Below are 72089 nucleotides of genomic sequence, written 5' to 3' on the forward strand. Positions count from 1 at the left end.
TATTACTGAATATACACATTTTACAAAGGTCACACCCAGGATTAGAAGCCACGACCTATTACACTGGAAGCAGACACCTTACTGATGAAGGTATTTGCTCCTGCATAGAATATATGAGAATTTTAGCTATATGAAGATACTTCTCTGACAATTACACGTAACTTCATATAGTTAGGATTCTCATACTTCCCGTACAGGAGCAAATAGCTCCATCAGTAAAGTGTCCACTGTCAGTGTAACAGGTCATGGGTTCTAATCCTGAGTATGACTGCTAAGAATTGTGTGATTTAAAATAAAAGACAATTAAATGTATAAATACAGTATATAAATTTTTTTCAGAACACTCCACACACACACACACACACACACACACACACACACACACACATGCACAGACGCACACGCATATACGCACACATGCATACATTTATTTATCTTACTATAGGAAATAGGGGGGGCACCAATATATATCTTGCCTCCGGGCAACGGGGACGAACTTACGCCACTGGTAAGAAGTGACAGCGAGGGCATCAGCACATATTACACTGTACCATGCCTAGCTTCCAGGATACCTTTCCTACCTGCTTAACAATTGCTTTGCCACACATCACAAAAGAGTTTATGAGGAATTACTGTTCACCTAATTTGCATTTCAGCTATACAGTATATTGGTTGTGCACATTACATTTTGTCCCTGATACCAACCATTGCTGGAAAAGTATAGATTACATTATTATCTGATAGATATTAGATTGTTTTTTGTGCTCATACAGTTAGGTAGTTTTTATGGGTGTAGTATGGTATGCCGGCGGCCGGGCTCCCGGTGACCAGCATACCGGCGCCGGGAGCCCGACCACCGGCATACCGACAGCATGGCAAGCGCAAATGAGCCCCTTGCGGGCTCGCTGTGCTCGCCACGCTGCAGGCACGGTGGCGCGCTACGTGCGCCATGCTATTTATTCTCCCTCCTTGGGGGTCGTGGACCCCCACGGGGGATAAAATCTGTCGGTATGCCGGCTGTCGGGATTCCGGTGCCGGTATACTGTGCACCAGGATCCCGACAGTCGGCAACCTGAAGACCACCCATTTATATAGGCTATGAGATAATTGTGTACCTGACAAAATGTGATATGTGCAGCTGCAGGCAGACATATACACATCATACTGTACAGTGTGCAGTGTAACCACTGGTACAGAGACACAGTATCCAGGCCAAGGCCGGCTGAAGGGGAGCCAGGACAGGAGCTGGTATGCCTGCCTTCACTTCCACAGTAACCAGGCACAGCCATACTGTATATCACTGCCAGGCACCCGCACACAAGACACTCACCGCCCGTCACTCTGGCTTTCCAGCCCGCTGCAATCATTGCATGAACAGGCTGTCAGATGCAATCAGTGCTTACTACCATTTTAACAGGCCACTGGTTGGCTGATAGACAGCCATTCTCAGCCAACCAGCAGCCTGTTACCATGGTAGTGGCTGCTGATTGGATCCAACTGACAATGAGACATCAGGTTTCCAGGAAACAGAACCCGCTCATCTCTTGATAGCGGTTATCGCTTCATCTGTCCCTGTGAGCTGTCTTTAGTAAATACTGTAGAAGGGCAAACTCTGTCTCAATATTGACTGTGAATAATCACGACATTGCCATACATAGGACTCTTGGTATGAGTTCCAACTTCCATATAGTTCCAATAGTAACAGTAACAGAAAACATCTCAGTGCTAAGTAGAGATGAGTGAATTTAAGGGATCTGAGTCCTGACTTGGGTCTTCCAATCAAGCACAGATACCAGAACGTGGCAAAATGTAACTTATCTGGAGTTGGATCTCGTGCAGTTTAGATTGCATATAAAAGTCCCTCACAAATAATTGGCCACCATTTCACACTGGAGAGCAGAGGGATAGAGTGTGGGATGGGGCTGAATCAAAACACTTGAGGGTGGTTTTGCCAAAAACAAAACACTGTGGGTGGTTTTAGAGACCTTTTATATTTTGGGAGCTAAAAAAAATGTAATTTAAAGAAATATGTATATAAAAAAGTTCTAAAAAGCTGCAGCAGCCAACTTGAACCTGTGGATGCTCACTATATATATATATATATATATATATATATATCGCTCCCAGCTCCGGCACTCCCCAGGTGAATCAGGTATACTTTGCCGGGTGCCCTCCAACACCTAGTCCAGCAGGCTAAGTGTATTCACGTATATCACTCCAATGGCGGCACTCCGGACTGGTACAGATTACTCAGAGCCAATAATGTATAGCTATACATTATTGGCTCTGAGTAATCTGTACCAGTCCGGAGTGCCGCCATTGGAGTGATATATATATATATATAAAGAAAAAAGAAACTGCAACCAAATCTCATCAAAGCACTGCGCTCATGAAAACTGAGTATTTGACATGCCAGACAAAATAAAGAAGATATTGGGAGTGACTAGAATTTGAGCAGAATAAGTTAACTAAGTTGAATGGACTGAAATTCCAGTGAATAGCTAATCACACATCTACAAGTGAAACACATGGTCTATTGTGATATACAACTACAAGCTTACTTATCATATTTGTAGACTTGTCTTTTGAGTTTTAGGAATTAATTAAAATTATGTATATGCTGAATTGTTCATTGATGTGTTATGTTTACCTATTTGTATACAGTCGTTTAGAAAGTGACGCATATTATAAAGCACTGTCCAGATAATATCTAACCATATGAACAGACAACTCCATCAACCAATCTGTACACATATTAACTAATACATTAACATAAATTGATCATGAGCAGAGACTATATGTTGACCCACCTCCATAAAGAACTAAAGTTAAAATTGGTAAACATCATGAATCTGATTTTAGCTGAATGCAGTAGACCACGCGCATGTACAGTATGGTACAGTGAAAGGTTCAGTTGCACACTTTGGGGGTCACTTAGGAACTTATTTATCTCAATCTGAATTTTTAAATTGGATCTGATAAATATTTTTCACATAAATTTGCAAAGGTTTTACACAAATTTATTTACTTACTGTTGCCAGCAGATGATAAGAGCCCATCTTTCTGACAAAGTGCTGGAAGCAGTGTAATAGCATAACTCTATGATACTTCCTGGTTCAGGTTCCTGGCAGCTAGGTCCCTGGCATGTCCATCTGCCAGTGTATGCGTCACCGGGCCAACAGAAAGGGAGCTGGAGGCTGACTCTTCATAAAACTATGTGACTTAGTAGCCCAGTAGCAAAGTATTGCAGAGGTTAGTAAATCCAGGTGCTTTGCATCCCCTGTAGATACCTATGGGGGCTAGAGATGAGCGCCTGAAATTTTTCGGGTTTTGTGTTTTGGTTTTGGGTTCGGTTCCGCGGCCGTGTTTTGGGTTCGAACGCGTTTTGGCAAAACCTCACCGAATTTTTTTTGTCGGATTCGGGTGTGTTTTGGATTCGGGTGTTTTTTTCAAAAAACACTAAAAAACAGCTTAAATCATAGAATTTGGGGGTCATTTTGATCCCAAAGTATTATTAACCTCAAAAACCATAATTTACACTCATTTTCAGTCTATTCTGAATACCTCACACCTCACAATATTATTTTTAGTCCTAAAATTTGCACCGAGGTCGCTGTGTGAGTAAGATAAGCGACCCTAGTGGCCGACACAAACACCGGGCCCATCTAGGAGTGGCACTGCAGTGTCACGCAGGATGTCCCTTCCAAAAAACCCTCCCCAAACAGCACATGACGCAAAGAAAAAAAGAGGCGCAATGAGGTAGCTGTGTGAGTAAGATTAGCGACCCTAGTGGCCGACACAAACACCGGGCCCATCTAGGAGTGGCACTGCAGTGTCACGCAGGATGGCCCTTCCAAAAAACCCTCCCCAAACAGCACATGACGCAAAGAAAAAAAGAGGCGCAATGAGGTAGCTGTGTGAGTAAGATTAGCGACCCTAGTGGCCGACACAAACACCGGGCCCATCTAGGAGTGGCACTGCAGTGTCACGCAGGATGGCCCTTCCAAAAAACCCTCCCCAAACAGCACATGACGCAAAGAAAAAAAGAGGCGCAATGAGGTAGCTGTGTGAGTAAGATTAGCGACCCTAGTGGCTGACACAAACACCGGGCCCATCTAGGAGTGGCACTGCAGTGTCACGCAGGATGTCCCTTCCAAAAAACCCTCCCCAAACAGCACATGACGCAAAGAAAAAAAGAGGCGCAATGAGGTAGCTGTGTGAGTAAGATTAGCGACCCTAGTGGCCGACACAAACACCGGGCCCATCTAGGAGTGGCACTGCAGTGTCACGCAGGATGTCCCTTCCAAAAAACCCTCCCCAAACAGCACATGATGCAAAGAAAAAAAGAGGCGCAATGAGGTAGCTGTGTGAGTAAGATTAGCGACCCTAGTGGCCGACACAAACACCGGGCCCATCTAGGAGTGGCACTGCAGTGTCACGCAGGATGTCCCTTCCAAAAAACCCTCCCCAAACAGCACATGACGCAAAGAAAAAAAGAGGCGCAATGAGGTAGCTGACTGTGTGAGTAAGATTAGCGACCCTAGTGGCCGACACAAACACCGGGCCCATCTAGGAGTGGCACTGCAGTGTCACGCAGGATGTCCCTTCCAAAAAAACCCTCCCCAATCAGCACATGATGCAAAGAAAAAGAAAAGAAAAAAGAGGTGCAAGATGGAATTGTCCTTGGGCCCTCCCACCCACCCTTATGTTGTATAAACAAAACAGGACATGCACACTTTAACCAACCCATCATTTCAGTGACAGGGTCTGCCACACGACTGTGACTGATATGACGGGTTGGTTTGGACCCCCCCCAAAAAAGAAGCAATTAATCTCTCCTTGCACAAACTGGCTCTACAGAGGCAAGATGTCCACCTCATCTTCACCCTCCGATATATCACCGTGTACATCCCCCTCCTCACAGATTATCAATTCGTCCCCACTGGAATCCACCATCTCAGCTCCCTGTGTACTTTGTGGAGGCAATTGCTGCTGGTCAATGTCTCCGCGGAGGAATTGATTATAATTCATTTTAATGAACATCATCTTCTCCACATTTTCTGGATGTAACCTCGTACGCCGATTGCTGACAAGGTGAGCGGCGGCACTAAACACTCTTTCGGAGTACACACTTGTGGGAGGGCAACTTAGGTAGAATAAAGCCAGTTTGTGCAAGGGCCTCCAAATTGCCTCTTTTTCCTGCCAGTATAAGTACGGACTGTGTGACGTGCCTACTTGGATGCGGTCACTCATATAATCCTCCACCATTCTATCAATGTTGAGAGAATCATATGCAGTGACAGTAGACGACATGTCCGTAATCGTTGTCAGGTCCTTCAGTCCGGACCAGATGTCAGCATCAGCAGTCGCTCCAGACTGCCCTGCATCACCGCCAGCGGGTGGGCTCGGAATTCTGAGCATTTTCCTCGCACCCCCAGTTGCGGGAGAATGTGAAGGAGGAGATGTTGACAGGTCGCGTTCCGCTTGACTTGACAATTTTGTCACCAGCAGGTCTTTCAACCCCAGCAGACCTGTGTCTGCCGGAAAGAGAGATCCAAGGTAGGCTTTAAATCTAGGATCGAGCACGGTGGCCAAAATGTAGTGCTCTGATTTCAACAGATTGACCACCCGTGAATCCTTGTTAAGCGAATTAAGGGCTGCATCCACAAGTCCCACATGCCTAGCGGAATCGCTCCCTTTTAGCTCCTTCTTCAATGCCTCCAGCTTCTTCTGCAAAAGCCTGATGAGGGGAATGACCTGACTCAGGCTGGCAGTGTCTGAACTGACTTCACGTGTGGCAAGTTCAAAGGGCATCAGAACCTTGCACAACGTTGAAATCATTCTCCACTGCACTTGAGACAGGTGCATTCCATCTCCTATATCGTGCTCAATTGTATAGGCTTGAATGGCCTTTTGCTGCTCCTCCAACCTCTGAAGCATATAGAGGGTTGAATTCCACCTCGTTACCACTTCTTGCTTCAGATGATGGCAGGGCAGGTTCAGTAGTTTTTGGTGGTGCTCCAGTCTTCTGTACGTGGTGCCTGTACGCCGAAAGTGTCCCGCAATTTTTCTGGCCACCGACAGCATCTCTTGCACGCCCCTGTCGTTTTTTAAAAAATTCTGCACCACCAAATTCAAGGTATGTGCAAAACATGGGACGTGCTGGAATTTGCCCATATTTAATGCACACACAATATTGCTGGCGTTGTCCGATGCCACAAATCCACAGGAGAGTCCAATTGGGGTAAGCCATTCCGCGATGATCTTCCTCAGTTGCCGTAAGAGGTTTTCAGCTGTGTGCGTATTCTGGAAAGCGGTGATACAAAGCGTAGCCTGCCTAGGAAAGAGTTGGCGTTTGCGAGATGCTGCTACTGGTGCCGCCGCTGCTGTTCTTGCGGCGGGAGTCCATACATCTACCCAGTGGGCTGTCACAGTCATATAGTCCTGACCCTGCCCTGCTCCACTTGTCCACATGTCCGTGGTTAAGTGGACATTGGGTACAACTGCATTTTTTAGGAGACTGGTGAGTCTTTTTCTGACGTCCGTGTACATTCTCGGTATCGCCTGCCTAGAGAAGTGGAACCTAGATGGTATTTGGTAACGGGGGCACACTGCCTCAATAAATTGTCTAGTTCCCTGTGAACTAACGGCGGATACCGGACGCACGTCTAACACCAACATAGTTGTCAAGGACTCAGTTATCCGCTTTGCAGTAGGATGACTGCTGTGATATTTCATCTTCCTCGCAAAGGACTGTTGAACAGTCAATTGCTTACTGGAAGTAGTACAAGTGGGCTTACGACTTCCCCTCTGGGATGACCATCGACTCCCAGCGGCAACAACAGCAGCGCCAGCAGCAGTAGGCGTTACACGCAAGGATGCATCGGAGGAATCCCAGGCAGGAGAGGACTCGTCAGACTTGCCAGTGACATGGCCTGCAGGACTATTGGCATTCCTGGGGAAGGAGGAAATTGACACTGAGGGAGTTGGTGGGGTGGTTTGCGTGAGCTTGGTTACAAGAGGAAGGGATTTACTGGTCAGTGGACTGCTTCCGCTGTCACCCAAAGTTTTTGAACTTGTCACTGACTTATTATGAATGCGCTGCAGGTGACGTATAAGGGAGGATGTTCCGAGGTGGTTAACGTCCTTACCCCTACTTATTACAGCTTGACAAAGGGAACACACGGCTTGACACCTGTTGTCCGCATTTCAGGTGAAATACCTCCACACTGAAGAGCTGATTTTTTTGGTATTTTCACCTGGCATGTCAACGGCCATATTCCTCCCACGGACAACAGGTGTCTCCCCGGGTGCCTGACTTAAACAAACCACCTCACCATCAGAATCCTCCTGGTCAATTTCCTCCCCAGCGCCAGCAACACCCATATCCTCCTCATCCTGGTGTACTTCAACACTGACATCTTCAATCTGACTATCAGGAACTGGACTGCGGGTGCTCCTTCCAGCACTTGCAGGGGGCGTGCAAATGGTGGAAGGCGCATGCTCTTCACGTCCAGTGTTGGGAAGGTCAGGCATCGCAACCGACACAATTGGACTCTCCTTGTGGATTTGGGATTTCAAAGAACGCACAGTTCTTTGCGGTGCTTTTGCCAGCTTGAGTCTTTTCAGTTTTCTAGCGAGAGGCTGAGTGCTTCCATCCTCATGTGAAGCTGAACCACTAGCCATGAACATAGGCCAGGGCCTCAGCCGTTCCTTGCCACTCCGTGTGGTAAATGGCATATTGGCAAGTTTACGCTTCTCCTCCGACAATTTTATTTTAGGTTTTGGAGTCCTTTTTTTACTGATATTTGGTGTTTTGGTTTTGACATGCTCTGTACTATGCCATTGGGCATCGGCCTTGGCAGACGACGTTGCTGGCATTTCATCGTCTCGGCCATGACTAGTGGCAGCAGCTTCAGCACGAGGTGGAAGTGGATCTTGATCTTTCCCTAATTTTGGAACCTCAACATTTTTGTTCTCCATATTTTAATAGGCACAACTAAAAGGCACCTCAGGTAAACAATGGAGATGGATGGATTGGATACTAGTATACAATTATGGACGGGCTGCCGAGTGCCGACACAGAGGTAGCCACAGCCGTGAACTTCCGCACTGTACTGTGTCTGCTGCTAATATATAGACTGGTTGATAAAGAGATAGTATACTCGTAACTAGTATGTATGTATAAAGAAAGAAAAAAAAACCACGGTTAGGTGGTATATACAATTATGGACGGGCTGCCGAGTGCCGACACAGAGGTAGCCACAGCCGTGAACTACCGCACTGTACTGTGTCTGCTGCTAATATATAGACTGATTGATAAAGAGATAGTATACTCGTAACTAGTATGTATGTATAAAGAAAGAAAAAAAAAACACGGTTAGGTGGTATATACAATTATGGACGGGCTGCCGAGTGCCGACACAGAGGTAGCCACAGCCGTGAACTACCGCACTGTACTGTGTCTGCTGCTAATATAGACTGGTTGATAAAGAGATAGTATACTACTAATATTATATACTGGTGGTCAGGTCACTGGTCACTAGTCACACTGGCAGTGGCACTCCTGCAGCAAAAGTGTGCACTGTTTAATTTTAATATAATATTATGTACTCCTGGCTCCTGCTATAACCTATAACTGGCACTGCAGTAGTGCTCCCCAGTCTCCCCCACAATTATAAGCTGTGTGAGCTGAGCAGTCAGACAGATATATAATATATATAGATGATGCAGCACACTGGCCTGAGCCTGAGCAGTGCACACAGATATGGTATGTGACTGACTGAGTCCCTGTGTGTATCGCTTTTTTCAGGCAGAGAACGGATATATTAAATAAACTGCACTGTGTGTCTGGTGGTCACTCACTATATAATATATTATGTACTCCTGGCTCCTGCTATAACCTATAACTGGCACTGCAGTAGTGCTCCCCAGTCTCCCCCACAATTATAAGCTGTGTGAGCTGAGCAGTCAGACAGATATATAATATTATATATAGATAATAGATGATGCAGCACACTGGCCTGAGCCTGAGCAGTGCACACAGATATGGTATGTGACTGAGTCACTGTGTGCTGTGTATCGCTTTTTTCAGGCAGAGAACGGATTATAAATAAAAGTGGTGGTCACTGGTCACTATCAGCAAAACTCTGCACTGTACACTACTGAGTACTCCTAATGCTCCCCAAAATTAGTAAATCAAGTGTCTAAACGGAGAGGACGCCAGCCACGTCCTCTCCCTATCAATCTCAATGCACGTGTGAAAATGGCGGCGACGCGCGGCTCCTTATATAGAATCCGAGTCTCGCGATAGAATCCGAGCCTCGCGAGAATCCGACAGCGTCATGATGACGTTCGGGCGCGCTCGGGTTAACCGAGCAAGGCGGGAAGATCCGAGTCGCTCGGACCCGTGAAAAAAAACATGAAGTTCTGGCGGGTTCGGATTCAGAGAAACCGAACCCGCTCATCTCTAATGGGGGCTGCAGCTGCTGTCTGACATGGAGGGACCACATCAGATCATCCCTCCATAGTACATTTGGGAATCCTTAATATTTGTGCATACCCTGCAAATAATATTTGATAAATAGACCCTTGATAAAATACCCGTGTGGTAAACATATTGCTTCTGAAACTTTTTTCAATACTCTAGTGATAAATTCATGCAATGATTTTCCACGTCTTATAACTCCTAAATGATCAGTACATACACCAGTGACTTTCCAACTTTAAATGATTAAATGGACCTTGTTTATTGCATAAATATACTGTAGTACATTGTATTTACAGATGTTTTACAATTGCCGATTCTAATGATTTCTTGCAATTTTATGGTAATATATTTGGCTGCAAACAAGACTAATATGTAATATCCTTACTGTAATGTGCCAGTATGAGTCCCTTGTCCCTTTATACCATTTGATTTACAGTTTTATTCTCATAAGTTTTGTCTGATTGGCTCCCAATTGTGCAATTCTGAGAAATAGGTTTTTGTTGTACAAATAAAGCATAAAAGCGTAAGTTCATGATATTTCTAAAGAAAATCTCAATGATTACATGCCAGGCAGGAAAAATTTATGGACGCGGGTGGGCAAAGTACTTGAATAGATATAAAAGTTTGAAGCAGTACTAAGAACATGAATACAGAAAAAAATGAAAAGCTAATGCCAGGGTTACATGACTGGAAGAAGTACTGCAGCAGAAAAAAACACAACAGCTAGACAATGAATATCAAAACCATAAGGAATAGAGATGAGCGGGTTCAGATCTCCGAGATCTGAACCCCCGCAGACTTCAGGATCTGAGCCCGGATCCGAGTCTGGCTCGGGACTTCCTGCGAGACTTGGATCCCAGAACGAGGCAAAATGTCATCATCCTGCTGTTGGATTCTCGCGGGTTTTGGATTCCATATAAGGAGCCGCATGTTGCCGCCATTTTTACTCCGGACTTGGAGAGTGTAGCGAGACAGAACACTGTCTCTCTGTGGGTGGGGGCGTCGGGTGGGGTCAGTGTGTGCTCTTTAAGGGTTCTCTCCTGTGTGCTGTTAGGGGTGCTGTACATGGGTGTTGCTGTCCTGTCAATGTGCTGTACAGGGGCACTGTCCTGTTGGCTGTAAAAAATACAGGAGTGTTATAATGGTACACTGGCCCTGTCTTGTATGCTGTAAAAAAATACAGGGTGTTGTGTAAATAAAGGTACACTGGCCCTGTCTTGTATGTTGTAAAAATACAGGGAGGCTGTGGAAATACAGGGGTTCTGGTTCTGTCCTGTATGCTGTAAAAAATACAGGGGTGGTGCATAAATATAGGTACACTGGCCCTGTCCTGTATGCTGTAAAAATACAGTGGTGCTGTGAAAATACATCGGTGATGGTTCTGTCCTGTATGCTGTAAAAAATACAGGGACATTGTATAAATAAAGGTACACTGGTCCTGTCCTGAATGCTGTAAAAATACAATGGTACTATGAAAATACAGGGGTGCTGGTTTTGTCTTGTATGCTGTGAAAATACAGGGGTGTTGTATAAATAAAGGTACACTGTCCCTGTCCTGTATGCTGTAAAAATACAGGGGTGCTGGTTCTGTCCTGCATGCTGTAACAAATACAGGGGTGTTGTATAAATAAAGGTACACTGGCACTGTCCTATATGCTGTAAAAATACAGGGGTGCTGGTTCTGTCCTGTATGCTGTGAAAATACAGGGGTGTTGTAAAAATAAATGTACACTGGCCCTGTCCTGTATGCTGTAAAAACACAGTGGTGTTGTGAAAATACATGGGTGCTGGTTCTGTCCTGTATGCTGTAAAAATAGAGGGACATTGTATAAATAAAGGTACACTGGTCCTGTCCTTTATGCTGTAAAAATACAATGGTGCTATGAAAATACAGGGGTGCTGGTTCTGTCCTGTATGCTGTGAAAATACAGGGGTGTTGTATAAATAAAGGTACACTGGCCCTGTCCTGTATGCTGTAAAAATACAGGGGTGCTGGTTCTGTCGTGTATGCTGCAACAAATACAGGGGTGTTGTATAAATAAAGGTACACTGGCACTGTCCTATATGCTGTAAAAATAAAGGGGTGCTGGTTCTGTCCTGTATGCTGTGAAAATATAGGGGTGTTGTAAAACTAAAGGTACACTGGCCCTGTCCTGTATGCTGCAAAAATACAGAGGTGCTGGTTCTGTCCTGTATGCTGTAAAAAATACAGGAGTGTTGTCTAAATAAAGGTACACTGGTCCTGTCCTGTATGCTGTAAAAATACAGGGTGCTGTGAAAATACAGGGGTGCTGGTCCTATCCTGTATGCTATAAATACAGGGGTGTTGTTAAAATAAAGGTACACTGGCCCTGTCTTGTATGCTGTAAAAATACAGGGGTGCTGTAAAAATAAAGGTACACTGGCCCTGTCCTGTATGCAGTAAAAATGCAGGGGTGCTGTGAAAATACAGGGGTGCTGGCCCTGTCCTGTATGCTTTAAACATACAGGGGTTTTGTTGGTAAAATACAGGGGTGCTGGTCGTGTCCTGTATGCTGTAAAAAATACAGGGATGTTGTATAAATATAGGTATACTGGCTAGTGATGTGCACCGGAAATTTTTCGGGTTTTGTGTTTTGGTTTTGGGTTTGGTTCCACGGCCGTGTTTTGGATTCAGACGCGTTTTGGCAAAACTTCACCGAATTTTTTTGTCGGATTCGGGTGTGTTTTGGATTCGGGTGTTTTTTTTCAAAAAACCCTAAAAAACAGCTTACATCATAGAATTTGGGGGTAATTTTGATCCCATAGTATTATTAACCTCAATAACCATAATTTACACTCATTTCCAGTCTATTCTGAACACCTCACACCTCACAATATTATTTTTAGTCCTAAAATTTGCACCGAGGTCGCTGGATGGCTAAGCTAAGCGACACAAGTGGCCAACACAAACACCTGACCCATCTAGGAGTGGCACTGCAGTGTCAGGCAGGATGGCCCTTCAAAAAAATTGTCCCCAAACAGCACATGATGCAAAGAAAAAAAGAGGTGCACCAAGGTCGCTGTGTGACTAAGCTAAGCGACACAAGTGGCCGACACAAACACCTGGCCCATCTAGGAGTGGCACTGCAGTGTCAGGCAGGATGGCACTTCAAAAAAATTGTCCCCAAACAGCACATGATGCAAAGAAAAAAAGAGGCGCACCAAGGTCGCTGTGTGACTAAGCTAAGCGACACAAGTGGCCGACACAAACACCTGGCACATCTAGGAGTGGCACTGCAAGGTCAGGCAGGATGGCCCTTCAAAAAAATTGTCCCCAAACAGCACATGATGCAAAGAAAAAAAGAGGCGCACCAAGGTCGCTGTGTGACTAAGCTAAGCGACACAAGTGGCCGACACAAACACCTGGCCCATCTAGGAGTGGCACTGCAGTGTCAGGCAGGATGGCCCTTCAAAAAAATTGTCCCCAAACAGAACATGATGCAAAGAAAAAAAGAGGCGCACCAAGGTCGCTGTGTGACTAAGCTAAGCGACACAAGTGGCCGACATAAACACCTGGCCCATCTAGGAGTGGCACTGCAGTGTCAGGCAGGATGGCCCTTCAAAAAATTGTCCCCAAACAGCACATGATGCAAAGAAAAAAAGAGGCGCACCAAGGTCGCTGTGTGACTAAGCTAAGCGACACAAGTGGCCGACAAAAACACCTGGCCCATCTAGGAGTGGCACTGCAGTGTCAGGCAGGATGGCCCTTCAAAAAAATTGTCCCCAAACAGCACATGATGCAAAGAAAAATGAAAGAAAAAAGAGGTGCCAGATGGAATTGTCCTTGGGCCCTCCCACCCACCCTTATGTTGTATAAACAGGACATGCACACTTTAACGAACCCATCATTTCAGTGACAGGGTCTGCCACACGACTGTGACTGAAATGACTGGTTGGTTTGGGCCCCCACCAAAAAAGAAGCAATCAATCTCTCCTTGCACAAACTGGCTCTACAGAGGCAAGATGTCCACCTCGTCATCATCCTCCGATTCCTCACCTTTCAGCTGTGTGCCTATTCTGGAAAGCGGTGATACAAAGCGTAGCCTGCCTAAGAACGAGTTGGCGTTTGCGAGATGCTGCTACTGGTGCCGCCGCTGCTGTTCTTGCTGCTGGAGGCAATACATCTACCCAGTGGGCTGTCACAGTCATATAGTCCTTAGTCTGCCCTGCTCCACTTGTCCACATGTCCGTGGTTAAGTGGACATTGGGTACAACTGCATTTTTTAGGACACTGGTGACTCTTTTTCTGAGGTCTGTGTACATTTTCGGTATCGACTGCCTAGAGAAATGGAACCTAGATGGTATTTGGTACCGGGGACACAGTACCTCAATCAAGTCTATAGTTGCCTCTGAATTAACGATGGATACCGGAACCACGTTTCTCACCGCCCAGGCTGCCAAGGCCTGAGTTATCTGCTTTGCAGCAGGATGACTGCTGTGATATTTCATCTTCCTCGCAAAGGACTGTTGGACAGTCAATTGCTTACTGGAAGTAGTAGAAGTGGTCTTCCGACTTCCCCTCTGGGATGACGATCGACTCCCAGCAGCAACAACAGCAGCGCCAGCAGCAGTAGGCGTTACACTCAAGGATGCATCGGAGGAATCCCAGGCAGGAGAGGAATCGTCAGACTTGACAGTGACATGGCCTGCAGGACTATTGGCTTTCCTGGGTAAGGAGGAAATTGACACTGAGGGAGTTGGTGGTGTGGTTTGCAGGAGCTTGGTTACAAGAGGAAGGGATTTAGTGGTCAGTGGACTGCTTCCGCTGTCACCCAAAGTTTTTGAACTTGTCACTGACTTATGATGAATGCGCTGCAGGTGACGTATAAGGGAGGATGTTCCTAGGTGGTTAATGTCCTTCCCCCTACTTATTACAGCTTGACAAAGGCAACACACGGCTTGACACCTGTTGTCCGCATTTGTGTTGAAATAATTCCACACCGAAGAGCTGATTTTTTTTGTATTTTGACCAGGCATGTCAATGGCCATATTCCTCCCACGGACAACAGGTGTCTCCCCGGGTGCCTGACTTAAACAAACCACCTCACCATCAGAATCCTCCTTGTCAATTTCCTCCCCAGCACCAGCAACACCCATATCCTCATCCTGGTGTACTTCAACACTGACATCTTCAATTTGACTATCAGGAACTGGACTGCGGGTGCTCCTTCCAGCACTTGCAGGGGGCGTGCAAATGGTGGAAGGCGCAAGCTCTTCCCGTCCAGTGTTGGGAAGGTCAGGCATCGCAACCGACACAATTGGACTCTCCTTGGGGATTTGTGATTTAGAAGAACGCACAGTTCTTTGCTGTGCTTTTGCCAGCTTAAGTCTTTTCTTTTTTCTAGCGAGAGGATGAGTGCTTCCATCCTCATGTGAAGCTGAACCACTAGCCATGAACATAGGCCAGGGCCTCAGCCGTTCCTTGCCACTCCGTGTTGTAAATAGCATATTGGCAAGTTTACGCTTCTCCTCAGATGCTTTTAATTTTGATTTTTGGGTCATTTTACTGAACTTTTGTGTTTTGGATTTTACATGCTCTCTACTATGACATTGGGCTTCGGCCTTGGCAGACGACGTTGATGGCATTTCATCGTCTCGGCCATGACTAGTGGCAGCAGCTTCAGCACGAGGTGGAAGTGGATCTCGATCTTTCCCTATTTTAACCTCCACATTTTTGTTCTCCATTTTTTAATGTGTGGAATTATATGCCAGTATCAATAGCAATGGCCTACTACTATATGTACTGCGCAAAACTAAAATGCACCACAGGTATAGAATGTACATGGATAGTATACTTAATGGATGACGAGTGACGACACAGAGGTAGGTACAGCAGTGGCCTACCGTACTGCTATATATAGTATACTGGTGGACACTGTCAGCAAACTGCAAAACTAAAATGCACCACAGGTATAGAATGTAAATGGATAGTATACTTAATGGATGATGAGTGACGACACAGAGGTAGGTACAGCAGTGGCCTACCATACTGCTATATATAGTATACTGGTGGACACTGTCAGCAAACTGCAAAACTAAAATGCACCACAGGTATAGAATGTAGATGGATAGTATACTTAATGGATGACGAGTGACGACACAGAGGTAGGTACAGCAGTGGCCTACCGTACTGCTATATATAGTATACTGGTGGACACTGTCAGCAAACTGCAAAACTAAAATGCACCACAGGTATAGAATGTATATGGATAGTATACTTAATGGATGACGAGTGACGACACAGAGGTAGGTACACAGCAGTGGCCTACCGTACTGCTATATATAGTATACTGGTGGAGACTGTCAGCAAACTGCAAAACTAAAATGCACCACAGGTATAGAATGTAGATGGATAGTATACTTAATGGATGACGAGTGACGACACAGAGGTAGGTACAGCAGTGGCCTACCGTACTGCTATATATAGTATACTGGTAGACACTGTCAGCAAACTGCAAAACTAAAATGCACCACAGGTATAGAATGTAGATGGATAGTATACTTAATGGATGACGACACAGAGGTAGGTACAGCAGTGCACTCTGCACTGTACTCCTCTTATATAATATTAATTATACTGGTGGTCCCCAGTCCCCACAATAAAGCAGCACACTGAGCACAGATATGGAGTGTTTTTCAGGCAGACAACGTATACTGGTGGTCACTGTCAGCAAAACTCTGCACTGTACTCCTGCTATAGCTGCTCCCCAGTCCCCACAATTAAGCAGTGTGAGCACTCAGCACAGATATATTATGCAGCACACTGAGCACAGATATGGTATGAAGCGTTTTTTTCAGGCAGAGAACGGATAAAATCTGGTGGTCACTTATCAGCAAAACTCTGCACTGTACTCCTAACAGCTGCTCCCCAATCCTCCCCACAATTAAGCAATAAACAACCAATCAACTGTCTTCTACAATAAACAGAGAGGACGCCAGCCACGTCCTCTCCCTATTATCTCCAATGCACAAGTGAAAATGGCGGCGACGCGCGGCTGCTTATATAGAATCCGAATCTCGCGAGAATCCGACAGCGGGATGATGATGTTCGGGCGTGCTCGGGTTAGCCGAGCAAGGCGGGAAGGTTCGAACCTGCCTCGGACCCGTGTAAACAAGGTGAAGTTCGGGGGGGTTCGGTTTCCGAGAAACCGAACCCGCTCATCACTAATACTGGCCCTGTCTTGTATGCTGTAAAATTACAGGGGTGTTTTTAAAAAACAGGGGTGCTGGCCCTGTCCTGTATGCTGTAAAAATACAGTGGTGTTGTTTAAAATACAGGGGTGCTAGTTCTGTCCTGTATGCTGTAAAAATACAGGGGTTTTGTTGTTAAAATACATGGGTGCTGGTCTTATCCTGTATGCTGTAAAAATACAGGGGTGTTGTATAAATAAAGGTACACTGGCCCTGTCTTGTATGCTGTGAAATTACAAGGGTGTTGTTAAAATACAGGGGTGCTGGCCCTGTACTGTATGCTGTAAAAATACAGTGGTGTTGTTAAAATACAGGGGTGCTAGTTCTGTCCTGTATGCTATAAATACAGGGGTTTTGTTGTTAAAATAAAGGTACACTGGCCCTGTCCTGTATGCTATAAAAATACAGGGGTGTTGTTGTTATAACAGGTGTTGTTGTTATAACACAGGGTTGCTGGTCCTGTCCTGTATGCTATAAATACAAGGGTGTTGTTAAAATAAAGGTACACTGGCCCTGTCCTGTATGCAGTAAAATTATGGAGTGCTGTCAAAGTAAAGGTACACTGGCCTTGTCCTGTATGCAGTAAAAATACAGGGGTGTTGTTGTTATAACACAGGGGTGCTGGTCCTGTCCTGTATGCTATAAATATACAAGGGTGTTGTTAAAATAAAGGTACACTGGCCTTTCCTGTATGCAGTAAAAATACAGGAGTGCTGTCAAAGTAAAGGTACACTGGCCTTGTCCTGTATGCAGTAAAAATACAGGGGTGCTGGTTCTGTCCTGTAATACAGAGGTACAGTATTATATAAATAAAATTACACTGACCCTGTCCTGTATGCTCTAAAAATACAGGGGTGCTGTAAAAATAGAGGGGTGCTGGTTCTGTCCTGTATGCTGTAAAAATACAGAAGTTCTGTTAAAATAAAGATAAACTGGCTCTGTCTTTTATGCTGTAAAAATACAGGGGTCCTGTGAAAATAAAGGTACACTGGCCCTGTCTTGTATGTTGTAAACATACAGAGGTGTTGTTAAAATACAGGGGTGCTGTAAATATAAAGGGGCACTGTTCTTTGTGCTGTAATAATAAAAGGGGTGCTGTCCTGTGAAATGGAGTGAAAGATCAGGAACCACTTCCAGTTCCTAGTACTAATGCTGAAGCTGCTGCTGCCACCAGTCATGACATTGATGATGCAATTCCATCGACATCGTCTGCTAAGACCGATGACCAATTTCATAGAGGGCATGTAAAATCCAAGAATAAAAAATTAATAACAAAAAAAAATTGTCTGATAAGAAATGTAAAATTGGCAATATGCCATTCACAACACACAGTGGCAAGGAAAGGCTTAGGCCTTGGCCTATGTTCATGACTGGTGGTTCAGCTTCTCATGAAGATGGAAGCCCTCCTCACTCTCAAAAAATAAATAAATAAAGCAAATCCCCAAGGAGAGTCCAAGTGTGTCTGCAGTTGCAATGTCTAGGCCTGACCTTCCCAAGACTGTATGAGAAGAGGAGGCTCCTACCACCATTTGCAAGACCCCTGCAATTGCTGGGAGGAGCACTGCCAGTCCAGTTGCTGATATTGAGATTAAGGATGTCACTGTAGAAGTACACCAGGATGAGGAGGATATTGGTGTAGCTGCCTATTCTGTATAAGTCCAAGGGTGCTGCCTTTCTGCTGTATAAGTCCAGGGGTGCTGCCTATCTGCTGTATAAGTCCAGGGGTGCTGCCTATCTGCTGCCGTATAATTTCAGGGGTGCCCTGTCTGAACCCGCTCATTTCTAGTAGATATATCTTCTAGTGTTCACTGTGTACCCAGCATTAGAGAGAGGTTGTTCTCAATTATTTCATGTTAGGGACTCAAATGAATTGCTCCAATTAGTCAACCTTAAGTTTGATTTATTATTAATGTTCCACATTTTGGGATTATTTACAAGATGTGCATTTGTTGTACAGGTTCTTTTCCTTTAGTTTGTGAATGTTTTCTCCTTAATACTTTTACAATATAAGGGCTGTGTAGGGTTATCGCAAGACCTCATGGTGTTAGAAGAATAGAGTTTCAGTGATCTTGCATTGCATCAGCTTTCCATTGCACTGCAGCACTAGATGGGCCAGGAGCTCCTCTGAGGCACAAACAGTTAATGAACAAGGGCCCAGCATGGAGTCTCATGGTGGCTTACAGCCAGGAAGATGTCTGGCTTGCCAGGCTGAGGCATGCTGTTGGCACAGAGGTTAGCATTCCTTCCTCCCACAGTCCTACTTGTAATTTGAAATAAGTTTTGACTAGAGTGGTAAGCTTGACTAGGGCAGGGGCTGAATAAGATAAAATGCACTGCACAGTCCTGCTTAGTACTGTACCGAACCCACCCAAACTCAACTTGCCCGATTCGGGGCTGCTGTGGGGACTCACGAGGGGCTGCTAAAACATCTAAGGGGCTGCTTCATTTAAAAATAAATATCAATAAAATAAATAAGACACACAGGTATGCTCACATGCGTGTAAATGGGAGCTGTGAAAAACAAAAATAAGGCATCTGCCACAAAATGTGTAAATAAAAAAGCAATAAAAAGATCTAAAAAAAGAAACCAACGAGATTTTTACAAAATAAGTCTCCAGACTCCGAGGAGGGCAAAATATCCAATCTTGATCCTCTGCACATGTTATATCTGCCACACCTGCAGTGCACATGGTTTTGCCCAACTGCAGATATAACATGTGCAGAGAGATTTAGATTTGGGTGGGGTGTGTTCAAACTGAAATCTAAATTGCAGTGTAAAAATAAAGCAGACAGTATTTACCCTGCACAGAAACAAAATAACCCACCCAAATCTAACTCTCTCTGCAAATATTATATCTGCCCCCTCTGCAGTGCACATAGGGGGTCATTCCGAGTTGAAGCTACTTTTTGCAGCCATGCGATCAACTAAACGCCACCTATGGGGAGGGATTTTTTGCATAGCAAGGCTGCTAACGCTTGTGCAGCCCTGCTATTCCAAAAAAGTTTTGAGCAAAAGAAGACGAGGGTCAGACTTACTTACCTTGTGCGACAGATCCAGCGATGAAGGTCCCAAAATTGACATCAGACATCCGCCCTCCAGACACCTGGGCATGCCTCACCACGCCTTGAAAATGGTCAGTTGATGCCTCTGAACGCCTCCCGCCTGTCAGTCTTCTTGCGATCACCGCTGCGATCACTTTTTCCGCTGCGCATGCGCAGTTCCGACCCGTTCACACTGCTGTGACAAACTGCAGTGTGCAAACAGGTTGGAATGACCCCCATAGTGTTGCCCAACTGCCAACAAATTTGCTGCTGCGATCAACTCTGAATTAGGCCCCAATATAGGAGTGGAGGTGAATGCCTGTGTGTTGTTCCTGATTGCGTGTGCCTCTCTGATTTTTAATCACCTTCTTGACACTGTCCTCTTCCTCTTGCCTCTTCTCATAATGTGAAAAGTCATCAAATATAGAGTTGGTATGTTTGTAGCTAGCTATGATTCGGGGACCTTGGAGAGCTTTTTCCAGGTGGACCACCTGTCGCTGAAATGATGGGTTTATTAAACTGTGCATGTCCATAAGGGAGGGTGGGAGAGCCCAATGACAATTCCATCTTGCACCTCTTTTTCTTCTTTGCATTATGTGCTCTTTGGTGCATATTTTTTAAAACTGCCATCCTGTCTGACACTGCAGTGCCACTCCTAGATGGGCCAGGTGTTTGTGCTGCCCACTTGTGTCGCTTAGCTTAGTCATCCAGCTACTGTACCTCGGTGCAACCTTTTGGCCTAAAAACAATATTGTGAGGTGTGATGTGTTCAGAATAAACTGGAAAAGAGTGGAAATGACCGTTATTGAGGTTAATAATACTGTAGAAACAAAAAAAAATTCTGTGATTTTAGCTGTTTTTATGGGGTTTTGTTTTTTTCAAAAAAACGCAGATCCAAAACCAAAACACAAAAGGGTGATTTTGACAAAACCAATCCAGATCCAAAAACACGAACTGAAAACCAGATCCAAAACCAAAACACAAAACCCGAAAAGTGTCCTGCGTACATCTCTAATGAGGTATAAGGAGGAACAACCAAACTACAGAGTAAAGATGCAAATAAGAACTGATTCAAACTAATCATAGAACTTTAAAAAACAAGGGTCTAGCAGAAAATTGTTTCACTAGCCATGGGGTTTCATGAGGTCTTAATATGGGGCTTCTATGAAACCAATGCAAGTACTGTAGATTGTGGTTCTGAATCTGCCTACTATATGTGAAGCAAAACATACAACAACAAAGTCTAAATAGTGTCATCCTAATGGTGATATTTTCTACAACAAGAAAGAGAAGCATTAAATCATTTTAATGCATCATCCAATCTCATTGGGGGAGATTCAAACATTTGAAAAGTCGGTTGGGTGTCTGTTTTTTTCCTGTCTATTAGCTAATTATTGCAGTCATATGAAGAATTAAGTGTAAGACTGTGAATAATCCCTATTTTGCTTGCAAAATATCAGTCTGCCCATTGCCTGCCAGCTTTGTTAGGCATAAGGAGCCAAGTTTACTTTGCTCACAATCAATACCATTCCACCAAGTAATTCCATACATGTCTCTGTTACACCAGGCACAAAAATAGAATTAGTATATTTGTGACATAAAGAAAAAGATGATGAGATTGCACAATTTTTTCTACATTCTTACACTATTCACAAAGTTTTTGCATTGTAAGAGACATCAACCTAACCAACAGACAGAGCGGCCATCAGAAATTGTGGGGCCCAGGATTGACAAAATAGACAGGGCCCCTCCCCTGCCAAAAGACTATTGTTTCCTTTTTTAACATAGAAACATGGAATTTAATGGCAGATAAGAACCACTTGGCCCATCTAGTCTTCCTCTTTTTTTTTACCATTTTTTTTTACCTTAAACCTTATTTGATCCTTATTTCTTTGTACATCCCTATTTCTATCCCACGCATGTTTAAATGCTCTACTATCATAGCCTCTACCACCTCTCATGGGAGGCTATTCCAATTGTCCACTACCCTTTCTGTTAAGCCATTTTTCCTCAAATTTGCCCTGAACCTACCTCCCTCCAATTTCAGTGCATGTTCTCGTGTTCTCTAATACTTCTATTCATTTGAAGAATATTTCCCTCCTGAACTAAAACCCTTGTAAAAGCAATATCCACTGCAGGATGTTCAATAAAAATGTCTTTATATAAAAAATATACACATCATATAAAATAACAAAAAATCCAGCATGAGCACAGACCAACAGGTGGAATACAGAGCAAAAGTCTTTTGTTAAAGGAGAGCGGACTCTCCGAAATGCATTAAGGATCTGTGTGCTGCTGACATCATCTGTGAAGGAGCTGTGTCTGTGTGGAGTCATGTGAGAGTTTTATCACCGCTGACTGTTACCTGGGTCCCAGAGTCTGCATGTCTTTGGTAATAAACAACTGCTGCGCTTCTCTCCTCCTGTATTCCACCTGTTGGTCTGTGCTCATGCTGGATTTTTTGTGATTTTTTATGATGTGTATATTTTTTATATAAAGACTTTTATATTGAACATCCTGCTGTGGATATTGCTTTTACTGGGGACACTAAGAAGACCTGCTAAAGATACCATTATATGAATGTGGGGCAGAACTTGACTGTAAGTGTCCTCATGTGTATATATGTTAAGATACTACACTGTGTACTGTGACGGGGTGTATTCCAACCAATATCAGAGGGTGAAAAGATAACTTTATGGGCCTACGGATGAGAATTTAAAAGTAAGTTTTGTTCCAAAAGAAAAAGAGTTTTCAAGGTGTATCGGGAAAGGAAGTCCTTAGCTGTGAATTCTGACATTATTGGTGTAGCGCTATCTTCATTCACTTTCTCCATTTGAAATGTGCTAATAAGTGAACTTTTTAACCACTACCATGGCATGGTTGCATCAGATGCGACCATGCCTGCAAGTGTCTTATTTGACATGGTCGCACAGGATGCAACCAGTCAGATAGAGAGTGTTAGCAGCAGCAGGAAAGGGAAATTTCCCTCCACTGCTGTTGTCAGAGGGACCGGAAGGTCCCTCTGCCTTCCTGCACTCTCCCCTACTGATTGCCGTGCTGCCGATCATTGCTGATTGGTCAGCACTGCAGAACCTTCCCTCCAGCGGCTGCAGACAATAGCCGCCACTGGGGAGTGTAAATTACATAGTTACATAGTTAATGAGGTTGAAAAGAGGCAAAATGCCCATTGGGTTCAACCTGTAATCTGTCTTAAGCCGAGTTCATTATAATGTCCTAATTGAAATAATGATTTATGTTTAGGTAACAACTGAAAATCATGTTCCTCCCAGATTAAAAATGTCAATATTTTAAATGTTATAACCTTGGATATCTTTTCAGTCAGAAATGTATCCAATCCGTTTTTAAATGCATATAAAGAGTCCGCCATTACCACCTTCATTGTCTGGGAATTCCAGATCCTTATTGCTCTAACAGTGAAGAACCCTCTCCTACGTAGCGTATGGAATTTTCTCTCCTCAAGCTTCAGCGAGTGACCTCGCGTCTTATACAGAGTTCTTTTAATAAACAATTCCTCTAATAAATCTTTGTAATTTCCCTTTATAAATTTGAAGATATTGATAATGTCTCCTCTTAGACGCCTTTTTTCTAGTGTATACAGTTTCAGCCTAGTGAGACTTTCCTCATACTCCAGTCCCTCTAGCCCTTTAATCAATTTAGTAGCACGCCTTTGAATCCTTTCGAGTTCACAGATATCTTTTTTATAATGTGGTACCCAAAATTGAACACAATATTCCAGGTGCGGACGTACCAATGATTTGTACAGCGGCAGGATTACACTCTCGTCCCTTGTTTCAATTCCCCGTTTTATGAATGCTAGCACCTTACTTGCCTTCTTTGCTGCACTTTGACATTGTGTATGGTTGTTTAGCCTATTATCAATCAGTACCCCCAAATCTTTTTCCAATACTGTTACCACTAGATTTTCCCCATTTAATATGTAGGTTGCAAGTTTGTTTTTGGTCCCGAAGTGCATAACTTTGCATTTTTCTATATTGAATCCCATTTTCCATTTAGACGCCCAGATTTCAAGTTTAGCTACGTTGTTCTGCAGAGACTCCATATCTATTTCCGAATTAATTACCTTACACAATTTAGTATCATCTGCAAAGATTGACTCTGTGCTTTCCGGGCCTATTTCCAGGTCGTTGAAAAATATGTTGAACAGTAGTGGCCCAAGTACGGACCCTTGCGGTATTCCGCTGACTACTGGTGCCCAGCTGGAGGACATCCCATTGACCACTACTTGCTGTACCCTGTTATCCAGCCAATTACTTATCCATGTACAAATAGTTTTTCCTAGACCAAGCTCCTTTAATTTGATGATCAGTCTCCTGTGGGGCACTGTATCGAAGGCTTTTGCAAAATCTAAGTATACCACATCCACTGCTTTTCCTTGGTCAAGATTGTCGCTCACTTCCTCATAGAAGCTAACTAAGTTAGTTTGAGCTAACTAAGTTAATTTAAAACTCCCCCAAGCCACCCCTAGACCCCCCTTGTATACCTGGAGGCTGTCCTGGTGTTCAAAATGAAAGCCACAATGGCCACGATGTTTCTGATCGTCACGATGTTCCCGATCGATGTTTGGTAAAAATATTTTTTTTTAAACACAATTTTTATTTTTATTTTTTTTCAACTAAAATCATTTTGGATAGGGTTCAATTAATGTTCTTCACCTAATTCACTCAAAAAAAAAACCCAGACAAATTTCGGAGCGGTTTTTGAGGAAAATAAATCATCAGTTAAGTGGTTAAAAGGTGTTTTTGGGAAAAGAGTCCCTGAATGTGAATTTTTATACTTTGGATGCAACGCAAATATCCTCTGACTTTTGTATTTAAAAAAGTCAATAAGGTTTGTTTGACATGATCTCCCCCCAGTGAATACATGCTGTTTGGGATCCTGTAAATCTAGATTTTGAGATAATCTTCAACGCTTTCTTTTAAGAGTGTTTCCATCAATGTCACTACAATTGATGTAAAACACACTAGTCAGTAGTTGCTTGCTTCTTCCTTGCTTCCACTTTTGTGCAGTGGGAGTACATTTGCTCCTCTTCCAGCACCAGTCCAATTATTCCTGTAGCTTTTGACTGGTTGAATAATTATGTTAATGGTACTACCAGCACCCCTTTAGGCTCTTTTAGTATCATTGGATGTATCCCATCTGGCCCCATTGAGTTTGCAACTTTCAACTTTGAGAGTTCTGTTTGGACCTTCTTCTCTGTACATTTATTTATTTCATTTTTCTGAATACCCCTGCAACTGACTGTGGCCACTTGCCTTCTCTACCAGTAGTGAACACTGAGCAAAAAATAATTAAGATGATCTGCTATTACATTGTCTCCCTCAACAAGACTCCCAGTCTCTGTCTTTAATATATTTAATATATTACTGATAAAGCAAAAGTGTGGTAATTAAAAATCTAAGGGTGTTTATTTTAGATGACGTAAAGTAGTTTTCTAATTTTAACTTTCTTCAGGTTTCCTGTCAAAAGTGTCCCAAACATCAGTGACTGATTGCCACAATTTCCCAATCACCCTGATGCCTGAGTCAGGGAATTGGGGAAAAGCCAACATGTTACAGTTCTCCAATCTGCAGATACCTACCATTTTTTTTACATATCAGTTAATTTTACCATGCAAAAGTTTCCTTATTCCCAGAGCGATCAGCGATCACTGATGGCCACTGATCAGCATTTTGTTTGGCAGGTTGGATCAGGTAATTTAAGAATTGGTACACTGATGTATGGACCACATTATACTGCATGCAAAGCTTTTTTTTTACCATTTCATGCATGATACCTGATAAATAAATGCAATATTTTTTTATATATTTCTTAATTAGTCTTCAGGATGATAAAAACACAACAAAGTTTTTTTATACTTTAAAACTATAGAAATTATACACATGTCCACTTCAGTTGACAACATGCATTTGCAACATAAAAATTTCCCTGTTATCATGGAACAGTATATCAGCGGTGACATTTTTTTTTGTTCCTTGCAAAAAAGTAAGGTAAAATAAAAATAAAAAAAATGTCAGATATGGTTCCATTTATTTCTTATCATGTTGCTTACTGTACTTTTTCTTTAGAAACGAAATATCCTCTAAGATGAAACAATATTTTTTTTATGCTAGCTGTATTTATGGTTATATTCATCAAGAAATGTCCTTAGTATTTATAACACAAATATTTTTATTTACTTCTGAGTTTGCTTCATACCTAGAAGGTTAGCCTTTTTCACATACTAAATTTGACTGATTTTGAAATTTGGACAAGCATCCTGAACACAAGGTTCCCGCTACATTGTTGCTACAGTACATATAGCAGTGTTGTGTAGCAGGACTGCAGTGCACATGCAGCGTGGCACACCAACTTGGACACATCACTAGCTGGCCCCCCTAGACTTCAATGGGGCTTCCATAGAAGTGAATGCATAACAGGATTGTATGCATAGCATATGCCCCGCTATGCAGCGAGCAGTGTGCAGCGATGCATATGCATCACAGAAACACTGCAAAATGGCACATCTCTATAATGGGTCCAGGGAGTGCACATCACCAACCCTTCCCCCAATATAATTATACTTTCCCCTCCTTCAGGCCAGCACTGCAGACATAAATCACTGGGAAAACAGCTGCCAGTGCCATTTTCCCAGTGATTTGTGCATGCAGCGAGTGTGGCTCAAGTGGAGCGCAAGCTCCAGGTGACGAAAAAGTTAGAGGGTGCAATGCTACCCGCCACCCCCCTATTGGCAGCAATAGAGCGGGTGGAGGAGGAGCAGAAGGTGTGAATTGCTGTTTGTACTTGGAGACTTATGCTCTGCAGCTCCACTCTCTGCCCCCACTCTCTGCCCCCCCTTCTGCAGCACCTCTCTCTTTCCTGGAAGCTGCAGCACATGTTTCTACTTCAGATGCTGCAGCAGCTTTCTCTGCCCTAGCTACTGCAGGTCCTCTTTCTGCCCTGGCTTCTGCAGAACCTTTCTCTGCCCCAGCTGCTGTAGCACCTCTCTCTGCCCTGGCTGGTGCAGCATTTCTATCTACATTGGTGCTTCTGCACCAGCTGCTGCCGCAGCACCTCTTTCTGCCCTGGCTGCAGCAGCACTTCTCTGTACATTGATGCTGCAACACCTCTCTCTGCCCCAGCTACTGCTGCAGCACCTCTCTCTGCATTAGAAGCTGCAGCACCTCTTTCTGCCATGGCTGCAGCAGCACTTCTCTCTATATTGATGCTGCAGCACCTCTCTCTGCCCCAGCTACTGCTGCAGCACCTCTCTCTGCATTAGAAGCTGCAGCACCTCTCTCTGCCCCTCAGGCTGCTGCATCACCTCTCCCTGCCGATGAGGCTGCAGCACCTCTCCCTGTCGATGAGGCTGCCGCGGCATAGCTCTTTCTGCCCCTCAGACTGCTGGGGCACAGCTCTCTCTGCCCCTCAGGCTGCTGCAGGATCACTCTCTGTCCCTCAGACTGCTGCGGCACAGCTCTCTCTGCCTCTCAGACTGCTGAGGCACAACTCTCTCTGCCCCTCAGACAATACTGGGACATTATTTTCATTGATGCATAGTGGTCTGGGTTGGCATCAAGTCTGGGTTGGCAGATCTAGGGTATTATATTCATTGAGCTATTGGGGGATTTTCAAGTCAGGGGGGCAATTTTGGTGCATTATTTTCATTGAGATTTTGGGGGGTTTCAGGTCTGTGGGTGCGGAGTCACATTTGGGACTCGGATCCCAGAACGAGGCAAAATGTCATTATCCTGCTGTTGGATTCCCGCGGGTTTTGGATTCCATATAAGGAGCCGCATGTTGCCGCCATTTTTTACTCCGGACTTGGAAAGTGTAGCGAGACAGACCACTGTCTATTTGTGGGTGGGGGCGTCGGGTGGGGTCAGTGTGTGCTCTTTAAGGGTGCTCTCCTGTGTGCTGTTAGTGGTGCTGTACATGGGTGTTGCTGTCCTGACAGTGTGCTGTACAGGGGCACTGTCCTGTTGGCTGTAAAAAATACATGGGTGTTATAATGGTACACTGGCCCTGTCTTGTATGCTGTAAAAAATACAGGGTGTTGTGTAAATAAAGGTACACTGGCCCTGTCTTGTATGTTGTAAAAATACAGGGAGGCTGTGGAAATACAGGGGTGCTGGTTCTGTCCTGTATGCTGTAAAAAATACAGGGGTGTTGCATAAATATAGGTACACTGGCCCTGTTCTATATGCTGTAAAAATACAGTGGTGCTGTGAAAATACATGGGTGATTGTTCTGTCCTGTATGTTGTAAAAAATACAGGGACATTGTATAAATAAAAGTACACTGGTCCTGTCCTGAATGCTGTAAAAATACAATGGTGCTATGAAAATACAGGGGTGCTGGTTCTGTCCTGTATGCTGTGAAAATACAGGGGTGTTGTATAGAGATGAGCGGGTTCGGTTCCTCTGAATCCGAACCCGCCCGAACTTTAGGTTTTTTTACACGGGTCCGAGCAGGCTCGGATCTTCCCGCCTTGCTCGGCTAACCCGAGCGCGCCCGAACGTCATCATCACGCTGTCGGATTCTCGCGAGGCTCGGATTCTATCGCGAGACTCGGATTCTATATAAGGAGCCGCGCGTCGCCGCCATTTTCACACGTGCATTGAGAGTCATAGGGAGAGGACGTGGCTGGCGTCCTCTCCGTTTAGAGAAGAGAGAGACACAGTATTTTGAGGAGCATTATTAGGAGGAGTACTACTATACTGTATACTACTATACTACTTGCTGAAGTGATATTTATAGATTAGATAGTGTGACTGTAAGTGTATTATCTGACTTGTGGGGGAGACACTGACAGTGGGGAGCAGTTAGAGTCTGAGAGCAGGACTCAGGAGTACATATAACGTACAGTGCACACTTTTGCTGCCAGAGTCAGTGCCACACTGCCATTGTTGTGACCACACTGACCACCAGTATAATAATATATTTTGTGATTGTCTGCTTAGGCCTCGGAGTACTAGTTGCAAGTTGCAACGTGACCTGAAGTGACCACCAGTTTAATAATCAATCACCACCAGTTTAATATATATATATATATATATATATATAATTGTATATAATATATATATATATATATAATATTGTATACCACCTACCCGTGTTTTTTTTTTTTTCATTCTTCTTTATACATACTACTATAGTAGCTTACTGTAGCAGTCTGCGGTGCTGTGCTGACCTGACAGTGTCCAGCAGGTCCGTCATCAGTCATTACATAATAAATATATATAGTACCTGTCCGGCTGCAGTACTAGTGATATTATATTGATTTCATCTCATTATCAATAATTTATCATCCAGTCTAGACTCTATATTAGCAGCAGACACAGTACGTTAGTCCACGGCTGTAGCTACCTCTGTGTCGGCACTCGGCAGTCCATCCATAATTGTATACCACCTACCCGTGGTTTTTTTTTTTTCTTTCTTCTTTGTACATACTACTATAGTATAGTAGCTTACTGTAGCAGTCTGCGGTGCTGCTGAGCTGACAGTGTCCAGCAGGTCCGTCATCAGTCATCATTACCTAATAAATATATTATCTACCTGTCCGGCTGCAGTACTAGTGATATTATATATACATACATATATATATTGATTTCATCTCATTATCAATCATCCAGTCTATATTAGCAGCAGACACAGTACGTTAGTCCACGGCTGTAACTACCTCTGTGTCGGCACTCGGCAGTCCATCCATAATTGTATACCACCTACCCGTGTTTTTTTTTTTTCTATCTTCTTTGTACATACTACTATAGTATAGTAGCTTACTGTAGCAGTCTGCGGTGCTGCTGAGCTGACAGTGTCCAGCAGGTCCGTCATCAGTCATCATTACCTAATAAATATATTATCTACCTGTCCGGCTGCAGTACTAGTGATATTATATATACATACATATATATATTGATTTCATCTCATTATCAATCATCCAGTCTATATTAGCAGCAGACACAGTACGTTAGTCTACGGCTGTAGCTACCTCTGTGTCGGCACTCGGCAGTCCATCCATAATTGTATACCACCTACCCGTGGTTTTTTTTTTTCTTTCTTCTTTGTACATACTACTATAGTATAGTAGCTTACTGTAGCAGTCTGCGGTGCTGCTGAGCTGACAGTGTCCAGCAGGTCCGTCATCAGTCATCATTACCTAATAAATATATTATCTACCTGTCCGGCTGCAGTACTAGTGATATTATATATACATACATATATATATATATTGATTTCATCTCATTATCATCCAGTCTATATTAGCAGCAGACACAGTACGGTAGTCCACGGCTGTAGCTACCTCTGTGTCGGCACTCGGCAGTCCATCCATAATTGTATACCACCTACCCGTGGTTTTTTTTTTTTCTTTCTTCTTTGTACATACTACTATAGAGTATAGTAGCTTACTGTAGCAGTCTGCAATGCTGCTGAGCTGACAGTGTCCAGCAGGTCCGTCATCAGTCATCATTACCTAATAAATATATTATCTACCTGTCCGGCTGCAGTACTAGTGATATTATATATACATACATATATATATTGATTTCATCTCATTATCAATCATCCAGTCTATATTAGCAGCAGACACAGTACGTTAGTCCACGGCTGTAGCTACCTCTGTGTCGGCACTCGGCAGTCCATCCATAATTGTATACCACCTACCCGTGGTTTTTTTTTTCTTTCTTCTTTGTACATACTACTATAGTATAGTAGCTTACTGTAGCAGTCTGCGGTGCTGCTGAGCTGACAGTGTCCAGCAGGTCCGTCATCAGTCATCATTACCTAATAAATATATTATCTACCTGTCCGGCTGCAGTACTAGTGATATTATATATACATACATATATATATATTGATTTCATCTCATTATCATCCAGTCTATATTAGCAGCAGATACAGTACGGTAGTCCACGGCTGTAGCTACCTCTGTGTCGGCACTCGGCAGTCCATCCATAAGTATACTAGTATCCATCCATCTCCATTGTTTACCTGAGGTGCCTTTTAGTTGTGCCTATTAAAATATGGAGAACAAAAATGTTGAGGTTCCAAAATTAGGGAAAGATCAAGATCCACTTCCACCTCGTGCTGAAGCTGCTGCCACTAGTCATGGCCGAGACGATGAAATGCCAGCAACGTCGTCTGCCAAGGCCGATGCCCAATGTCATAGTACAGAGCATGTCAAATCCAAAGCACCAAATATCAGTAAAAAAAGGACTCCAAAACCTAAAATAAAATTGTCGGAGGAGAAGCGTAAACTTGCCAATATGCCATTTACCACACGGAGTGGCAAGGAACGGCTGAGGCCCTGGCCTATGTTCATGGCTAGTGGTTCAGCTTCACATGAGGATGGAAGCACTCAGCCTCTCGCTAGAAAACTGAAAAGACTCAAGCTGGCAAAAGCACCGCAAAGAACTGTGCGTTCTTCGAAATCCCAAATCCACAAGGAGAGTCCAATTGTGTCGGTTGCGATGCCTGACCTTCCCAACACTGGACGTGAAGAGCATGCGCCTTCCACCATTTGCACGCCCCCTGCAAGTGCTGGAAGGAGCACCCGCAGTCCAGTTCCTGATAGTCAGATTGAGGATGTCAGTGTTGAAGTACACCAGGATGAGGAGGATATGGGTGTTGCTGGCGCTGGGGAGGAAATTGACCAGGAGGATTCTGATGGTGAGGTGGTTTGTTTAAGTCAGGCACCCGGGGAGACACCTGTTGTCCGTGGGAGGAATATGGCCGTTGACATGCCTGGTGAAAATACCAAAAAAATCAGCTCTTCAGTGTGGAGGTATTTCAACAGAAAAGCGGACAACAGGTGTCAAGCCGTGTGTTGCCTTTGTCAAGCTGTAATAAGTAGGGGTAAGGACGTTAACCACCTCGGAACATCCTCCCTTATACGTCACCTGCAGCGCATTCATAATAAGTCAGTGACAAGTTCAAAAACTTTGGGTGACAGCGGAAGCAGTCCACTGACCAGTAAATCCCTTCCTCTTGTAACCAAGCTCACGCAAACCACCCCACCAACTCCCTCAGTGTCAATTTCCTCCTTCCCCAGGAATGCCAATAGTCCTGCAGGCCATGTCACTGGCAATTCTGACGATTCCTCTCCTGCCTGGGATTCCTCCGATGCATCCTTGCGTGTAACGCCTACTGCTGCTGGCGCTGCTGTTGTTGCTGCTGGGAGTCGATGGTCATCCCAGAGGGGAAGTCGGAAGACCACTTGTACTACTTCCAGTAAGCAATTGACTGTCCAACAGTCCTTTGCGAGGAAGATGAAATATCACAGCAGTCATCCTGCTGCAAAGCGGATAACTGAGGCCTTGACAACTATGTTGGTGTTAGACGTGCGTCCGGTATCCGCCGTTAGTTCACTGGGAACTACACAATTTCTTGAGGTAGTGTGCCCCCGTTACCAAATACCATCTAGGTTCCACTTCTCTAGGCAGGCGATACCGAAAATGTACACAGACCTCAGAAAAAGACTCACCAGTGTCCTAAAAAATGCAGCTGTACCCAATGTCCACTTAACCACGGACATGTGGACAAGTGGAGCAGGGCAGGGTCAGGACTATATGACTGTGACAGCCCACTGGGTAGATGTATGGACTCCCGCCGCAAGAACAGCAGCGGCGGCACCAGTAGCAGCATCTCGCAAACACCAACTCTTTCCTAGGCAGGCTACGCTTTGTATCACCGCTTTCCAGAATACGCACACAGCTGAAAACCTCTTACGGCTACTGAGGAAGATCATCGCGGAATGGCTTACCCCAATTGGACTCTCCTGTGGATTTGTGGCATCGGACAACGCCAGCAATATTGTGTGTGCATTAAATATGGGCAAATTCCAGCACGTCCCATGTTTTGCACATACCTTGAATTTGGTGGTGCAGAATTTTTTAAAAAACGACAGGGGCGTGCAAGAGATGCTGTCGGTGGCCAGAAGAATTGCGGGACACTTTCGGCGTACAGGCACCACGTACAGAAAACTGGAGCACCACCAAAAACTACTGAACCTGCCCTGCCATCATCTGAAGCAAGAAGTGGTAACGAGGTGGAATTCAACCCTCTATATGCTTCAGAGGTTGGAGGAGCAGCAAAAGGCCATTCAAGCCTATACAATTGAGCACGATATAGGAGGTGGAATGCACCTGTCTCAAGCGCAGTGGAGAATGATTTCAACGTTGTGCAAGGTTCTGATGCCCTTTGAACTTGCCACACGTGAAGTCAGTTCAGACACTGCCAGCCTGAGTCAGGTCATTCCCCTCATCAGGCTTTTGCAGAAGAAGCTGGAGACATTGAAGGAGGAGCTAACACGGAGCGATTCCGCTAGGCATGTGGGACTTGTGGATGGAGCCCTTAATTCGCTTAACAAGGATTCACGGGTGGTCAATCTGTTGAAATCAGAGCACTACATTTTGGCCACCGTGCTCGATCCTAGATTTAAAGCCTACCTTGGATCTCTCTTTCCGGCAGACACAAGTCTGCTGGGGTTGAAAGACCTGCTGGTGAGAAAATTGTCAAGTCAAGCGGAACGCGACCTGTCAACATCTCCTCCTTCACATTCTCCCGCAACTGGGGGTGCGAGGAAAAGGATCAGAATTCCGAGCCCACCCGCTGGCGGTGATGCAGGGCAGTCTGGAGCGACTGCTGATGCTGACATCTGGTCCGGACTGAAGGACCTGACAACGATTACGGACATGTCGTCTACTGTCACTGCATATGATTCTCTCACCATTGAAAGAATGGTGGAGGATTATATGAGTGACCGCATCCAAGTAGGCACGTCACACAGTCCGTACTTATACTGGCAGGAAAAAGAGGCAATTTGGAGGCCCTTGCACAAACTGGCTTTATTCTACCTAAGTTGCCCTCCCACAAGTGTGTACTCCGAAAGAGTGTTTAGTGCCGCCGCTCACCTTGTCAGCAATCGGCGTACGAGGTTACATCCAGAAAATGTGGAGAAGATGATGTTCATTAAAATGAATTATAATCAATTCCTCCGTGGAGACATTGACCAGCAGCAATTGCCTCCACAAAGTACACAGGGAGCTGAGATGGTGGATTCCAGTGGGGACGAATTGATAATCTGTGAGGAGGGGGATGTACACGGTGATATATCGGAGTATGATGATGAGGTGGACATCTTGCCTCTGTAGAGCCAGTTTGTGCAAGGAGAGATTAATTGCTTCTTTTTTGGTGGGGGTCCAAACCAACCCGTCATTTCAGTCACAGTCGTGTGGCAGACCCTGTCACTGAAATGATGGGTTGGTTAAAGTGTGCATGTCCTGTTTATACAACATAAGGGTGGGTGGGAGGGCCCAAGGACAATTCCATCTTGCACCTCTTTTTTCTTTAATTTTTCTTTGCGTCATGTGCTGTTTGTGGAATGTTTTTTGGAAGGGCCATCCTGCGTGACACTGCAGTGCCACTCCTAGATGGGCCCGGTGTTTGTGTCGGCCACTAGGGTCGCTTATCTTACTCACACAGCTACCTCATTGCGCCTCTTTTTTTCTTTGCGTCATGTGCTGTTTGGGGAGGGTTTTTTGGAAGGGCCATCCTGCGTGACACTGCAGTGCCACTCCTAGATGGGCACGGTGTTTGTGTCGGCCACTAGGGTCGCTTATCTTACTCACACAGCTACCTCATTGCGCCTCTTTTTTTCTTTGCGTCATGTGCTGTTTGGGGAGGGTTTTTTGGAAGGGCCATCCTGCGTGACACTGCAGTGCCACTCCTAGATGGGCCCGGTGTTTGTGTCGGCCACTAGGGTCGCTTATCTTACTCACACAGCTACCTCATTGCGCCTCTTTTTTTCTTTGCGTCATGTGCTGTTTGGGGAGGGTTTTTTGGAAGGGCCATCCTGCGTGACACTGCAGTGCCACTCCTAGATGGGCACGGTGTTTGTGTCGGCCACTAGGGTCGCTTATCTTACTCACACAGCTACCTCATTGCGCCTCTTCTTTTCTTTGCGTCATGTGCTGTTTGGGGAGGGTTTTTTGGAAGGGCCATCCTGCGTGACACTGCAGTGCCACTCCTAGATGGGCCCGGTGTTTGTGTCGGCCACTAGGGTCGCTTATCTTACTCACACAGCTACCTCATTGCGCCTCTTTTTTTCTTTGCGTCATGTGCTGTTTGGGGAGGGTTTTTGGAAGGGCCATTCTGCGTGACACTGCAGTGCCACTCCTAGATGGGCACGGTGTTTGTGTCGGCCACTAGGGTCGCTTAGCTTAGTCATCCAGCGACCTAGGTGCAAATTTAAGGACTAAAAATAATATTGTGAGGTGTGAGGTATTCAGAATAGACTGAAAATGAGTGGAAATTATGGTTTTTGAGGTTAATAATACTTTGGGATCAAAATGACCCCCAAATTCTATGATTTAAGCTGTTTTTTAGTGTTTTTTAAAAAAAACACCCGAATCCAAAACACACCCGAATCCGACAAAAAAAATTCGGTGAGGTTTTGCCAAAACGCGGTCGAACCCAAAACACGGCCGCGGAACCGAACCCAAAACAAAAACACAAAACCCGAAAAATTTCAAGTGCACATCTCTAGTGTTGTATAAATAAAGGTACACTGACCCTGTCCTGTATGCTGTAAAAATACAGGGGTGCTGGTTCTGTCCTGCATGCTGTAACAAATAAAGGGGTGTTGTATGAAAAAAGGTACACTGGCACTATCCTATATGCTGTAAAAATACAGGGGTGCTGGTTCTGTCCTGTATGCTGTGAAAATACAGGGGTGTTGTAAAAATAAAGGTACACTGGCCCTGTCCTGTATGCTGTAAAAATACAGTGGTGTTGTGAAAATACATGGGTGCTGGTTCTGTCCTGTATGCTGTAAAAATACAGGGACATTGTATAAATAAAGGTACACTGGTCCTGTCCTTTATGCTGTAAAAATACAATGGTGCTATGAAAATACAGGGATGCTGGTTCTGACCTGTATGCTGTGAAAATACAAGGGTGTTGTATAAATAAAGGTACACTGGCCCTGTCCTGTATGCTGTAAAAATACAGGGGTGCTGGTTCTGTCCTGTATGCTGTAACAAATACAGGGGTGTTGTATAAATAAAGGTACACTGGCACTGTCCTATATGCTGTAAAAATACAGGGGTGCTGGTTCTGTCCTGTATGCTGTGAAAATATAGGGGTGTTGTAAAACTAAAGGTACACTGGCCCTGTCCTGTATGCTGTAAAAATACAGGGGTGCTTGTTCTGTCCTGTATGCTGTAAAAAATACAGGAGTGTTGTCTAAATAAAGGTACACTGGTCCTGTCCTGTATGCTGTAAAAATACAGGGTGCTGTGAAAATACAGGGGTGCTGGTCCTGTCCTGTATGCTATAAATATAGGGGTGTTGTTAAAATAAAGGTACACTGGCCCTGTCTTGTATGCTGTAAAAATACAGGGGTGCTGTAAAAATCAAGGTACACTGGCCCTGTCCTGTATGCAGTAAAAATGCAGGGGTGCTGGCCCTGTCCTGTATGCTTTAAACATACAGGGGTTTTGTTGGTAAAATACAGGGGTGCTGGTCCTGTCCTGTATGCTGTAAAAAAAAATACAGGGATGTTGTATAAATATAGGTATACTGGCCCTGTCTTGTATGCTGTAAAATTACAGGGGTGTTTTAAAAAAACAGGGTTGCTGGCCCTATCCTGTATGCTGTAAAAATACAGTGGTGTTGTTAAAATACAGGGGTGCTAGTTCTGTCCTGTATGCTGTAAAAATACAGGGGTTTTGTTGTTAAAATACATGGGTGCTGGTCTTATCCTGTATGCTGTAAAAATACAGGGGTTTTGTATAAATAAAGGTACACTGGCCCTGTCTTGTATGCTGTGAAATTACAAGGCTGTTGTTAAAATACAGGGGTGCTGGCCCTGTCCTGTATGCTGTAAAAATACAGTGGTGTTGTTAAAATACAGGGGTGATAGTTCTGTCCTGTATGCTATAAATACAGGGGTGTTGTTAAAATAAAGGTACACTGGCCCTGTCCTGTATGCTATAAAAATACAGGGGTGTTGTTGTTATAACAGGTGTTGTTGTTATAACACAGGGTTGCTGGTCCTGTCCTGTATGCTATAAATACAAGGGTGTTGTTAAAATAAAGGTACACTGGCCCTGTCCTGTATACAGTAAAAATATGGAGTGCTGTCAAAGTAAAGGTACACTGGCCTTGTCCTGTATGCAGTAAAAATACAGGGGTGTTATTGTTATAACACAGGGGTGCTGGTCCTGTCCTGTATGCTATAAATACAAGGGTGTTGTTAAAATAAAGGTACACTGGCCTTTCCTGTATGCAGTAAAAATACAGGAGTGCTGTCAAAGTAAAGGTACACTGGCCTTGTCCTGTATGCAGTAAAAATACAGGGGTGCTGGTTCTGTCCTGTAATACAGAGGTACAGTATTATATAAGTAAAATTACACTGGCCCTGTCCTGTATGCTCTAAAAATACAGGGGTGCTGTAAAAATAGAGGGGTGCTGGTTCTGTCCTGTATGCTGTAAAAATACAGAAGTTCTCTTAAAATAAAGATAAACTGGCCCTGTCTTTTATGCTGTAAAAATACAGGGGTCCTGTGAAAATAAAGGTACACTGGCCCTGTCTTGTATGTTGTAAATATATAGGGGTGTTGTTAAAATACAGGGGTGCTGTAAATATAAAGGGGCACTGTTCTTTGTTCTGTAATAATAAAAGGGGTGCTGTCCTGTGAAATGGAGTGAAAGATCAGGAACCACTTCCAGTTCCTACTAGTACTAGTGCTGAAGCTGCTGCTGCCACCAGTCATGACATTGATGATGCAATTCCATCGACATCGTCTGCTATGACCGATGACCAATGTCATAGAGGGCATGTAAAATCCAAGAATAAAAAATTAATAACAAAAAAAATTATCTGATAAGAAATGTAAAATTGGCAATATGCCATTCACAACACACAGTGGCAAGGAAAGGCTAAGGCCTTGGCCTATGTTCATGACTGGTGGTTCAGCTTCTCATTAAGATGGAAGCCCTCCTCACTCTCGAAAAATAAATAAATAAAGCAAATCCCCAAGGAGAGTCCAAGTGTGTCTGCAGTTGCAATGTCTAGGCCTGACCTTCCCAAGACTGTATGAGAAGAGGAGGCTCCTACCACCATTTGCAAGCCCCCGGCAAGTGCTGGGAGGAGCACTGCAAGTCCAGTTGCTGATATTGAGATTAAGGATGTCACTGTAGAAGTACACCAGGATGAGGAGGATATTGGTGTAGCTGTCTATGCTGTATAAGTCCAAGGGTGCTGCCTTTCTGCTGTATAAGTCCAGGGGTGCTGCCTATCTGCTGTATAAGTCCAGGGGTGCTGCCTATCTGCTGCCGTATAATTTCAGTGGTGCCCTGTCTGAACCCGCTCATTTCTAGTAGATATATCTTCGAGTGTTCACTGTGTACCCAGCATTAGAGAGAGGTTGTTCTCAATTATTTCATGTTAGGGACTCAAATGAATTGCTCCAATTAGTCAACCTTAAGTTTGATTTATTATTAATGTTCCACATTTTGGGATTATTTACAAGATGTGCATTTGTTGTACAGGTTCTTTTCCTTTAGTTTGTGAATGTTTTCTCCTTAATAATTGTACAATATAAGGGCTGTGTAGGGTTATCGCAAGACCTCATGGTGTTAGAAGAATAGAGTCTCAGTGTTATGAGCCACGGCTGTGGCTCATTCCTGTTTTGCATTTTTGTTATGTATTTTATGTTATACTTCTGTTTATGTTCCCCGTGGGTGTCATGGGGTGCTCGGAGCTCACCCTTAAGGAGGGGATACTGTTATGAACCACAGGTAGTGGTTCATTTCTATTTTATGTTTATTTAGTTGTCTTGCATGCCAGGATTTCCCATTGCTCTGTTTTAGATTACTCTTGTCTGCTGCCGCTGGTGAGTCTGTGCAATTGAAGCTTGTTCCCATGTGTTCAGCCTCATCTGGCTGCTAATTGCATCTTGTCAGCTTGGAGTCCTGCAATAGGCCAGCTGCACTGGATTATTAATTAGGCCTCTCTGTTATATGCTGGCTGATTGCAGTTCGCAGATGCTGGTGATATTTCTGGGTTTTCAGTCTGCTTGAGTTCTGAGCTTGGTTCCTGCTAGTTCCCGAGCTTCCTGAATGCTGAATCTGTTTGCTGAAAGTGTTTCCAGTCCTGCTGTATCCGGTCGTTCCTGTTCTCAGTTGTCCTGTACTCGGAAGTCGTCATCTGTTCCTGGAGTCCTGACTGAGCACCTTTGAACATCCAGTGGTGTTCGTGAGTCACGGCGTAGCCGTGTGTTGCGGCTTGGGCCGCTTAATTATTTATCTTTTATTATTTGTGTTCCGGAGCTTTTGCGGAGGATTCCGCTCCCACAGATCCACTCTGGTATCCAGCGGTGCTGGGTAGGAGTACGGACTAGTGGATTTTGGTTGTCCTTTTCCCTGGCGGGTTACCGCACATACCTCAGGTTTAGTCAGTTAGCTTGTAGCCCCTGGCCTGGTTGTTTAGTCAGAGGGCCCCTTGTTATCACCCTGTCTCGGATTTCCCTTTGTCTCCCATTAAGACCTGAGGGGGCATCGGAGTTGGGCAGACATAATCCGCCCTTCAAACGCGGCTGCCATGGGCTCAAGCAACCATAGTCTCGCAGGGGATTTCTGACCACACGGGCGAGACAACGGAGTTAGGGCGCCAGGGGCTATTCCCTTTCCATTCCCCTTTCCCAGCATTACGTCCTGGTGCTCTGGACTCGCTTCATAACATCTCCCTTGTTCTGAGCACCAGGAACCTAACATTATCACCAGCCATACCACAAAAAAGAAATAAAACTTTTTTTTTCTTTTTTGGCCCAGTCCATTGTCTAGTCTAGAATCCAGTCCGGTGTTTTGAATCCAGTCCGGTGTTTTGAATCCAGTCCGGTGTGTTTAGAATCCAGTCCGGTGTTTAGAATCCAGTCCGGTGTTTAGAATCCAGTCCGGTGTTTAGAATCCAGTCCGGTGTTTAGAATCCAGTCCGGTGTTTAAAAAAAAAAAAAAAAGTCTTGTTTTGTTTAGCAAAATTTAGTCTTGCCTTGCCTTGCCTTGTCTTGCCTTGCCTTGTCTTGCCTTGCCTTGTCTTGCCTTGCCTTGTCTTGCCTTGTCTTGTCTCGTCTAGTTTTAAATCCTCCTATGTCTACTATGCAAGCCCTGCAGGCATCTCTCGCAGCTCTGAACTCTGTATTCAGTGCTTTGAGACCAGAGCGACTAGAAGTTTTGCAGCAATCCCTAAAGCAACTGCAAAACCTTCTGACTAAAATCTTGCTCATTTTGCCAGAAGTCGTTGAGAGTACATCTATCTCTAAAGAGACTCTTGCTCACAGTATGGTGACAAGAGAATCCTCTGGTCTAATTGAAGAGAAAAGGTTTAAAAGTTTTCTGCGGCCCAGGCTCTCAGAAGAGGAGCGTCTGCGTCGCAGAAACTTAAACTTATGCCTATATTGTGGGGGTTTAGGCCATTATCTGCAGACCTGTGAGTTGCGCAAGCCAAAGTGTGGTGACGAGTCTTGCCCTCTGGCCAAGTTGAGTCATGATACAAGACCTACTCCTGTCTCTACTGTGGCAGAGGCACTTGTCACACAACCCACACAAAAAAGCTCTCTGTCCTATAATTGGGGTCCTTGGGCAAGGGAGCCCCATTATAGATTCAGGAATCAAAAGAGAATGTTTCTCTCCTCTCTTGAGGTTCCTGTGGAAGCGGAGTTGCAAGTCCCTGGAGTGATGCCTGATGCCCAGGTTCCTGGAGTGGTGCCTGATGCCCAGGTTCCTGGAGTGGTGCCTGATGCCCAGGTTCCTGGAGTGGTGCCTGATGCCCAGGTTCCTGGAGTGGTGCCTGATGCCCAGGTTCCTGGAGTGGTGCCTGATGCCCAGGGTCCTGGAGTGGTGCCCGTAGCCCAGGGTCCTGGAGTGGTGCCCGTAGCCCAGGGTCCTGGAGTGGTGCCCGTAGCCCAGGGTCCTGGAGTGGTGCCCGTAGCCCAGGGTCCTGGAGTGGTGCCCGTAGCCCAGGGTCCTGGAGTGGTGCCCGTAGCCCAGAGTGCTGGAGCGGTGCCCGATGCCCAGAGTGCTGGAGCGGTGCCCGATGCCCAGAGTGCTGGAGCGGTGCCCGATGCCCAGAGTGCTGGAGCGGTGCCTGATGCCCAGAGTGCTGGAGCGGTGCCCGATGCCCAGAGTGCTGGAGCGGTGCCCGATGCCCAGAGTGCTGGAGCGGTACCCGATGCCCAGAGTGCTGGAGCGGTACCTGATGCCCTAGCTTATAGAGGGACATCAAATATTATAGTTCAGGTGTCCATATCGGAAGGGGTCTCAGAAGCTGTTACCCCAGGTAGGGACTTGAAAAGCGCAACCCTAGAAAGGGTCTCTAAAACCATAGTTCTTGAGGGGAACTCGAGAAGCAAAACCCCAGAAGGGATCTTTGAAGTAATATCCCCAAGTGGGGTCTCGAGAGACGCAGCCCCAAAGAAGGGTCTAGAAGTCGCTTCCCCAGGAAAGAACTTAAGAAGCATAGCATTAGTGGAGGATCTGAACGTTATTGCTTCAGCAAAAGTCCCGGAAGTCATAGTCCCGGGAGAACTTTCGATAATTATCGACTCAGAGAGGGAGGCCGATGGCCCGATCCCAGTCAGGGAGGCCAACGGCCCGGTCCCAGTAAAAGAATCCGAGGTGCTGGCCCCAGCGGGGTTCTCGGAGGCCACTGCCCCAGCGGGGTTCTCGGAGGCCACTGCCCCAGCAGGGTTCCCGGACGCCACTGCCCCAGCGGGGTTCCCGGAGGCCACTGTCCCAGCGGGGTTCCCGGAGGCCACTGTCCCAGCGGGGTTCCCGGAGGCCACTGTCCCAGCGGGGTTCCCGGAGGCCACTGCCCCAGCGGGGTTCCCGGAGGCCACTGCCCCAGCGGGGTCCCCGGAAGTCACTGCCCCGGGTGGGGTTCAGAAAGTCACTGCCCCGGGAGGGGTTCAGAAAGTCACTGCCCCGGGTGGGGTTCAGAAAGTCTCAGCCCCGGGTGGGGTTCAGAGAGTCTCAGCCTCGAGTAAGGTCAATAGTGACCAGGTCCTAGCAAAGCACTCCAGTCAGTCAGATGAGAAGGAAACAGATCCTGACTCTGATATCTCAACATCCATAACCTTTGATGGGGACTTCGCCCAATTTCTGGCGCTTTTCAAACACTATTACACTATTATGTTGTCTAGACCATTTCTGGGCATCACTTCAGAAAACCTTGGGCTCTATCTGATTTATTCTTTTAGAGGAGAGCCTTCTGAGTGGGCAACCAGCCTAATGAAAGCTGAAGATCCCATTCTTCAGGATCCCCTAGCATTCTGTGATGCAATTGTTAAAAGATACGGTTCCAAAGAAATTGGTTCAGGTTCCTCTAAGTCACCCGTCTTGTCTGCTGAGAGTCCACCAAATACTGTAAACTCTGCACAAGAGTCCCAGCCCGATGTTTTGACTGCAGGATGTGCTTTTTTGACTTCTTCTTCTTCTAATAATAGTACTTTACCAGAAAGTTCAGCTCCCAAGGGTAAGAAACCTGTCTCTGATTTGAACGCAGCCTTGCTGGGTGGTACCATCAGTTCAGACAATGTTTGGGGAATTACCTTGGTCAGACCTAAAGAGCTTTGTAAAAAGAAGAAGAAGAAAAAGAAATAATCTTTTGACTCTTGCCTTGATTTAAAAAAAAAAAAAAAAAAAGAGATTTTTTTTTTCTCCTTGTCTTGTGTCCTCTGGCCACCGTTAGGGGGAGGGCACTGTTACAAGTTGTTGCTACAGCTTGTTTTTGTTTTCTTGTCTGTTAGACCAGTGTGTCAGGTTTTGTTTTTTTTTGTATCCCTTGTTCTGGATAGTCTGAATTTTGGGGTCTTTTGACCCCTCCTCAAGGGGGGGGTAATGTTATGAGCCACGGCTGTGGCTCATTCCTGTTTTGCATTTTTGTTATGTATTTTATGTTATACTTCTGTTTATGTTCCCCGTGGGTGTCATGGGGTGCTCGGAGCTCACCCTTAAGGAGGGGATACTGTTATGAACCACAGGTAGTGGTTCATTTCTATTTTATGTTTATTTAGTTGTCTTGCATGCCAGGATTTCCCATTGCTCTGTTTTAGATTACTCTTGTCTGCTGCCGCTGGTGAGTCTGTGCAATTGCAGCTTGTTCCCATGTGTTCAGCCTCATCTGGCTGCTAATTGCATCTTGTCAGCTTGGAGTCCTGCAATAGGCCAGCTGCACTGGATTATTAATTAGGCCTCTCTGTTATATGCTGGCTGATTGCAGTTCGCAGATGCTGGTGATATTTCTGGGTTTTCAGTCTGCTTGAGTTCTGAGCTTGGTTCCTGCTAGTTCCTGAGCTTCCTGAATGCTGAATCTGTTTGCTGAAAGTGTTTCCAGTCCTGCTGTATCCGGTCGTTCCTGTTCTCAGTTGTCCTGTTACAGGAAGTCGTCATCTGTTCCTGGAGTCCTGACTGAGCACCTTTGAACATCCAGTGGTGTTCGTGAGTCACGGCGTAGCCGTGTGTTGCGGCTTGGGCCGCTTAATTATTTATCTTTTATTATTTGTGTTCCGGAGCTTTTGCGGAGGATTCCGCTCCCACAGATCCACTCTGGTATCCAGCGGTGCTGGGTAGGAGTACGGACTAGTGGATTTTGGTTGTCCTTTTCCCTGGCGGGTTACCGCACATACCTCAGGTTTAGTCAGTTAGCTTGTAGCCCCTGGCCTGGTTGTTTAGTCAGAGGGCCCCTTGTTATCACCCTGTCTCGGATTTCCCTTTGTCTCCCATTAAGACCTGAGGGGGCATCGGAGTTGGGCAGACATAATCCGCCCTTCAAACGCGGCTGCCATGGGCTCAAGCAACCATAGTCTCGCAGGGGATTTCTGACCACACGGGCGAGACAACGGAGTTAGGGCGCCAGGGGCTATTCCCTTTCCATTCCCCTTTCCCAGCATTACGTCCTGGTGCTCTGGACTCGCTTCATAACATCTCCCTTGTTCTGAGCACCAGGAACCTAACACTCAGTGATCAAGGGCCCAGCATGGAGTCTCATGGTGGCTTACAGCCAGGAAGATGTCTGGCTTGCCAGGCTGAGGCATGCTGTTGGCACAGAGGTTAGCATTCCTTCCTCCCACAGTCCTACTTGTAATTTGAAATAAGTTTTGACTAGAGTGGTAAGCTCGACTAGGGCAGGGGCTGAATAAGATAAAATGCACTGCACAGTCCTGCTTAGTACTGTACCGAACCCATCCAAACTTAACTTGCCTGATTCGGGGCTGCTGTGGGGACTCACGAGGGGCTGCTAAAACATCTAAGGGGCTGCTTCATTTAAAAATAAATATCAATAAAATAAATAAGACACACAGGTATGCTCACATGCGTGTAAATGGGAGCTGTCAAAAATAAAAATAAGGCATCTGCCACAAAATGTGTAAATAAAAAAGCAATAATAAGATGTAAAAAAAAGAAACCAACAAGATTTTTACAAAATAAGTCTCCAGACTCCGAGGAGGGCAAAATATCCAATCTTGATCCTCTGCACATGTTATATCTGCCACACCTGCAGTGCACATGGTTTTGCCCAACTGCAGATATAACATGTGCAGAGAGATTTAGATTTGGGTGGGGTGTGTTCAAACTGAAATCTAAATTGCAGTGTAAAAATAAAGCAGACAGTATTTACCCTGCACAGAAACAAAATAACCCACCCAAATCTAACTCTCTCTGCAAATATTATATCTGCCCCCTCTGCAGTGCACATAGGGAGTCATTCCGAGTTGAAGCTACTTTTTGCAGCCCATGCGATCAACTAGACGCCACCTATGGGGAGGTATTTTTTGCATAGCAAGGCTGCTAACGCTTGTGCAGCCCTGCTATGCCAAAAAAGTTTTGAGCTAAAGAAGACCAGGGTCAGACTTACTTACCTTGTGCGACAGATCCAGCGATGAAGGTCCCAAAATTGACATCAGACATCCGCCCTCCAAACACCTGGGCATGCCTCACCACGCCTTGAAAATGGTCAGTAGACGCAGCCCCTGAACGCCTCCCGCCTGTCAGTCTTCTTGCGATCACCGCTGCGATCACTTTTTCCGCTGCGCATGCTCAGTTCCGACCCGTTCACACTGCTGTGACAAACTGCAGTGTGCAAACAGGTTGGAATGACCCCCATAGTTTTGCCCAACTGCCAACAAATTTGCTGCTGCGATCAACTCTGAATTAGGCCCCAATATAGGAGTGGAGGTGAATGCCTGTGTGCTGTTCCTGATTGCGTGTGCCTCTCTGATTTTTAATCACCTTCTTGACACTGTCCTCTTCCCTCTTCTCATAATGTGAAAAGTCATCAAATATAGAGGTGGTATGTTTGTAGCTTGCTATGATTCGGGGACCTTGGAGAGCTTTTTCCAGGTGGACCACCTGTCGCTGAAATGATGGGTTTATTAAACTGTGCATGTCCATAAGGGAGGGTGGGAGGGCCCAATGACAATTCCATCCTGCACCTCTTTTTCTTCTTTGCATTATGTGCTCTTTGGTGCCTATTTTTTAAAACTGCCATCCTATCTGACACTGCAGTGCCACTCCTAGATGGGCCAGGTGTTTGTGCTGCCCACTTGTGTCGCTTAGCTTAGTCATCCAGCTACTGTACCTCGGTGCAACCTTTTGGCCTAAAAACAATATTGTGAGGTGTGATGTGTTCAGAATAGACTGGAAAAGAGTGGAAATGACCGTTATTGAGGTTAATAATACTGTAGAAACAAAAAAAAATTCTGTGATTTTAGCTGTTTTTATGGGGTTTTGTTTTTTTCAAAAAAAAAAAACCCAGATCCAAAACCAAAACACAAAAGGGTGGTTTTGACAAAACCAATCCAGATCCAAAAACACGAACTGAGAACCAGATCCAAAACCAAAACACAAAACCCGAAAAGTGTCCTGCGCACATCTCTAACATTGAGGTATAAGGAGGAACAACCAAACTACAGAGTAAAGATGCAAAAAAGAACTGATTCAAACTAATCATAGAACTTTAAAAAACAAGGGTCTAGCAGAAAAGTGTTTCACTAGCCATGGGGTTTCATGAGGTCTTAATATGGGGCTTCTATGAAACCAATGCAAGTACTGTAGATTGTGGTTCTGAATCTGCATACTATATGTGAAGCAAAACATACAACAACAAAGTCTAAATAGCGTCATCTTAATGGTGATATATTCTACAACAAGAAAGAGAAGCATTAAATCATTTTAATGCATCATCCAATCTCATTGGGGGAGATTCAAATATTTGAAAAGTCGGTTGGATGTCTGTTTTTTTCCTGTCTATTAGCTAATTATTGCAGTCATATGAAGAATTAAGTGTAAGACTGTGAATAATCCCTATTTTGCTTGCAAATTATTAGTCTGCCCATTGCCTGCCAGCTTTATTAGGCATAAGGAGCCAAGTTTACTTTGCTCACAATCAATACCATTCCACCAAGTAATTCCATACATGTCTCTGTTACACCAGGCACAAAAATAGAATTAGTATATTTGTGACATAAAGAAAAAGATGATGAGATTGCACAATTTTTTCTACATTCTTACACTATTCACAAAGTTTTTGCATTGTAAGAGACATCAACCTAACCAAAAGACAGAGCTGCCATCAGGAATTGTGGGGCCCAGGATTGACAAAATAGACAGGGCCCCTCCCCTGCCAAAAGACTATTGTTTCCTTTTTTAACATAGAAACATGGAATTTAATGGCAGATAAGAACCACTTGGCCCATCTAGTCTTCCTCTTTTTTTTTACCATTTTTTTTTACCTTAAACCTTATTTGATCCTTATTTCTTTGTACATCCTTATTTCTATCCCACGCATGTTTAAATGCTCTACTATCATAGCCTCTACCACCTCTCATGGGAGGCTATTCCAATTGTCCACTACCCTTTCTGTTAAGCCATTTTTCCTCAAATTTGCCCTGAACCTACCTCCCTCCAATTTCAGTGCATGTTCTCGTGTTCTCTAATACTTCTCTACATTTGAAGAATATTTCCCTCCTGAACTAAAACCCTTGTAAAAGCAATATCCACAGCAGGATGTTCAATAAAAATGTCTTTATATAAAAAATATACACATCATATAAAATAACAAAAAATCCAGCATGAGCACAGTCCAACAGGTGGAATACAGAGCAAAAGTCTTTTGTTAAAGGAGAGCGGACTCTCCGAAATGCATTAAGGATCTGTGTGCTGCTGACATCATCTGTGAAGGAGCTGTGTCTGTGTGGAGTCATGTGAGAGTTTTATCACCGCTGACTGTTACCTGGGTCCCAGAGTCTGCATGTCTTTGGTAATAAACAACTGCTGCGCTTCTCTCCTCCTGTATTCCACCTGTTGGTCTGTGCTCATGCTGGATTTTTTGTGATTTTTTATGATGTGTATATTTTTTATATAAAGACTTTTATATTGAACATCCTGCTGGGGATATTGCTTTTACTGGGGACACTAAGAAGACCTGCTAAAGATACCATTATATGAATGTGGGGCAGAACTTGACTGTAAGTGTCCTCATGTGTATATATGTTAAGCTACTACACTGTGTACTGTGACGGGGTGTATTCCAACCAATATCAGAGGGTGAAAAGATAACTTTATGGGCCTACGGATGAGAATTTAAAAGTAAGTTTTGTTCCAAAAGAAAAAGAGTTTTCAAGGTGTATCGGGAAAGGAAGTCCTTAGCTGTGAATTCTGACATTATTGGTGTAGCGCTATCTTCATTCACTTTCTCCATTTGAAATGTGCTAATAAGTGAACTTTTTAACCACTACCCTGGCATGGTTGCATCAGATGTGACCATGCCTGCAAGTGTCTTATCTGACATGGTCGCACAGGATGCAACCAGTCAGATAGAGAGTGTTAGCAGCAGCAGGAAATGGAAACTTCCCTCCACTGCTGCTGTCAGAGGGACCGGAAGGTCCCTCTGCCTTCCTGCACTCTCCCCTACTGATTGCCGTGCTGCCGATCATTGCTGATTGGTCAGCACTGCAGAACCTTCCCTCCAGCGGCTGCAGATAATAGCCGCCGCTGGGGAGTGTAAATTACATAGTTACATAGTTAATGAGGTTGAAAAGAGGCAAAATGCCCATTGGTTTCAACCTGTAATCTGTCTTAAGCCGAGTTCATTATAATGTCCTAATTGAAATAATGATTTATGTTTAGGTAACAACTGAAAATCATGTTCCTCCCAGATTAAAAATGTCAATATTTTAAATGTTATAACCTTGGATATCTTTTCAGTCAGAAATTAATCCAATCCGTTTTTAAATGCATATATAAAGTAGTGATGAGCGAGGTTCGGTTTTACTCGGTTTTACTCGGTTTTACTCGGTTCTCAAAACGGCATCTTATTGGCTATCCAAAACACGTGACATCCGTGAGCCAATAAGATGCCGTTTTGAGAACCGAGTAAAACCGAGTAAAACCGAATCCGCTCATCACTAATATAAAGTCCGCCATTACCACCTTCATTGGCTGGGAATTCCAGATCCTTATTGCTCTAACAGTGAAGAACCCTTTCCTACGTAGCGTATGGAATTTTCTCTCCTCAAGCCTCAGCGAGTGACCTCGCGTCTTATACAGAGTTCTTTTAATAAACAATTCCTCTAATAAATCTTTGTAATTTCCCTTTATAAATTTGAAGATATTGATAATGTCTCCTCTTAGACGCCTTTTTTCTAGTGTATACAGTTTCAACCTAGTGAGCCTTTCCTCATACTCCAGTCCCTCTAGCCCTTAAATCAATTTAGTAGCACGCCTTTGAATCCTTTCGAGTTCACAGATATCTTTTTTATAATGTGGTACCCAAAATTGAACACAATATTCCAGGTGCGGACATACCAATGATTTGTACAGCGGCAGGATTACACTCTCGTCCCTTGTTTCAATTCCTCGTTTTATGCATGCTAGCACCATACTTGCCTTCTTTGCTGCACTTTGACATTGTGTACGGTTGTTTAGCCTATTATCAATCAGTACCCCCAAATCTTTTTCCAGTACTGTTACCCCTAGATTTTCCCCATTTAATATGTAGGTTGCAAGTTTGTTTTTGGTCCCGAAGTGCATAACTTTGCATTTTTCTATATTGAATCCCATTTTCCATTTAGACGCTCAGATTTCAAGTTTAGCTATGTTGTTCTGCAGGGACTCCATATCTATTTCCGAATTAATTACCTTACACAATTTAGTATCATCTGCAAAGATTGACTCTGTGCTTTCCAGGCCTATTTCCAGGTCGTTGAAAAATATGTTGAACAGTAGTGGCCCAAGTAAGGACCCTTGCGGTATTCCGCTGACTACTGGTGCCCAGCTGGAGGACATCCCATTGACCACTACTTGCTGTACCCTGTTATCCAGCCAATTACTTATCCATGTACAAATAGTTTTTCCTAGACCAAGCTCCTTTAATTTGATGATCAGTCTCCTGTGGGGCACTGTATCGAAGGCTTTTGCAAAATCTAAGTATACCACATCCACTGCTTTTCCTTGGTCAAGATTGTCGCTCACTTCCTCATAGAAGCTAACTAAGTTAGTTTGAGCTAACTAAGTTAATTTAAAACTCCCCCAAGCCACCCCTAGACCCCCCTTGTATACCTGGAGGCTGTCCTGGTGTTCAAAATGAAAACCACGATGGCCGCGATGTTTCTGATCATCACGATGTTCCCGATCGATGTTTGGTAAAAATATTTTTTTTTAAACACTATTTTTTTATTTTTTTTTTCAACTAAAATCATTTTGGATAGAGTTAAATTAATGTTCTTCACCTAATTCACTCATAAAAAACCCGGACAAATTTCGGAGTGGTTTTTGAGGAAAATAAATCATCAGTTAAGTGGTTAAAAGGTGTTTTTGGGAAAAGAGTCCCTGAATGTGAATTTTTATACTTTGGATGCAACGCAAATATCCTCTGACTTTTGTATTTAAAAAAGTCAATAAGGTTTGTTTGACATGATCTCCCCCCAGTGAATACATGCAGTTTGGGATCCTGTAAATCTAGATTTTGAGATAATCTTCAACACTTTCTTTTAAGAGTGTTTCCATCAATTTCACTGCAATTGATGTAAAACACACTAGTCAGTAGTTGCTTGCTTCTTCCTTGCTTCCACTTTTGTGCAGTGGGAGTACATTTGCTCCTCTTCCAGCACCAGTCCAATTATTCCTGTAGCTTTTGACTGGTTGAATAATTATGTTAATGGTGCTACCAGCACCCCTTTAGGCTCTTTTAGTATCCTTGGATGTATCCCATATGGCCCCATTGAGTTTGCCACTTTCAACTTTGAGAGTTCTGTTTGGACCTTCTTCTCTGTACATTTATTTATTTCAATTTTCTGAATACCCCTGCAACTGACTGTGGCCACTTGCCCTCTCTACCAGTAGTGAACACTGAGCAAAAAATAATTAAGATGATCTGCTATTACATTGTCTCCCTCAACAAGACTCCCAGTCTCTGTCTTTAATATGTTTAATATATTACTGATAAAGCAAAAGTGTGGTAATGAAAAATCTAAGGGTGTTTATTTTAGATGACGTAAAGTTGTTTTTTAATTTTAATTTTCTTCAGGTTTCCTGTCAAAAGTGTCCCAAACATCAGTGACTGATTGCCACAATTTCCCAATCACCCTGATGCCTGAGTCAGGGAATTGGGGAAAATCCAACATGTTACAGTTCTACAATCTGCAGATACCTACCATTTTTTTTACATATCAGTTAATTTTACCATGCAAAAGTTTCCTTATTCCCAGAGCGATCAGCGATCACTGATGGCCACTGATCAGCGTTTTGTTTGGCAGGTTGGATCAGGTAATTTAAGAATTGGTACACTGATGTATGGACCACATTATACTGCATGCAAAGCTTTTTTTTTACCATTTCATGCATGATACCTGATAAATAAATGCAAGGTTTTTTAATATATTTCTTAATTAGTCTTCAGGGTGATAAAAACACAACAACGTTTTTTTATACTATAAAACTATAGAAATTATACACATGTCCACTTCAGCTGACAACATGCATTTGCAACATAAAAATGACACTGTTATCATGGAACAGTATATCAGCGGTGACATTTTTTTTTGTTCCTTGCAAAAAAGTAAGGTAAAATAAAAATAAAAAAAATGTCAGGTATGGTTCCATTTATTTCTTATCATGTTGCTTACTGTACTTTTTCTTTAGAAACAAAATATCCTCTAAGATGAAACAATAATTTTTTTATGCTAGCTGTATTTATGGTTATATTCATCAAGAAATGTCCTTAGTATTTATAACACAAATATTTTTATTTACTTCTGAGTTTGCTTCATACCTAGAAGGTTAGCCTTTTTCACAAACTAAATTTGACTGATTTTGAAAGTTGGACAAGCATCCTTAACACAAGGTTCCAGCTACATTGTTGCTACAGTACATATAGCAGTGTTGTGTAGCAGGACTGCAGTGCACATGCAGCGTGGCACACCAACTTGGACACATCACTAGCTGGCCCCCATAGACTTCAATGGGGCTTCCATAGAAGTGAATGCATAACGGGAGTATATGCATAGCATATGCCCCGCTATGCAGCGAGCAGTGTGCAGCGATGCATATGCATCACAGAAACACTGCAAAATGGCACATCTCTTTAATGGGTGCAAGGTGAGTTGTGCACATGGGTCCAGGGAGTGCACATCACCAACCCTTCCCCCAATATAATTATACTTTCCCCTCCTACAGGCCAGCACTGTAGACATAAATCACTGGGAAAACAGCTGCCAGTGCCATTTTCTCAGTGATTTGTGCATGCAGCGAGTGTGGCTCAAGTGGAGCGCGAGCTCCAGGTGACAAAAAAGTTAGAGGGTGCAATGCTACCCGCCACCCCCCTATTGGCAGCAATAGAGCGAGTGGAGGAGGAGCAGAAGGTGTGAATTGCTGTTTGTACTTGGAGACTAGGTAGGGAACAGGGCAGGCCAGAGGTGACAGCAGGAGACATTGACAGCTGGCACATGCTGGAGCTCTGCCCATCCTCGTTATTTGTCTCACTGTCTGCTTGTAGCTGTGCAGCAAGATTACTTATGCTCTGCAGCTCCACTCTCCACCCCAACTCTCTGCTCCCCCCCCCCTCCCCTTCTGCAGCACCTCTCTCTTTCCTGGAAGCTGCAGCACATGTTTCTACTTCAGATGCTGCAGCAGCTTTCTCTGCCCTAGCTACTGCAGGTCCTCTTTCTGCCCTGGCTTCTGCAGAACCTTTCTCTGCCCCAGCTGCTGTAGCACCTCTCTCTGCTCTGGCTGGTGCAGCATTTCTATCTACATTGGTGCTTCTGCACCAGCTGCTGCCACAGCACCTCTTTTTGCCCTGGCTGCAGCAGTACTTCTCTCTACATTGATGCTGCAACACCTCTCTCTGCCCCAGCAACTGCTGAAGCACCTCTCTCTGCATTAGAAGCTGCAGCACCTCTTTCTGCCATGGCTTCAGCAGCACTTCTCTCTATATTGATGCTGCAGCACCTCTCTCTGCCCCAGCTACTGCTGCAGCACCTCTCTCTGCATTAGAAGCTGCAGCACCTCTCTCTGCCCCTCAGGCTGCTGCAGCACCTCTCCCTGCCGATGAGGCTGCAGCACCTCTCCCTGTCGATGAGGCTGCTGTGGCACAGCTCTTTCTGCCCCTCAGACTGCTGGGGCACAGCTCTCTCTGCCCCTCAGGCTGCTGCAGCATCACTCTCTGTCCCTCAGACTGCTGCGGCACAGCTCTCTCTGCCTCTCAGACTGCTGGGGCACAACTCTCTCTGCCCCTCAGACAATACTGGGACATAATTTTCATTGATGCATAGTGGTCTGGGTTGGTATCAAGTCTGGGTTGGCAGATCTAGGGTATTATATTCATTGAGCCATTGGGGGATTTTCATGTCAGGGGGGCAATTTTGGTGCATTATTTTCATTGAGATTTTGGGGGGTTTCAGGTCTGTGGGTGCGGAGTCACATTTGGGACATTATTTTCACTGAGGCAATGGGAGATTATCAGATCTGTGGGGGTAAATTTTGGGGCATTATTTCCATTCAGAGATTTGTTTTTTAGGTCTGTGGGGGAGGGGGGGTTAACATTTGTTGCTTTATTTTAAATAAGTAGTTGGGGGATTGTAAGGTGAGGTCGAGTTATATACAGTATTATTTTTTTTTTTTAATTAAACAAGTAAATAGTTAAATACAGCTACTTCCAAAGTGGCTCTACCATGGTGTAACGTGTATAAGGGGCTCAACCATAGTGTAATGTGTACAAGGGGCTCTACTGTGTGGCGTAACATGTATAAGGGGCTCTACTGTGTTGCATAACATGTATAAAGAGTACTACTATGTAGTGTAATGTGAATTGGTACTATTCTGTGGCCACACACCTTCCCAATGAAGCCATGTCCCTATATTGTTGTTGCAAGCTTTGGGCATGCACTGACCCTTTTTTAAACATTTGACCTGAGCGTCACAAGGTCTAGAAGTGGCATTGTCACCAATTTAGTATTTTTAAAATAAGAATTTACTTACCGATAATTCTATTTCTCATAGTCCGTAGTGGATGCTGGGGACTCCGTAAGGACCATGGAGAATAGCGGCTCCGCAGGAGACTGGGGGGATAGCGGCTCCGCAGGAGACTGGGCACATCTAAAGAAAGCTTTAGGACTATCTGGTGTGCACTGGCTCTTCCCCCTATGACCCTCCTCCAAGCCTCAGTTAGGATACTGTGCCCGGACGAGCGTACACAATAAGGAAGGATTTTGAATCCCGGGTAAGACTCATACCAGCCACACCAATCACACCGTATAACCTGTGATCTGAACCCAGTTAACAGCATGATAACAGAGGAGCCTCTGAAAGATGGCTCACAACAATAATAACCCGATTTTTGTAACAATAACTATGTTCAAGTATTGCAGACAATCCGCACTTGGGATGGGCGCCCAGCATCCACTACGGACTATGAGAAATAGAATTATCGGTAAGTAAATTCTTATTTTCTCTAACGTCCTAAGTGGATGCTGGGGACTCCGTAAGGACCATGGGGATTATACCAAAGCTCCCAAACGGGCGGGAGAGTGCGGATGACTCTGCAGCACCAAATGAGAGAACTCCATGTCCTCCTCAGCCAGGATATCAATTTTGTAGAATTTTACAAACGTATTTGCTCCTGACCAAGTAGCTGCTCGGCAAAGTTGTAAAGCCGAGACCCCTCGGGCAGCCGCCCAAGATGAGCCCACCTTCCTTGTGGAGTGGGCATTTACAGATTTTTGGCTGTGGCAGGCCTGCCACAGAATGTGCAAGCTGAATTGTACTACAAATCCAACGAGCAATAGTCTGCTTAGAAGCAGGAGCACCCAGCTTGTTGGGTGCATACAGGATAAACAGCGAGTCAGATTTCCTGACTCCAGCCGTCCTGGAAACATATATTTTCAGGGCACTGACAACGTCTAGCAACTTGGAGGCCTCCAAGTCCCTAGTAGCCGCAGGCACCACCAATAGGTTGGTTCAGGTGAAACGCTGAAACCACCTTAGGGAGAAACTGAGGACGAGTCCTCAATTCCGCCCTGTCCGAATGGAAAATCAGATAAGGGCTTTTTCAGGATAAAGCCGCCAATTCTGACATGCGCCTGGCCCAGGCCAGGGCCAACAGCATGACCACTTTCCATGTGAGATATTTTAACTCCACAGATTTAAGTGGTTCAAACCAATGTGACTTTTGGAACCCAAAACTACACTGAGATCCCAAAGTGCCACTGGAGGCACAAAAGGAGGCTGTATATGCAGTACCCCTTTTACAAACGTCTGAACTTCAGGGACTGAAGCTAGTTCTTTTTGGAAGAAAATTGACAGGGACGAAATTTGAACCTTAATGGACCCCAATTTCAGGCCCATAGACACTCCTGTTTGCACGAAATGTAGGAATCGACCCAGTTGAATTTCCTCCGTCGGGCCTTACTGGCCTCGCACCACGCAACATATTTTCGCCAATTGCGGTGATAATGTTTTTGCGGTTACATCCTTACTGGCTTTGATCAGGATAGGGATGACTTCATCCGGAATGCCTTTTTTCCTTCAGGATCCGGCGTTCAACCGCCATGCCGTCAAACGCAGCCGCGGTAAGTCTTGGAACAGACAGGGTCCTTGCTGGAGCAGGTCCCTTCTTAGAGGTAGAGGCCACGGATCCACCGTGAGCATCTCTTGAAGTTCCGGTTACCAAGTCCTTCTTGGCCAATCCGGAACCACGAATATAGTGCTTACTCCTCTCCATCTTATCAATCTCAGTACCTTGGGTATGAGAGGCAGAGGAGGGAACACATACCCTGACTGGTACACCCACGGTGTTACCAGAGCGTCTACAGCTTATTGCCTGAGGGTCCCTGGACCTGGCGCAATACCTGTCGAGTTTTTAATCATGTGGAAGACTTCTAGGTGAAGTCCCCACTCTCCCGGGTGGAGGTCGTGCTGAGGAAGTCTGCTTCCCAGTTGTCCACTCCCGGAATGAATACTGCTGACAGTGCTATCACATGATTTTCCGCCCAGCGAAGAATCCTTGCAGCTTCTGCCATTGCCCACCTGCTTCTTGTGCCACCCTGTCTGTTTACGTGGGTGACTGCCGTGATGTTGTCCGACTGGATCAACACCGGCTGACCTTGAAGCAGAGGTCTTGCTAAGCTTAGAGCATTGTAAATGTCCCTTAGCTTCAGGATATTTATGTGAAGTGATGTCTCCAGGCTTGACCATAAGCCCTGGATATTCCTTCCCTGTGTGACTGCTCCCCAGCCTCGCAGGCTGGCATCCGTGGTCACCAGGACCCAGTCCTGAATGCCTAATCTGCGGCCCTCTAGAAGATGAGCACTCTGCAACCACCACAGGAGGGATACCCTTGTCCTTGGTGACAGGGTTATCCGCTGATGCATCTGAAGATGCGACCCGGACCATTTGTCCAGCAGGTCCCACTGGAAAGTTCTTGCGTGGAATCTGCCGAATGGGATTGCTTCGTAGGAAGCCACCATTTTACCCAGAACCCTTGTGCATTGATGCACTGAGACTTGGCTCGGTTTTAGGAGGTTCCTGACTAGCTCGGATAACTCCCTGGCTTTCTCCTCCGGGAGAAACACCTTTTTCTGGACTGTGTCCAGGATCATCCCTAGGAACAGAAGACACGTCGTCGGAACCAGGTGCGATTTTGGAATATTGAGAATCCAATCGTGCTGCCGCAACACTACCTGAGATAGTGCTACACCGACCTCCAACTGTTCCCTGGATCTTACCCTTATCAGGGAATTGTCCAAGGAAGGGATAACTAAAATTCACTTCCTTCGAAGGAATATCATCATTTCGGCCATTACCTTGGTAAAGACCCGGGGTGCCGTGTACCATCCATACGGCAGCGTCTGAACTGATAGTGACAGTTCTGTACCATAAACCTGAGGTACCCTTGGTGAGAAGGGTAAATTTTGACATGAAGGTAAGCATCCTTGATGTCCCGAGACATCATGTAGTCCCCTTCTTCCAGGTTCGCAATCACTGCTCTGAGTGACTCAATCTTGAATTTGAACCTCTGTACGTAAGTGTTCAAAGATTTTAGATTTAGAATCGGTCTCACCGAGCCGTCCGGCTTCGGTACCACAACAGTGTGGAATAATACCCCGTTCCCTGTTGCAGGAGGGGTATCTTGATTATCACCTGCTGGGAATACAGCTTGTGAATGGCTTCCAAAACTGTCTCCCTGTCAGAAGGAGACATCGGTAAAGCCGACTTTAGGAAACGGCGAGGGGGAGACGTCTCGAATTCTAATTTGTACCCCTGAGATATCACCTGAAGGATCCAGGGGTCTACTTGCGAGTGAGCCCACTGCGCGCTGAAATTCATTGAGACGGGCCCCCCACCGTGCCTGATTCTGCTTGTAAAGTCCCAGCGTATACTGAGGGCTTGGTAGAGGCGGGAGAGGGTTTCTGTTCCTGGGAACTGGCTGATTTCTGCAGCCTTTTTCCTCTCCCTCTGTCACGGGGCAGAAATGAGGAACCTTTTGCCCGCTTGTCCACGAAAAGACTGCGCCTGATAATACGGCGTCTTCTCATGTTGAGAGGCGACCTGGGGTACAAACGTGGAATTCCCAGCTGTTGCCGTGGCCACCAGGTCTGAAAGACCGACCCAAAATAACTCCTCCCTTAATAAAGCAATACTTCCAAATGCCGTTTGGAATACGCATCACCTGACCACTGACGTGTCCATAACCCTCTACTGGTAGAAATGGACAACGCGCTTAGACTTGATGCCAGTCGGCAAATATTCCGCTGTGCATCACGCATATATAGAAATGCATCTTTTAAATGCTCTATAGGCAAAAAATATACTGTCCCTATCTAGGGTATCAATATTTTCAGTCAGGGAATCCGACCATGCCAACCCAGCACTGCACATCCAGGCTGAGGCGATTGCTGGTCGCAGTATAACACCAGTATGTGTGTAAATACCTTTTAGGATACCCTCCTGCTTTCTATCAGCAGGATCCTTAAGGGCGGCCATCTCAGGCGAAGGTAGAGCCCTTACAAGCGTGTGAGCGCTTTATCCACCCTAGGGGGTGTTTCCCAACGCACCCTAACCTCTGGCGGGAAAGGATATAATGCCAATAACATTTTAGAAATTATCCGTTGTTATCGGGGGAAACCCACGCATCATCACACACCTCATTTAATTTCTCAGATTCAGGAAAACTACAGGTAGTTTTTCCTCACCGAACATAATACCCCTTTTTTGGTGGTACTCGTATTATCAGAAATGTGTAAAACATTTTTCATTGCCTCAATCATGTAACGTGTGGCCCTACTGGAAGTCACATTCGTCTCTTCACCGTCGATACTGGAGTCAGTATCCGTGTCGGCGTCTATATCTGCCATCTGAGGTAACGGGCGCTTTAGAGCCCCTGACGGCCTATGAGACGTCTGGACAGGCACAAGCTGAGTAGCCGGCTGTCTCATGTCAACCACTGTCTTTTATACAGAGCTGACACTGTCACGTAATTCCTTCCAACAGTTCATCCACTCAGGTGTCGACCCCCTAGGGGGTGACATCACTATTACAGGCAATCTGCTCCGTCTCCACATCATTTTTCTCTTCATACATGTCGACACAAAAGTACCGACATACAGCACACACACAGGGAATGCTCTGATAGAGGACAGGACCCCACTAGCCCTTTGGGGAGACAGAGGGAGAGTTTGCCAGCACACACCAGAGCGCTATATATATACAGGGATAACCTTATATAAGTGTTTTTCCCCTTATAGCTGCTGTATAGTTAATACTGCGCCTAATTAGTCCCCCCCTCTCTTTTTTAACCCTTTCTGTAGTGTAGTGACTGCAGGGGAGAGCCAGGGAGCTTCCCTCCAACGGAGCTGTGAGGGAAAATGGCGCCAGTGTGCTGAGGAGATAGGCTCCGCCCCTTTTTCGCGGACTTTTCTCCTGCTTTTTTATGGATTCTGGCAGGGGTTAAATGCATCCATATAGCCCAGGAGCTATATGTGATGCATTTTTTTGCCATCCAAGGTGTTTTTATTGCGTCTCAGGGCGCCCCCCCCCAGCGCCCTGCACCCTCAGTGACCGAAGTGTGAAGTGTGCTGAGAGCAATGGCGCACAGCTGCAGTGCTGTGCGCTACCTTGTTGAAGACAGGACGTCTTCTGCCGCCGATTTTCCGGACCTCTTCTGCCTTCTGGCTCTGTAAGGGGGCCGGCGGCGCGGCTCTGGGACCCATCCAAGCTGGGCCTGTGATCGTCCCTCTGGAGCTAATGTCCAGTAGCCTAAGAAGCCCAATCCACTCTGCACGCAGGTGAGTTCGCTTCTTCTCCCCTTAGTCCCTCGATGCAGTGAGCCTGTTGCCAGCAGGTCTCACTGAAAATAAAAAACCTAAACTAAAACTTTCACTAAGAAGCTCAGGAGAGCCCCTAGTGTGTACCCTTCTCGTTCGGGCACAGAGATCTAACTGAGGCTTGGAGGAGGGTCATAGGGGGAGGAGCCAGTGCACACCAGATAGTCCTAAAGCTTTCTTTATATGTGCCCAGTCTCCTGCGGAGCCGCTATCCCCCCAGTCTCCTGCGGAGCCGCTATTCCCCATGGTCCTTACGGAGTCCCCAGCATCCACTTAGGACGTTAGAGAAATATTGTTTATTTTCATATGTAACATGCCACCACATGTTGGCTAGGCCCCTAATTCAGTACAGGGAGGGGGGCTGCCAAAAACATAGCCTTGTTTTGCTTTAGGCACCATGTTGCCTAGCTACACCTCTGGGCACAGGTTCCATGTTATGGAGACCTGCGCATGAGCAGTAGACTCTGGCATAAGGCCATAGTCTACTAGCTGCCAGAGAGAAGGGAGCCCTCACAGAGTCAGCACATGGGCCCACTCCCCTATTAAAATGCCCCTGCACTTCATAGAGTGTAATGTACTTAGTTGCACCTATCCATAGCACCTATTAGCATGTTTTGTATCTGTATGCCTTGGCCAGTGATTTACCACACGGATCATGATATCAGGTGGTGCCTTTGACACAGCCCTGCGCTTCAATAGAGGTCGTTTCTTACTTGGTCTTTCTCTTTGAAGTTGCTCCAGAGAACCAGCATTGCGCAATGGATGCTTTGAAATCCAGCTGATTCAGCACAGCAGCCATGTGTTTACACAAGTCACATCAAGAAAGTGAAAGAATACCCATCACCTGTTGTTGCATTTGTGTGGGTACATCGCCACACACTGATCCATGAGATCCACTCCCCACATGTGTGTGTTATATTAGTGTTATATTACTCTGGAGAAAATAAAAACAATATTATTTAAGTGCCTGCCACTACTACCACAGCGGATGCTACTAGTGATATTATTTTAAATAATTTACAACTTAAAAAAGTTAAGATATTATATAATGATACATATAAGGCTATCAGCTGTCAAAATTGGCATATATGGATATTATATGTGGAAATTATTTAGGTTAGGTCTTTATGCCAGGATACGCCTTGCATGTATTATGGATCTTTGTATTGCATTATGTCCACTGAAGTGGACATATGATTTTACATCAACAGTGAAAAAAACAACAACATTTTTTTTAACAAAACATCTACCATGTTATGCCCTAAATGTTACTTTACTTAATTTTTTTTACTTGCTCTTCTTTGAGTAAAAATATTTTACAGAACTCCCTGAAGTGATAAGTGCAAATTAATTTTCCCAGCCTTTTTATTTTGATCTTTTTATTTTTGCAATTAAAAGCTGCCACTAGGTGGCATACTGTCTAAGTTTGGTAGAGGCCTAAAAGAGGACATCATGGACGAGTGATGTCAAAAGAGAGGTTCTATAGGCAGTAGCGCATGCAGGGGGGTTTCTGAATACCTGGAAACCCCCCCTGATGAGCCAAATGTTTAATTACTGAGACGGAGACAGCATTGTCTCCGTCTCAGCAAAATCTGCGATTGCGACCGCTATGGTGGAACCGCTACAGCAGCAGCAGAGAGCTACAGCACGTAGCTCACTGCAGTGCATAGTGAAGGTCCTGGGGAGCTGCTGGCTGTGGAAGCTCAGCCACAGCAGCTCTCTCCTCACATAACTCCCGCTCCTAGCCCCTGGTAGTATGTGTATACCACCATTAATTTATAAATGTATCCTGTATGACTGAGATATACAAGTATACTATATATATATTTATATAATATATATATATATATATATATATATATAAATATATGTGTATATATGTGTGTGTGTATTTATATATATGTATGTAAATATATATATATGTGTGTGCGTGTGTATATATATATATATATATATATATATATATATTAGAGATGTGCGGCGGGCACTTTTCGTGTTTTGTGTTTTGGTTCTAATTTCACTTTCATGTTTTGGTTTTGGCTTGGTTTTGCCAAAACCACCCTTTCATGTTTTGGTTTTGGATCTGGATGATTTTTGGAAAAAAAACATAAAAACAGCTAAAATCACAGAAGTTGAGGGTAATTTTGCTCCTACAGTATTACTGTATTAACCTCAATAACATTCATTTTCACTCATTTCCAGTCTATTCTGAACACCTCGCACCTCACAATATTGTTTTTAGGCCTAAAAGTTGCACCGAGGTGGCTGTATGACTAAGCTAAGCGACACAAGTGTGCGGCACAAACACCTGGCCCATCTAGGAGTGGCACTGCAGTTGCAGACAAGATGGCACTATTCAAAAACTAGTCCCCAAAAAGCACATGATGCAAAGAAGAAAAAGAGGTGCAATGAGGTAGCTGGATGGCCAAGCTAAACAACACAAGTGTGCGGCACAAACACCTGGCCCATCTAGAAGTGGCACTGCAGTGGCAGACAGGATGGCAGATTTAAAAAGTAGGCCCCAAACAGCACATGATGCAAAGAAGAAAAAGAGGTCAATTAGGTAGCTGGATGGCCAAGCTAAGCGACACAAGTGTGCAGCACAAACACCTGGCCCATCTAGGAGTGGCACTGCAGTTACAGACAGGATGGCACAAAAAAAACTAGTCCCCAAACAGCACATGATGCAAAGAAGAAAAAGAGGTGCAATGAGGTAGCTGGATGGCCAAGCTAAGCGACACAAGTGTGCTGCACAAACACTCTGCCCATCTAGGAGTGGCACTGCAGTTACAGACAGGATGGCACAAATAAAAACTAGTCCCCAAACAGCACATGATGCAAAGAAGAAAAAGAGGTGCAAGATGGAATTGTCCTTGGGCCCTCCCACCCACCCTTATGTTGTATAAACAGGACATGCACACTTTAACAAACCAATCATTTCAGCGACAGGGTCTGCCACACGACTGTGGCTGGAATGACTGGTTGGTTTGAGCCCCCACCAAAAAGAAGCAATCAATTCCTCCTTGCACAAACTGGCTCTACAGAGGCAAGATGTCCACCTCATCCTCATCTTCCAATGCCTCACCCCTTTCACTGTGTACATCCTCCTCACAGAGTATTTATTCGTCTCCACTGGAATCCACCATCACAGGTCCCTGTTTACTTTCTGGAGGCAATTGCTGGTAAAGGTCTACTCGGAGGAATTTATCATTCATTTTGATGAACATCATCTTGTCCACATTTAGTTGAAATTACCTCCTACGCCGATCGCTGATAAGGTTACCGGTTGCACTAAACACTCTTTCGGAGTACACACTGGAGGGGCAACTTAGGTAAAATAAAGCCAGTTTGTGCAAGGGCCTCCAAATTGCCTCTTTTTTCTGCCAGTATACATACGGACTGTCTGACATGCCTACTTGGATGCTGTCACTCATATAATCCTCTGCCATTCTTTCAATGGTGACAGAATCATATGCAGTGACAGTAGACATATCAGTAATCATTGGCAGGATCTTCAGTCCGGACCAGATGTCAGCTTTTGCTCCTGACTGCGCTGCATCACCGCCTGTGGGTGGGCTAGGAAATCTTATCCTTTTCCTTGCAGCCCCAGTGGCGGTAGAAATTGAAGAACGAGCTGTTGATGGGTCACGTTCCGCATGAATTGACAATTTACTAACAAGCAGGTCTTTGCATCTCTGCCCACTTGTGTCTGCTGGAAAGAGAGATTCAACGTAGGCTTTAAACCTAGGATCGAGCACGGTGGCCAAAATGTAGTGCTCTGATTTCAACAGATTGACCACCCCTGAATCCTGGCAAAGCGAATGAAGGGCTCCATCCACAAGGCCCACATACTTAGTGGTATCACTCCGTCTTAGCTCCTCCTTCAATTTATCCACCTGCTTCTGCAAAAGCCTGATGAGGGGAATGACCTGACTCAAGCTGGCAGTGTCTGAACTGACTTCACGTGTGGCAAGTTCGAAGGGTTGGAGAACCTTGCACAAAACGGAAATCATTCTCCACTGCACTTGAGTCAGGTGCATTACCCCTCCTTTGCCTATATTGTAGGTGGATGTATAGGCTTGAATGGCCTTTTGCTGCTCCTCCATCCTCTGAAGCATATACAGTGTTGAATTCCACCTCGTTACCACCTCTTGCTTCAGTTGATGGCGGGGCAGGTTCAGGAGTGGTTGCTGGCACTCCAGTCTTAGGCACGCAGTGGCAGAATGCCGAAAGTGGGCCGCAATTTTTTGGGGCCACCGACAGCATCTCCTGCACACCCCTGTCATTTTTCAAAAAAATTCTGCACCACCAAATTAATTGTATGTGCAAAACAAGGGACATGCTGGAATTTGCCCACATGTAATGCATGCACAATATTGGTGGCGTTGTCAGATATCACAAATCCCCAGAAGAGTCCAATTGGGGTAAGCCATTTTGCGATGATGTTCCTCAGTTTCTGTAAGAGGTTGTCAGATGTGTGCCTCTTAAGGAAAGCATTGATACATAGCATAGCCTGCCTAACAACGAGTTGGCATTTGCGAGATGCTGCTACTGGTGCCGCTGCTGTTGTTGCTGCAAGAGTCTATACATCTACCCAGTGGGCTGTTACAGTCATATAGTCCTTAGTCTGCCCGGTTCCACTTGTCCACATGTCCGTGGTTAAGTGGACACTGGATACAACTGCATTTTGTAGGACACTAGAGACTCTTTTTCTGACGTCTGTGTACATTCTCGGTATCGCCTGCCTAGAGAAGTGGAACCTAGATGGGATTTGATACTGGGGACACAGTACCTAAAACAATTCTCTAAGTCCCACTGAACTAATGGTGGATACCGGACACACATCAAACACCAACATAGCTGTCAAGGCCTCAGTTATCCGCTTTGCAAAAGGATGACTGCTGTCATATTTAATCTTCCTCACAAAGGACTGTTGGACAGTCAATTGCTTACTGGAAGTAGTACAAGTGGTCTTCCGACTTCCCCTCTGGGATGACGATCGACTTCCAGCAGCAACAAGACCAGCGGCAGCAACAGCAGGTGTACCACTCAAGGATCCTATGGAGGAATCCCGGTTAGGAGAGCACTCCTCAGTCTTGACAGTGACATGGCCTGCAGGACTACTGATGTTCCTTACTGAGGAGGAAGTTGATGTTGAGGGAGTTGGTGGTGTGGCTTGCAGGAGCTTGGGTACAGGAGGAGGAAGAAGGGATTTAGGTGTCAGTGGACAGCTTATGCTCTTACCCAAAGTTTCACAACTTGACACTGACTTCTGATGAATGCGCAGCAGGTGACGTATGAGGGAGGATGTTCCTAGGTGGCTAACATCCTTACCCCAACTTATTACAGATTGACATAGACAACAGATGGCTTGACACCTGTTGTCTGGATTTGTGGAGAAATAATTCCACACCAAAGAGGTGGCTTTTTTGGTAGTTTGCTCAGGCATCACAATGGGCTTCTTCATCCCATGGACAACAGGTGTCTACCTGGGTGTCTGACTTAAACAAACCACATCACCATCAGGATCCTCACCGTCAACTTTCTCCTCACCGCCAGCAACACTCATATCCTCATCCTGGTGTACTTCAACAGTGACATCTTCAATTTGAATATCAGGAACTGGACTGTGGGTGCTCCTACAGGCACTTGCAGAGGGCGTGCAAATGGTGGAAGGAGCCACCTCTTCTCGTCCAGTGTTGTAAAGGTTAAGCATCGCAACCACCGACACACTTGGACTCTCCTTGGGGATTTGTGATACCATCTCAGAACGCACAGTTCTTTTCTGTGCTCTTTCCAGCTTAACTATTTAAATTTTTATAGTGGGAGGATGAGGACTTCCATCGTCATGTGAACCTGAACCACTAGCCGTGAACATAGGCCAGGGCCTCAGCCATTCCTTGCCACTCCGTGTCGTAATTGGCATATTGGCAAGTTTACTTTTCTCCTTAGACGATTTAAATTTATTTTTTGGGTTCTTTTTACTGAACTTTGGCTTTTTGGATATTACACGCCCCCTACTATCACATTAGGCATTGGCCTTGGCAGACCACATTGATGGCATTTCATTGTCTATGTCATGGCTAGTGGCAGCAACTTCAGCACTAGGAGTAAGTAGTTCTTCTTGATCTTTCCTTATTCTATCCTCAAAATTTTTGTTCTCCATTATTTTTTGGGGGTTATATAAGACAAGGGGGGTCATTCCGAGTTGTTCCCTCGTTGCCGATTTTCGCTATATTGCGATTAGTCGCTTACTGTGCATGCGCAAGGTTCGCAGAGCGCATGCGCTTAGTTATTTTACACAAAAGTTAGGTATTTTACTCACGGCATAAAGAGGTTTTTTCATCGTTCTGGTGATCGTACTGTGATTGACAGGATGTGGGTGTTTCTGGGCGGAAACTTGCTGTTTTCTGGGTGTGTGCGAAAAAACGCTGGCGTTTCTGGGAAAAACGCGGGAGTGTCTGAAGAAACGGGGGAGTGTCTGGGTGAACGCTGGGTGTGTTTGTGACGTCAAACCAGGAACGAAACTGACTGAACTGATCGCAATGGCTGAGTAAGTCTCGAGCTACTCAGAAACTGCGAAGAAATTTCTATTCGCAATTCTGCTAATCTTTCGTTAGCAATTCTGCTATGCTAAGATACACTCCCAGAGGGCGGCGGCTTAGCGTGTGCAATGCTGCTAAAAGCAGCTAGCGAGCGAACAACTCGGAATGAGGGCCAATATGCGGCACAGGAATGACTGGAATGACTGATGGACAGGACACTACCACTGGTCTGATGCAGCACAACACAACAACACTGTAAGGGACTTGTGGTTGTTGTTATAATTATTATATGGCAGCAGTGGACATAAAGCAGCAGCATATATCGTCACTGGAATGACTGATGGACAGGACACTACAACTGGTCGGATGCAATACAACACAACAACAACTCCCCCTATGGGACCCCCAATGCCGGTACAACCGTATGTGGTCCCTGCAGCTAACCCGCCGTGGGCGGACGATTTATCTGCTCAATTAAAGAAGTTGAACCAGTCCTTGACTACTAAAAAGTCTGACCAATGCTCGCCTAAGTCCAAGAGGTCCTCTAAGCGAGCACTTATCTCCTCACAATCCACTGCTGTCATTGACACCTCATCTGATGAAGACGGCACATATACTGACCCCTCAGGTTCTGACTCAGATACGGCTGATGGGGAGGGTAGTTCACATGTGGATGTTCCTGATCTTTTGGAGGCTATTAAGTTAATTCTGCAGATTATGGATGATCCCGAGCCATCCGTCCCTCCTAAGAAACCAGATAGGTTCAAGCGTCAGAAGGTGGTTAAGCAAGTTTTACCTCACTCTGACCACCTAGTGGATATACGTCAGGAACCCTGGGAAAACCCGGGTACGAAGTTTGTGCCTCAAAAGAAGATGCTGGCTCGCTATCCCCTCACGCCAGAGCTGTCTAAAAATTGGGAAACGCCTCCTCCAGTAGACTCACATGTGGCTAGGATGGTGGTTTCCTCAGCTCTACCTGTCACTACCGTAACGTCTCTAAAAGAGCCTATGGATAAACGTGTGGAGGATTGTCTGAAAGCGATTTACACCCTCACGGGTGCTGCACAAAGGCCCACTATTGCAGGTACATGGGCTGCAGAGGCTATTGAAGCATGGGCCTTGGAGTTAGAAGCTGAAATCTCTTCTGACCATACTAGACAATGCTTGTCATATATTGTCACAGCTTCTCGATATATTAAAGAGGCGGCTTCTGATGCCGGTATCCTAGCAGCCAAGGCCTCTACTACGTCAGTCCTGGCTTGCAGGATATTGTGGCTGAGATCCTGGTCTGTGGATCTGGACTCGAGAAAAACCCTGGAGGTACTCACTTTCAAGGGAGATATTCTGTTTGGGGAGGACTTAAATTAGATTGTGGCTGACTTGGCTACTGCCAAAACTGCCTGTCTGCCTAATACCGCTCCTTCTGTGTCGAAGGCTAAAGGTACGTCCTTTTGCCCCTTTCGTCCTTCAGGTAAAGCAAAAGGTCAGGCGTACCATAAGCAGGCCCGCACTTCCAAACCTGGTAAGTCGAAGCCCAAAAGAGCCTGGACTGCCCGTCAGCCCGCTGCCAAGACCGATAAGCCTGCCGCATGATGGGGCGGGCCTCCCCCTGGGGTATACCCAGGAATGGTTGAAGACCACTTCAGATGCCTGGGTACGGGAAGTCGTCACTCGAGGTTACGCCATAGCCTTCAAATACCGCCCCCCTCATCGATTTTGACAGACAGATGTCCCTTTAGACCAGACAAAGGCAAAAACTCTACACTCGGTGGTACAGACCCTCCTGAATACAGGAGTCGTAGTACAGGTGCCTCTTGCTCAGAGGGGCCGGGGGTACTATTTTCCACTGTTTCTAGTCCCGAAACCGAATGGTTCCTCCCGGCCCATTCTCAACCTCAAAGCATTGAACAGGTTTGTGAAAGTTTCCATGTTCTGTACGGAAATCCTTCGCTCTATATAATTCTGGCCTTGGAACCTGGGGACTACATGGTCTCCCTGGACATACAGGATGCTTACCTGCATATTCCTATAGCAGTGCCACATCAACAATACCTGAGGTTCGCTATTGGCAACCTACATTACCAGTTTCAGGCGTTACCTTTTGGTTTAACAATGGCTCCACGAGTCTTTACCAAAGTTATGGCGGTGGTGGTGGTGGTGGTACTCCGCCGTCAAGGGGTCAGGAAACTGCCGTATCTGGATGACTTGTTAATCCTGGCAAATTCCCCAGATCTTCTCCTGCGTCATCTGGATATGACGGTCCGGTTTCTACAAGCCCACGGGTGGCTCATCAACTGGAAGAAATCCTTCCTGGTCCCTGCTCAGAGCATGATGCACCTGGGAGCGTTGTTGGACACTCACAACCAGAGGTTGTTTTTGTCTCAGGAGAAAGTCCTGAAGATTCAGGACAGGATTCGTTGCTTCCTTTCTCATCCGCAAGTGTCGATACATTCGGCAATGCAGGTGCTGGGCCTAATGGTATCAGCAATCGACATGCTCAATTCCATTCTCGCCCCCTCCAGAGGCTGCTTCTAGCCAAGTGGGACGGCCTGCCTCACCGGATCAGATCTCAAATGATCTTCTTGACTCCGGAGGTCTGTCTGTCGCTACACTGGTGGCTCCGGGACCAACAATTGTGCAGGGGTCGTCCCTTCTGTATATCCAACTGGGTCCTGTTGACGACAGATGCCAGTCTAAGAGGTTAGGGCGCGGTGCTGGAGCAACACTCCCTTCAGGGTCGGTGGACCAAGGAGGAATCTCTCCTCTCGATCAACATTATGGAATTGCGGGCGGTCTTCAATGCGTTGAACCTGGCCCAGCATTTAATTCAGAACCGTCCTGTTCAAGTACAGTCGGACATCACCACCACAGTGGCTTACATAAATCATCAAGGCGGCACTCGGAGCCTTTTGGCAATGAAGGAAGTCTCACGGATTCTACGTTGGGCGAAACGCCATCTACCGGCCATATAGGCAATATTCATTCCGGGAGTCCTGAATTGGGAAGCGGACTTTCTCAGTCGTCAGGACGTGCATGCCGGCGAGTGGGGCCTCCATCCAGAAGTGTTTCAACTCCTTGTGGAAAAGTGGGGTCTTCCAGACGTGGATCTGATGGCGTCTCGACACAATCACAAGGTTCCGGTCTTCGAAGCAAGGACAAGGGATCCTCAAGCAGCATTCGTGGATGAGCTGGTGGTGCCGTGGAGGTTTCGGCTGCCATATGTGTTCCCTCCGGTGTCACTCCTGCCCAGGGTAATTCGGAAGTTCAAGCAAGAAAAAGGAAATCTGCTTCTCATAGCTCCAGCGTGGCCCAGACGGCACTGGTTCTCAGACCTGCAAGGCCTATTGTCAGAGCGTCCAATTCTACTTCCACAACGCCCAGACCTCCTTGTTCAGGGCCCCTGTGTCTACCAGGACCTAGCCCGGCTATCTTTGATGGCGTGGCTCTTGAAGCTTCCGTCTTGAGGGCTAAAAGGTTTTCTGAAGGGGTCATTAAAACTATGTTGCGGGCCCGGAAACCGGCCTCTGCTCGGATTTACCATAGGGTCTGGCATTCCTACTTTGTTTGGTGCGCATCTAACAATTATGACACTTCCAAGTTTAGTACAGCCAAACTTTTGGCTTTTCTGCAGCAAGGCCTAGATTTAGGCCTGCATCTGGCCTCCCTCAAGGTTCATATTTCAGACTTGTCGGTGTGGTTTCAGAGAAAAATTGCGACTTTACCTGATGTTCATACTTTCACTCAGGGTGTGTTGCGTATCCAACCTCCCTATGTCCCGCCTGTGACTCCTTGGGACTTGTCGGTGGTTTTGGAGGCGTTGCAGGAGCCTCCATTTGAACCTCTTGGTTCAGCTGACCTTAAGTGGCTTTCCCTTAAGGTGGTGTTCTTGCTGGCTATTGCCTCTGCTAGAAGAGTGTCGGATCTGGGTGCCTTGTCTTGTAGTTCCCCATATCTGATTTTTCACCGTGACCGGGCGGTTCTTAGGACTCGTCCCGGATATTTACCTAAGGTGGTTTCTTCGTTCCACCTTAATCAGGAGATTGTGGTTCCGGCCTTTGTCTCTCCTGATTTGTCTCCGAAAGAGCGGTCTTTGGATGTGGTACGGGCTCTCCGTATCTATATGTAGAGAACTGCTTCTATCCGAAAATCTGATTCTCTCTTTGTTTTGTTTGGATTTCAGAAACGTGGCTGGCCTGCTCACAAGCAAACTCTGGCCAGATGGATTAGAATGGTGATTGCACATGCTTATGTGAAGGCTGGTCTCTTTGCTCCTGATCACATTAAGGCCCATTCTACTCAGTCTGTTGGACCTTCTTGGGCGGCCCAACGTGGTGCGACCCTTGATCAATTGTGCAAGGCGGCTACGTGGTCCTCAGGGAACACGTTCATAAGGTTCTATGCCTTCGATACTGCTGCTTCCCAGGATGCTTCCTTTGGACGCCGGGTTCTTGTGCCCGCTGCAGTGCATCCCCTCGCATAAGGAACTGCTTTAGGACATCCCCATTGTCCAATCCTTGTGGAGCCCAGTGTACTCCGCAGCAGAAAACTAGTTTTATGGTAAGAACTTACCTTTGTTAAAACTCTTTCTGCGAGGTACACTGGGCTCCACAAGGCGACCACTCTGACGCACTTAGCTTCTTTGGGTTGGTATGGCATTAGCCGCTGACACTTCTCCTGTCGTGAGAGTGTGGTGTATGTGGCTACTAACCGTTTGTCGTCTCTTTTCCTGCTACTGCATTGGGCTGGTTAACTAAAAACTGAGCTCCTGTGCTGGGAGGCGGGGTGATATAGGAGGCGGTGCTGTGCATTCTGGGAACACCCCATTGTCCAATCCTTGTGGAGCCCAGTGTACCTCGCAGAAAGAGTTTTAACAAAGGTAAGTTCTTACCATAAAACTCGTTTTATATATATATATATATATATATATATATATTCGTAGAACCTTGACAAAGGGGCGCCACGGCCCCGAAACGTTGGTCACCTGATTTAACATGGATTAAATTTTTGCACCTTATCATCTTTAAGAAAGTCTCCTGAGTGCCGCTGTTTGTTCTACGAGTATATGTGTATATTTCCAGAGGGCACCGGAGCAGTAACATCCACCTTAAGGAGAGTGCCGGTTCTAATAGACGTATATATATATATATATATATATATATATATATATATAACAGTCCACTGTAGGCGGCACACTGGTCACAAAAGGTACAAAACAGCAGGTTGCAGCAACAACGTTTCGAAGTTTATTCTTCGTCCTCAGGTTACCTGAGGACGAAGAATAAACTTCGAAACGTTGTTGCTGCAACCTGCTGTTTTGTACCTTTTGTGACCAGTGTGCCGCCTACAGTGGACTGTTGTATTGACCCGTGGCTCTGCGGGTCTAGGAGGGCACCGGGACTGAGTTATTTGTACCTGGGAGTGCTGCCAAAAGTCGTTTGTATATATATATATATATACACACACACACACACACAAACACACATACACACACACACACACACACACACACACACCCACCCACCCACACACACACACATACACCCCCACGGAAACCCCCCTGTTTAACTCCTGCGTTTGCCCCTGATAGGAGATAATGACTTAAAACAGCTGTCAACAGTAGTGGCCTCTATGCATAAAAGGGTTAATATACTTGTCTTTGAGTTTAAGGGGCATATTTATCACCATCTGTATCCAGGATGCGGATGACAAGTGATAAAATCACCCCAATTTGCACTGCAATAATTGACTACATCGCAGGGATGTATCAATTATCGCGTGCAGGGACAGAGCTTGCAGTTAAGCTCTGTCCCTGTGATGATACTCTGCAGCATCATCGGGGTATTTTTCTGAAAAAATACCCCGATGTCCTGCTGCGCAGGCGCCGCCCCCGCCGACATCGCCACTACTGCCACTGCCCGGTTGACCCCCCCATCGTGACTACCCCTGCACACCACGGACACCCCCCAGAAGATCAATATACTCACCAGTTCAGGGAGCCGGTCCGCGCAGTTCCTGCAGGGCTGCCCGGCGCCGGATCCTGTGCGCTTTGGTGACCCCCAGTGCTGTAAAGTGCGCTGTTGCTTTGCAGCGTCACTTTACTGCTGAGGGTCACTTTGCAGCAAATGTGGGAACTGTTGCCCAGCAGCGCTCACCGGAGCAGCGGACACCGACTCCCTGGACAGGTGGCAGAGAAAGCTGGGCAAAAGGATGCTTATTGCATTGCTGACCTGTGAACTCGCCAGCCTGAGCTGGCAAATTTATCACAGGGCACACTGCTGTATTTTTTTACATTTTTTTTTAGTAAATACGGCCACATTTCCCATTAAAAGTATGGGGATTGCAATGTGGGTTACTAACAAAAAGTGAATTAAAGGGTTTGGAGCAGTTTTTCATAAAAACTGCTCAAAATGCCCTTTAATACATTCAGGTGATACTAAAATAATGTGAAAAAGGGTGTTTAACATTCTTTTAGTAAAAATAATTTTAATAAATAGACCCCTACGGCTGAAGAACAAATTATCTGTTTACAAACTTCACAGATTTCTGTGGAGAGTCTAAACTGAGCAGTACTAAAAGTAATGATGGTGATGGTTTAGACATAGAAATTGAGTATTCTACTTTGGAAGTGCAAGAACATAAGTGGGATAATTATGTATCTGATGCTAACAAGTATGTTGATGATGCATGTGTTGTACAAAAGAAGTTGAAAAAATTCAGGAGGATGGTGTTGTTTGTGTCAAAGATAATCAGTCACCCATGGCAAAAGTTCTTGCCAGAAATTAGAATTGTCATGCCTGGACAAAATACCAAAAAATCCACCTCTCCATGTGGTAATATTTTTCCCAAAACCTGACATTTGTCAAGTCACCTGTGGCATTTGTAGTTCCAAAGGAGTTAGGAATG

The sequence above is a fragment of the Pseudophryne corroboree genome, chromosome 6, assembly GCF_028390025.1.
Source record: "Pseudophryne corroboree isolate aPseCor3 chromosome 6, aPseCor3.hap2, whole genome shotgun sequence".
Taxonomy (NCBI): Eukaryota; Metazoa; Chordata; class Amphibia; order Anura; family Myobatrachidae; genus Pseudophryne; species Pseudophryne corroboree.